The following is a 72,089-nucleotide window of genomic DNA, read 5'->3' as shown; positions in this document are numbered from 1 at the left end:
AACTGGTTTTAAATATGTTCAAGGCTATATACACCCGTGATATCAATTAAATGTTGTGTATGCGGCCGCGTAAATCTATCTCGCTCAGTATCTCGCCTTCGAAACTTTCCCCCATATTCTAGAACGTCCCTTCACTCAACGCTTCACCTTCACTTGAGAAAGCAGATGGGAGCGCCGTCTCTAGGCACGGCAAGTCACTGCATATCAGCGATAATCTGCTGCGATTCTTGAGTAGCGCAGCGTCATCTTCAGCCGAGCGGTGGCGCAGTGCTCAACTCTGTCAAGTGAAGGCTGAAAGTCGAGTCGAGGAGCGTTTGTGAATGCGGGGGTTTGTGTCGGTGCACAGCAGGCCGCTGTGCCGGCCAACCCGGCTTTGGAAAATGGAATGTGGTTGGCGATCTCGATATTGGCGGTCTGGTGAAAATCAACGCGGCGTGTCGAAACATCGTGGCTCTGGCCGGTGGTCACTTGTGCTATTCTTTTTCTACGTTGCGACCGCACGCGTGCGAAGCCGTTCTCCTATATGCGCGTTCATGTTCAGAGTACGTCAGTTTTCGTGCTCACCGTAATCAATAAAAGGAGGGTAACCGGAGGAAATCGGTTGGCTGCCCTGTACTTTGGAAAGGGAAAGGACGTGTGTGAAAAAAAGATAGGTCAGTGAACAGTCCAAATAAGCGCCCCCCCCCCTCCCCCACCCCAGCTTCGCCTTTGAAACACAGCAAGGCGCCTATAGCGGTTCGTGTTCAATACGGGCTAGAAAATACCCCAGGATTCTGTTTTTTGCCAGAGGGTATTTCTGCCGGAAGGCGGTTGTCCTGCTTCAGCTCTTTCGGAGTTAAATGGGTGCACTCTCAGTAAAGGTGCGCAATAGTTTCGCTGCACCCGCAGAGTTTGCACATTGGGCCACCGCACATCAGTATAATATCTGAATAAGAAAAATAAAGAAATAAATCGTTTGCTAGTGCGTCATCTGACGCTGAACCTGTGGGATTCATCAACATTTACAAGCCCACTCCCGCACATTTCGTGCCCTAACGCTGAACTACTTAAGCAGTAAGCTGCAGCAACGTCTCGTGCCGCATCATCTCCCACCAAAGAAAACGATGTGGGGATGTGAAGCAATGCTGGTGTTCACTGAGGTTTCCATTTGTTTTTTTTTTAATAAATAAATGTGTATAAGAAGAGGCTGGTGCCAATGCGTGACGCCGGCTGCTCCTCTTCCCTTTCACAAAAGTCGACATGGCACATTTTGTAGCAAACACAAGGCTTTACATATGGACGTAGCACATCGCTTACGCAATGAGTCCACGTTTTTCAATACTGAGTGTCCACACAATACATAGTTTGTAAAAACACAAGTAGTCGCGCCAATTTAAGTGTTCACACAAAACATGGAAGTTCAATAAAATGTCTAAGTTGATCTTGTCTCTCAAGTACTGAACTGTTTTCAGAAAGGTTTTCACAAAGATATCGTAGTGAAGCACCAAAATATTGTTATTTAAGCCTACTGGTTAACAATGCTAATAATACATTTTCTCGTTTAGTACTTCTGAGATATTTCTGATTCCCCCAGAAATTTAACGACTGCACGCGCTGCAGTGGCTCTTAGCTTTCCTTCTGGCTATGGACCCAATATTCTTGCAATTGAAGGAGGTCACTGAATTGAGTTTTTGTAAAGTTTTTTTTTTTGAGGCCTGTGATAATTTGTACAATGTCGAAGAATGTGCTTCAAACCTTTTTGAGCTTCTCCATATGAGCAGGTAGGACTGCTAGCTTTCCTTATTCTATACAGGAAAGCCTTCGTGTAGGCTGTACCAAGTCGAAGCCTATGGATGACTGTTTCTACCGATCGGCTAACCTTTAACGGAATATTAATTTTTATACCGGTATCAATGCTATATAACTCAGAAATTTGCGCACCATTTTCGAACCAGGTTTCATAGACAGTTGACAGCTCAGCCTATTTATTAGACATCGTGCATCGTTCATCGGTAGAGGTAGCAGTGATACATTATTCTTCTGATGCGCGTTATGTGCCATGTGATCAGCTATGTCGTTTCCTGTGATGTCACAGTGGGTTGGTACCCACTGGAACATTATGGGGTGGTTTGAATCTATTGCTATAGCGTAAGTTCTTTGTATTTCATATGCGAGCCAACTGGCTTTGTTGCCCAAGCTGATTCCTTCTAGAGAAACTGAGGACGATGTGTCACTGGTATCTACCCATCGAAGTGAACCTGGCTGTAAACATATGAAGCGCAAAGCACACAGTATTGCATAAAGCTCTGCTGTCGTGGATGTTGTGGACTGGCTGAGTTTAAGTTTTTTTAGCTTGGTATGCAGGTTCAAAGAATGCCGATGCAGAGGTTTGATTCAGACATGATCCGTCGGTGTACACGTGAATACAGTCTTCATATTTGGTGAAAAGATGTGTTAAACTTAATTGCTTTATTGAAATTATAGGCATATCATTCTTACAAGTTAATCCCGGAATCTACGTTGTATATCTGGGATAGAGAGTCGCCATGGTGAATATAATGCACATGAAGGCCAGTATTTGTGCGTAGGCAGTAAGCTCTTGCATTCTACTATAGTTTTATGTATTTGTGCAGCTATCTCTCCGGAATAGCTCGGTATAGGGGATAATTAGCGTGTTGAGTTGCCAACCGAAAATAATGCCGACAAGGTTCCGTAAATCTCGAAGCATGACAAGTCGGTTGACGAGACTCCCCAATTACCAAATGCACTGGCAGACGCTCGCGGTACACCAAGACATATGCGAAGGCTTTTGGCCAACAATCTTTGGATCCTCTCCTCCAAGTTACGGGATATCCTATGTAAAACTGGGGCATAGTATTCGTCTGATTGCTGAATGTACACGCAATAAAAAAACATGAGCTATCTCATCTCACTCCGGTCAGTCGACGTAATATACTGATTAGGGAGTTGACTTTTTCCTCTAATAATTTTATGCATGAAGCCCAAGACAGACAGTCTGTCTAAAATAACCCCTACGAATTTGTGCTGTCGCACAAGTTGTAAGCACTGAGGGTCTACCTGAAGCTTGACTTTCTCAATGCATTTCCTCGTGAATGGAAGTACAGCTGTTTTCTCATAAGATATAATAATTCCTGTGTTCTTAAAGAAGTAATTAATTATTCTCAGGCCATATTGAAACTATTGCTGAACTGCTTGAATACTCGTGTCTGATGCCCAAATACACAGATCTTCCGCATATAGTGAATATTTCAAACTAGTAGGTATGATATGGGATAACTCAGCCATAATACAAATAAATAAAAATGGGCTTAGTACGCTACCTTGTGGAACTCGTTGACTAACTTTACGCTCTTTACTTTTGCCGTCAGCTGTGTCAATGAAGATTTTCCTGTCTCTTAAGAATTCTGCAATCCATTCTTAGTGTTCTGTAAACTATTTCCAACTGAATTAAACCGTGCATTACATGAACGTAGCACGTTGTGTCGCTTTATATCTAGAAATCTTTATATCTCGCTTTATATCTAGAAATACTGCAACGACGATTCTTCCACAGCTCCTCTCATGATCTACACAAGTGACAAGGACTAGAATGGCATCCATGGTGCGCCGGCGCCTACGGAAGCCTGTCATACTTTCTGGAAGCACAATTGTACATTCCATCCACCTCTGAAGTCTTCTTTATTCTATTTGTATGTTTCTGTGTATGTTTAATTTGCGTGTGGACTTGTGCATATGTTGTGTACCGCTTATGTTACCCCTCCTTATATTTGAGTGTATTACCGTATGTGCGCGAAGTGAACACCCACCGCTGCTGGGAGAGTACAGTGGGGCGAGCGCGCGCAGCATTATATGCGAGTGCACAGCTGTGGCGGAGAAATAAACAGGAGAGGGGAAACGTAACGGAGGCAGCGCTCTGCTACCTGCTCCACTCCACCTCCCCGCGCTCAAGCGAGGAGAGGCGGGAGAGTTAACGCATGCGCATCGGGGGAGAGGACGGTCGCCGAGGGACGGACGCAGCTCCGAGCTAAAGCTGCTTTGTATGTAAAAAATTATTCAGGGATCGAACAAAACCCGTGCGAATGCCAGTACTTATGATGCTGCTTCAGAAAGCGTGGTACGTGAGAAACGACTAAGGCATTATTCGTGGCACCCTGACTGTGTTGTTAATCAGGAGATTACTGTTTCCAGTGAATTGGACAGTCAGAAGGCAGGCCCGTTATTCTTGACGACATCAGAATCAGCATCGATAGAGAAATTGGCTGTTGGTGGTGCGCTTTGCCGCACGTCGCGACCCCACCAACAAGCTGGGTCGGGAGATGCTAAACGAATCTGAAGCTAATTACAATCCACCGCAGTGAATTGATGGCAGGAAATTGTCAGCGTTGGTCCAATATTTGCATTCAACTGAGGTTCACTTATGTTCTGCCTCGAAGGCCTTCCATCGTCCTGAACTGTTTAGTGATGCACGTGAAGGGCGTATATTGGTAATAATGTTTTAATAATAATAATAATAATAATAATAATAATAATAATAATAATAATAATAATAATAATAATAATAATAATAATAATAATAATAATAATAATAATAATAATAATAATAATATATTATTATTATTTTTGTTATTATTATTATTATTATTATTATTATTAGTAGTAGTAGTAGTAGTAGTAGTAGTAGTAGTAGTAGTAGTAGTAGTATCATCCTCTCTCCTGTAGGATTAACGTACCTCTCATTAATCCCATGTTCTGTGTGAGCTGATTCTATTTTATGTTCAATGAAAGGATCAGCGACCTGATTTGTATTCATGATGTGAAAAAGCCGTTTTATTCCTGCGGATTTCTTGATTTCATCGTCCTCGTTTTACGCTCTGCCATTCTCGGGGTGCAATTATTCTGATCTCGTTGTCTTCATTCTGTCGCTCTAATTACTGACTATCGGTTTTTGACATTCCCTTATCTGCTCAGGCTCTCGCATTTCAAGATGTGTTCACACGACGGACGAAATTGCTCTCCGAGCCCGCGCATTGCGTACGACGTCACCATGCGTTCAGCCGTTCCCGCGTTCCTGCTTCGGTCCGAGCGGAGCGATCCGCGAAACGACGGAAGCCTAAATCACTGTCGAGATCCTCGGGGAGCAATACCGAAATTCTCGCTTGTAGCGTGAATTCTCCCCTGTTGTGTGAACGCTGGCAGCGGAGGGATTCGAATTACGTCACGCGCCACGTGACTGATCCTCTGCAATGACGTACGTCGTGTGCTTATATTATACTTCAGGAGCGAACCTCTTCAGTGTCTCGACTTCCCGGCGTGTCAGGGCATCAGCTGGGGCAGTCATAAATGGATGTGCGCCGAGAAGGTTGAGTAGATCTCAGTATTCCTCATCCAGTCATATTGTGCATTACGTGAATTGAAGGTTCTTCTTTGTGGCCGAAAACATTGTGTTCAATTTTTAGCAATTCTGTCAGAATTGCAGAAAAAGTTGACCCAGGGGTCTAAGTTTTTTAACTAGAACCAGAGACACCAGTTTGGATCCGCGCGGTAAAGTAGTTGACGCGTGTGCATTGAACTTGTTGCTTTTTTGTAAATCTAATTAACTGGGTAAGCTCCATTTTGCGCCGTTTCTTCAGTTCTTCTCCACTGTGAATTTTTGGGGATGGCGATGGCTTTAAGCTCTCCCATAGTAGAGTACCCTGTACACTAAATCGTTACCCACTTTTTTCTAATCCCCCCCCCCCCCAAGCTCCAGTTTTGGAAGTAGACACGGGACGGCTTTCAGCTCTCCCACAGTAGAGTACCAAGTACTCTAAATCGTTTACTACTTTTTTTTTTCTAAACAATTCAGAAGCTCGCAGAACGGGACGGCTTTAAACCATCGCATAGTGAGTACCTAGTACTCTAAATCGTTACCCACTTTTCCTAAACACACAATTCATTTGTGTGGGGCCCACGGACGGCTGTATGCTCTCCAACAGTAAAGCACCTCGTACTCTAACTTGTTAACAACTTTTCATAAATACGTGTGTGATAACGAAAAGACGATCCCTAAATTCCGCTTCTTTCATTCCAAAGCACATAGGAGTTGCGAACCTAAAACCACAGAGTGTTATTCATCTCTACTGTTGTTATTGAAGTTGACGGACATTTATTTTTCAGACGAATTTATTGCGCTTACCCGGTGATTTGCCGCGTGGCGCGACACGAATAAAGCACGATAGAACCCTCACAACACGTGATCGCGACTCTATGTTACATGCCCCACCGCGGTGGTCTAGTGGCTAAGGTACTCGGCTGCTGACCCGCAGGTCGCGGGATCAAATCCCGGCTGCTGCGGCTGCCTTTCCGATGGAGGCGGAAGTGTTGTAGGCCCGTGTGCTCAGATTTGGGTGCACGTTAAAGAACCCCAGGTGGTCGAAATTTCCGGAGCCCTCCACTACGGCGTCTCTCATAATCATTTGGTGGTTTTGGGAAGTTAAACCCCACATATCAATAAAGGAATCTATATTACACGTTTATTTATTTATTTATTTATTTATTTATTTATTTATTTATTTATTTATTTATTTGTCTATTTGTTTATTTGTTTATTTACAATACTGTGAGCAAACGCAATCTGCAGTACAGGAGCGGGAAACACAATGTTAAAAAACGCCAGGCCTGCGCGGAAGCCGAAGCACATTCACAGCGAAAGCTAGAAGAGCGGCCTTTGAGAGCCTTTTCTAAACACTCGTTGGGTAACTGCTGCAAGCAAACTTACTCGATACCCACTACTGCATTAATAATAAAACTTTTAGGATAGTATAGCTATGCAAGCATTCGCTATGCTATTTTCATCACTTTTTCTGAAAAGCGTGGTATGCGCTCGGCACTTGTAAGCAATTTTGTGCCAATCGTTCATGCAGTGGCTGACGACGATGAAGAATTATGCCTGAAGTGCGTATGCACCACATATTAATCATAAATTCAGTATGCATCATCGGCCCGACTCATGGCAGGTCCCCCGGAGTGGGTGGGTGCCAGTGATCCAAGGATCATCATCATCGTCATCATCACCATCATCATCAATCACCACCACCACCTTTACCACCTCCACCATCATAATCATCATCATCAGTTAATAAATGAACAAGAACAATCTTTTGTAATGGGTTGGAGCGTTGGACGACCCACTCGTTACACTATTCGCATTGTGCGACGACTGCTTGATCTTTCGTTGTTTTAGAACACTTTATTAGTCTTAATAACGCGATTGCTTTCCCGAGATCAAGCCTGCCTAAGGCAAGTTTGCCAACAAGTCCCAAGCACCGGCATGGCTCGGTCGTAGAATACCGGGCTGGCGCCCAGTGGACCCGAATTCGAGCCCAACTGTGTCATTGGTGCTAGGTTCTCTCTCTTTTTTTTAATTTCGTGCGATGTGGTTACGGACACCGGCGGCGGCGACGGACAACCGCGCGTGACCCGAGTTGTGATCTCAAAACAGATTTCGCTGTGTTAATATACTATGTAGGAGTAAACTCCAAACTACGCTGAAAAACTTCAGCTGACTCGCAGTTAACAAATACACTGACATCGGGCTTGTTCCAGGCGATAATCATACGAAGTAGAGAGGAAAACTGGAGCACAATAATTTGTGTGGCATACAGGTAAAATAACACGCGGATGATTGATACGCTGTTATACTCGGTATGGGGGACGTGCAAGTACAAAGTTGGATCTGTGTTTATTGTTTTGTGATAGATTTCACGCAGAAACATAAGGCGTGATGGCGATGTCGCTGTCAAAGTATATATTCATACAAAACACTGCCTCGCGAAGGCCATTTCTGTGTCTACATTGTGACGCCAAGGAAAGATCCTTCCTGAAAATAATACTCGAACAAGACTGGTCCATGGCCCTCACCAGGTTCATTTCTGCAGCATCCGAACAAGGCACTGTAAATGACAGCAGTCGCTGATCTAGTAACAGCACTCACTGAACCTGTTAAGCATTGCCCTTGGCGACCCTCTGTGATTAATGATGCTAGCTATACAATTAGAGTGCGAATCCAAACAATTGTAGCCCTGCTTTTGCCCCTTCGTACAGGCATCAATGTCGCACTCGCCATTGTTCGGTGAACGCTGCAGCCCACACATCTCCTGGGACAACGTGAATAGAAACTGCTGTTTGCCCTTTCCGCACTTCTCGTCCCTCAATCGGACCAAGGCAACAATGGGGCATCGTTTATTTGGGGGGGCTTCATCTCCTGGTCAAATGTCACTTATTTTTATCTCCTTTTTTGTCGTAAAAGTGGCAAGTTTTTCCCTCTTATTTGTTCCCCCTTATTAAAAGGGTCGTGAAACGTTTTCAAAAAATTTTCAACTACGTGTTTCTTCCAAATCCTGGCCGTCCATTCAATAGTATAGCTCGACTTGTTTGATCGTCTGAGCTCACTGAATAGCTAAAAAAAAGCGAAATTTCAGTTTTCCAGCACACATTCCCGTCAGCTGTGCAGCTGACGTCACTTCAAGACAGCCAATGATAAGTCTCTGTCGTCGACAAAACATGGCGAGGCAGCGATGTTTTTAAACCTTGGTTGACCGTGGTTCGTAGCTTCATACTTTACTTATTACGCAGCCTTCACCACCATAACAAAGGTTGGGGGACCCTTAAGCTTCGCCTTCAATAGTTTAACGTGAATGAGATATTTGTTCCTAGTGCGTGCGACAAGCACTTAAATTTTTTTTCGAACTTGCTATGCACCAACTACGTGACCTTATGGGTGCATTAACGTGAGCGCCTTTTGTAGTCGGAGACTTATTTTAAACTCGGAAGTCATTATGATAATCCCATGTTTTGAGGTCCACCACGTGGCAAGGTACGCTTGTACCACGCATTATTACTGCAATAGTTCACGTCGTATTGCGAAGCATGCATACAGAACGTCTGTGTTTGTAAAGCATATGAAAGAACTTTCACTGCATCATCCAAGCCGAGTAAGTTGTTTTCACTGTATTCACAAGCAGGGGCGTGTCTGTGTGGCATAACATCCGCTTGCCCCCTAGATGACCCGGGTTCGATTACCTCTCAAACCGAGAATGCTTTTATTATTTATTTTATTTGCATATTTCTTTATTTTTTCGGACACGCGAAGATGCTCGAGTTTCCAGTCACGCAAAGATGAGGGTTTTTCGCTGACAACCAACGACGCCGACGCATGCGTTTATCCTCCTACTTCCTCGTTTCCTTCCCTCTCATCCCAATTTTCTTCCCCGCTTACTTGCCAGGTTACACCTCCAGGCCGAGCCATGGTTTACATTCTCCCCTGCTATTTTCCCTCTTCATCAGTCAGACATCACTCCACTTCATTTTCCTTTCCCACACCCTCCTCTTTTTACATCATGTTGGCGCTCGCATCACTGCTCCCTCCCTCGCTTCCTTTTCCCACCGTTTTTGTTACACTATCCCATGCATGACCATGCAATGCTAGGAGCCGATTGGCACACGTACCCGCTTTATGCGGGTCACGCGAAACGACAGAACAAAATATTAAACAGCTCCGCTACTAAAGCAATGACTCAGCCGAGTCAGTGCCTCCTCTATATAAGGAGGTGTTGGCCTAGTGAACCATGCAACGCAAAAAAAAAAGAATCCTATTCCGTTTCGCCTACACGCCTTCGAATTGAGACATATCAGTCCCGACCAGGCGGTAATGAGAATTACATAAGGCGCTGCAAGGCAGCAAGTCGTGCATTGAGCCACTGAGCAGTTCACTGCGCTATACATGAGACATTCTCTGTTGCGTTTGCGCGGCGAGGTCCGCCTGTTTGCTGCGGCAATGATCGTTAGCGGCCGCCCACGTTTCCGCACCTCGCCAACATGCGACGTCAGTCTGCGGTGTGGTTTGTCGCCCTTACGTGGCCGCCCTCGTCGGCGTGATTTCATTTGACATGCTCGGCTTGGCACGGCGTTCCTGTGGCCGCTGGAATTCTGCCCAGACCTGAATAGGTTGCCTAACACCGGCTGAGGTACACAGCCCTACTGCTGGGAAAGACGGAAGTGTTGTATGTGGCAGTCCTGAAAACAAACAGGAAGTCGGGCAGGTCTGCAAACAGGCAGACAGTGCCACTGATTGATTGATCTTGCAGTCGAAGAAAAACACAGCCAGGGTTCTTTGTGCATTCACCTAGGAGGACGTGAAAAGGAAAACCATCTTTTTTCTTCTCGGGCAATGAATAATGGAGCAGGGAACGCGAGCCGTGGCTTGACGTTCCACTGTCAGGCGCCGTCTTCATTTCTCCTCTTGACACAGCGCGCTCTCCGGTTTCGTTCGCCGCCCAAAGGAGGGCGCTACAGCGGCATCGTGCCAGATCACGTGACGTTACGCAATAATTTGTGACGCCATGGAGACTTCGCAAAATGTTTTGTGCTTTGTGACGTCGTCATGACGCCATATGGCACCGTCATCACGCGATGATTTTTTCTACGTCGCTCGTTCCTCACGCAGCGGGACGGCATAGCAGCTGAAGGTCGAATTTTCCGCTCGATGAGGCATACAAGGAAGGAAGGAAGAAAGCTCAAGCGGAAAAACAGGGAGGTTAGCCAGTTCTTAGACCGGCTGGCTACCCTGTGCTGGGGAAAGGGGTGAGGGGAATAAAAGATGTTAAAAAGAAATGTTGCGAAGAGAGAGAGAAATTGCAAATAAAATTGCGAAATAGGAAAGACAACATCAAAGAGTATAAGACACTAAAGTCTGTATCTGAGGCCAGTTGTATCTGGGCCATAGGCTCGGCCAATGACCCAGAATCCTTTGTTCCGACAAAGGCCAATCGTCCAGTCTATCCAGAGCTGCAGTGAGTTCTCTTCTTTGCGCGTTGAAATGGGTGCACTCAAACAAAAGGTACGCGATGGTTTCTTCGCAGCTGCAGTAAGTGCATGTAGAAGAGATGGTCATTCCAATGAGATAAGAGTATGCGTTCGTGAAGGCCACTCCAAGCCACAGGCGGCGAAGAAGAGTCTCTTAAGCTCGAGATATCTATAGGGGGAAGACGAAGCTGCAGATCGGGATCCAAGTTATGCAGGCGCGCGTTTGTGAAGTCTGTTGAGTTCCACTGTACCAGTGTGAGGTCACGTGCTAGTGAACGAAGTCTTGTAGATGCGTCGGCCCTTGAAAACGGGATGGGTACCTTCGTGTGCAGATCTAGCGGCCTCATCTGCGTGGTCATTGCCATATATACCGCAATGACCTGGTATCCACTGATACACTATTTGTGCTGTTTCTCGATTGCTTAATGATGAAGAAGCCCTATTTCAGCTACTAACTGTTCATTAGGTCCATGGCGAAAGGGTGACATAAGACATTGAAGAGCTGCCTTCGAGTCCGAGAAGATAGACCAAGTTCCCGAAGGTTCTTCAACTATAAAATCCAGAGCAAGGTTTTCACCTTAATAACCACTTCAATCGACCAAGGCTGTCGCACAACCTGTCAGCTAATCATTCAGGGTGACATGACGTACGGTGAACGGTTCACGAGAAGAAACGCAGCCAATACACCTACATCTTACGAAAGGGCCAGTAAACAAACCCGAGGTCCGAAAATTGTTAAAAAACAAAAATATGCGCACTCTTGCTTTGTGAGCCTGCTGCAGCAAACATTTTGCGAATACCTGCTGTATTGGGGAACCTACAGGCGTTGGAACATGGGTTCCAGCTGGTTGCAAATTTTCGCGTCGCTTCGCCATCCTTCTCCCTCACGTGGAGGAGATGATGTAGCCCGTCGTCGTGACTGGTTTAGGCCAATCGACGAGCAGCATGCTACGTCAAGTCGCCGATCGGCGACCTTACGTCACTGCGCGGGAAAGGAGAATAGGTCAGGCGTAGGAAAGGAGTGTGGGGATTGTTTTTCGAAATGGAGGCTCTGCGGGGCGTACGGCGTTGTAATATTCGCGAAACGTGATCGCCGAGGTCTACTGCACGAATCGCCGAGTTTATTGGAGAAGAATGGGGGGGGGGGGGGAGGGAAAAATGTCGCAGCCTGTTGATTGGCCCTCTAATGGTTTTATTTTATGAGGGCTGGAAGCTAGCAATGCCGTTATAGCGAATTCTACTGAAAACTTTCCTCTGAAATAATGCAGACATTAGATGTCAAGATTATTGTTATTGCTCGAGCTTTGAACGAGGACAAAAAGAAGACGAGCGCTAACCGCCAAGCTTCTAAACTCAATGTCAAGTATTTTTTTTTTTTTGGTAAACGCGAAACAGAGCCGCACTGGCTGTTTTAAAATGCACATATATATCCGATAAAGTAGACGGGACGATGACTGCCGCCGTAGTAGAATCGGTAGATCATCAAATACATTATTCGAAGGTCGTGGGTTCGGTACCTTCTGGCGGAAAGTTGTAGTTTCTTTCCCTTTAATTCCTATTTGTTTGTATAATAATTACAACGAACGTTATCTTCTATGCTTTCTTTGACTTGATTGTCTATTGGTTCCCATCGAGGCTGTGTCTAAACAAAAAGCGTTTAGAATTCATCTTTCTTTCACTGATATTTAGTTTGTTTAAGACCATTGAACACCCTGAAACAATACTACCAATATCAATCTATTGGATTTTTTTCCAAACGCAGCAAAGCAACATTAGTAATTGAAGTGCTGTTATTTGATTGTCCCGCCTTTGCGCCGAGCAGTTGGTGCGTCAAGTCATCTAGTCCCGTTTCGAAATGCGGTTCAGTCAATCTTCCAAAATATCCGCAGATAACTGTTTCATTTCAGCGTTTCAATACGCTTAATTAGCGTCACTCCATCCGGCTTTACAAAAGTATTTTTCCGGCTAGAAAAGTTTGTAGGAAAACGTTACGTGACGATGCATGGCACTTTTTAGCAACAAAAAAAAAAACGAAAACAAAAAACGCACAATCTTGCAGTGGCTTTTAGCCATAGGCGAACGTAGTACATATTTTGAAAAAAAAATAAAAATAAAAACTTTTTGTGAATCCGGCACGATGTTCGCACATTTGCTCAGCGATAACTTGTTCTTTAACGAATTACTCACATGAGATGCCAACAACTGTATTGCGGGAAGAATGCCGGAACCAAGCCACGTCCCTGAACTCTGGCACCAAATCGTGCTCTCAGAAACGTGTTTAAAAATTTGCCATTTTACAACAAATGTTTTGTATTTGAGTGACTTGAAATAATAAAAAATCTCTCTAATTCCGAAAACGACGCGTGCAGACACGCCACGTTTCCCCAGCGCCTAAGCCGGCCAGATGCGCCACGGCCTGGATGTTGCGGTGAAGGGCGGTGATTGTTGATGCCATTTCCGAAATTAAGAAAGGGTGCATCAACGTTACACCACTACCGCTCCCCTTATCCGTCGTTGCTATGTTTGCATCGTTGTCTGCTCCTACGTCATTCATCGTACAAGCCAGGCGCTCGCGTTTATTAGCATCGCTTTTTCGCTGTTCTTTGTTTTACTATCCCACCCGCTTTCTTCATAGGAAAATCTGGAAAACGACTGTCCTGACATTATGTTTTTGTAAACATTACGTATTATGGTACGAAGTTATGGAATCTAGGGAACCCGCGTGTTGCTGTGAAATTTGGCTAATGCAATGCAGTGATTATGCTTGGAGAGTAACGCATGGCCACATTACTTGGTATACGCGTCTTGATCGCGTGTGTGATGACTGCAGGGGTCGGTGGACCAAGTCGAAATAATGTAAGCCGTATACAGTCTACGTCTAGTCGCAGGTCCCGAAACGGAACTATTACAGCGTAAACTACGCCGCATTCTACTTTTTTTCGGTCAGTGGGATCGCGTCAATCTTGTGGCACAACCAACCATGCGGGACGTTATGATGCGCGGCATTCATCGGCGTACGTCGAAGAAGTGCACACATATTCAGGGAATAGACAGCGAAAAAAGAAATTGGGGCTTGGAAGCACTAATGATGTAATGGCTGAGGATGCAGCAGACCTGGCGGCCTTGCCTTCTCTCTTTCCCTCTTTTACCTCTCTCGCTACTATGCGTGTGCGTGACCGCCTATAGTTCCACCTTTGCCCACTACTTCGTCGTTGTAAACATCCCACTACGCGCCATCGCTGATTCACAAATTTACCGACCATAAAGCAAATACTGTTGAGAAGTAGCCAATACGAAATGCAAGATGGTCGTGTACTTGTATCCAGGTGTGCGTCAAAGAACCATGGATTGTCCCACTGTGTTCATCCCTTGTTTGTACGTTACCGCCTATAGTCTCACCTTTGCAAACTGCCTACTACTTCGTCCTTGCAAACATCTCACTACGCCCCATCACGGATCCACCACTTCACCGATCAGATCACAAAGTCGTTATAACGAATGAGGAACGGAAGCTACGTATAGCTAGAACTTACGAATGATAAAATTTCTCGTATACAATATATACAGTGTATGTCACGTCTTTCATGATGTAGTGGGCGATATTCGCGGATAGTTCATGGTTTAGCGATGAAAACGTCCAGCGCTTCGCCCCACTCATCATCATTCACTCCGTGGATAGGCTGTGATTTTTTTTAAATCGTGCTGCGTGATATATGGAACACCCTGTATATGCTTGCGTGACAGAACTAACGAACTAATGATGCAGATACTCAGTGCACTAATCGCTACTGCAGATGTAGTGCTCCCTCTATATGAGCGCCATGCTAAACGCTCTTGTTGCTATACGATTAGTCGAACACCGGAAAGTACTTCGCTTGTATGCGCTCGAATGCGCGCATACACAGAAGCGTCGGTCGCACGTCGTAGAGGGAGACTGCACGCAATCGCCGCGCGCTACATCACGGCCGGCTTCGCTATACGGTGGCTCTCTCGAGAACGGAGCCAGAAATAACGATCCTGCTGGGAAATAACGCAGCAAGTCTCTTATCACGTAATCTTCGTAGTGTCCAAAGTTAATTTGGTCTCGCTAATACCGTGCAGTGTTGTAGGAACGACATGAGCTATCAGTGGGATGTTTCCTATCACGCCATAACCGCGAGCAGACCCGAATCTCAGCTTTGTCGAGTACTACCAGAGTGCGGAAACTCCCATGCCTTCGATGGGACGTGCTCTTTCACGGTGAAACCCTGCGGCAGCTCCGCTTTTACCACTGGCAGCTGCCGGGTATCCTGCTATAGTTCAAGCAAAACATTTATTTCATGGTGTAACTGGTGAGGTCAGCAAATAGAGGGAAAAGGGTACGAATCATGGGGAGGAGGGTTGCCGCGAAAGCTCTCCTTTCCCATTTCGCATACAAGCGGCATGTGTTCGTGCTCTCTTGCACGCGTCCTTTGGTCTCTTCGGCAACGTGGCCATTGGTTAAATTTAGTTGACCATTTTTAGTTGTTCACGTGCTGACAAGTGTGCGAACGAAAGCTGATTGAGAGAGAGAGAGAGAGAGAGAAGAAAAACGTGGAGGTTAACCAGATATTGGCATCCGGTTTGCTACCCAGCACTAGGGGTGGTGAAATAGAGGCAAGAAAGAGAGGGAGAGAGAGAGAGAGGGGAGGAGGAGGAAGCAACAAAAAGGGAGAAGGCAGGGAGGTTAACCAGAAAGACATCCGGTTGGCTACCCTACACTGGGGGATAAAGGAAGGGGACAAGAAAGACGAGAAAGAAGGAAGAGAGGGAAAAAAGGGGGTGGGGGAGAGACTGACAGTAATTTCACTGCAGCGTGTAGAACTCTACCGCATGTCAGAGGCGTTCACACAAGCCTGTCTTTCTCAGGAAACGCAGCAGGGCTTTCACTGCCTTGTGGGCTGTCGAGGCATCTGTACGTTGCTGTAATAGCACCTGCACAGAAAGAGGCCGATCATCCAGTCGCCGCATTGCGTTGGCAAGTACTTGTCTCTCTGAGGCAAATCGAGGACAATGACACAGCAGGTGTTCGATATTTTCGTCGGTGCCGCAAACATCGCACGCCGCACTGTCAGTAATTCTGATTAACGTGGTATAAGCTTTCGTGAAAGCAACTCCCAGCCAAAGGCGATAGAGAAGCGAAGCTTCACGTCGATGTAGGCCGGGTGGAGGCCGGAGTTGTAGTGAAGGGTCGAGCTCGTGCAGTCGTGTACGTCGTATGCTTGGTGTGTCCCACTCAGTCAGTGTGAGACTGCGGGCCAGTTGACGAATCTGCCTCGCCGCATCCGCTCTTGAAAGCGGTATCGGAACGCTGTTCGCTTCTTTATGTGACGTGCGAGCAGCATGATCTGCAGAATCATTGCCGCCTATACCACTATGCCCAGGTAACCACTGAAAGACGATGTCATGGCCTTTTTGTATTAACAGGTGGTGAAGTTTCACGGTTTGGTAGGTCAACTGGTCGTGGCATCCGCGTCGAAGAACTGATATCAGGCACTGTAACGCTGGTTTTGAGTCAGAAAACACAGCCCATTTACCTGGTCTTTCTTCTGAATTGATGTGTTCCAGTGCATTGCGCAGAGCCTCGAGTTCTGCCGTCGTTGAACTTGTCACATGTGAAGTCTTAAAACACCGAGTTATCCCTTGTGATGGTATAACCACTGCTCCACCTGAACTAGACGGCGTAGTAGAGCCATCCGTGTAAATGTGCACGTGGTTACTGTAGTTTTTTTCCAGTAGGAATAGACTCAGTTGTTTCAGGGCATGTGTCGGTAAGTCCGATTTTCTCCTCATTCCTGGAATCATTAAGTGAACTCGCGGCCGGCTCAAGCTCCAAGGAGGAAGCAGTGGCTTTGATGCAGGTGCGTATGTCTCAGCAAACGATGAACGATGCTTGGAGACAATAGTGCCGTATGTCGTGCGGGGCCTTTCAGCAGCTAGGCTCGCCAGGTGGTGAGAAGGGGTCCTGGCATAATGCCTGAGGTGCATGCGCATTGTCTCGGTAATAATATGCGTATTTATCGAGTGATCTTGAGCGATGGCAATGGTTTCAGCCGTTGAAGCACTGCGGGGTATTCCAAGGCATATCTTAAGTGCTTGGGCTTGAATGCTCTGAATTGCGCGCAGGTTGGTCTTGCCGGTGTTAGACATTGCAGGTAAGCTGTACCGTAAGAATCCGATAAACAGCACTCTGTACAGTTGTAGCATGGATGGTATGGGCACTCCCCAATTTTTTCCTGCAAGGAATTTGAGCATGTGGCATGTTGCGATCAGCCGCTTCTTCACATAGTTCACGTGTGGAGTCCACGACAGGTTTCTATCTATTATGACTCCCAAGAACCTGTGGCTTCTGCTGAACGATATGTATTCTTCATTAATCGATATACTGTAAGCAGACATTGGTTTCCGCGTGAACGCTACCACTGCACATTTTCCGCAGGACACCTCGAGGCCTTGTTTACGAAGATAGCATGACGTCGTTGTAGCAGCCTTCTGAAGGCGGGCGCGAAGCTGAGGCCTTGTCACACCTGATGTCCAAATGCAGATGTCATCAGCATAGACAGAAAGTTCTACAGTGCTAGGTAGCTGCTCGACTAGACCAATGAGAGTTAGGTTGAAAAGGGTAGGGCTTAGCACTCCTCCCTGAGGAACTCCTCGGCTGCTGTAATAATCAGGTGTTGGGCCATTCGCTGTCATCACGTAAAATGATCTCAGCTGTAAGTAGCTGTACACCCACATATATATCTTGCCACCAAGACCTACTGTTTCCAAAGCACTAAGGATGGCTTCATGGGTGACATTGTCGTAAGCCCCCTTAACGTCTAGAAACAGGGCGGCGCACAGTCTCTTACAGGCTTTCTGGTGTTGAACATATGTCACCAGATCAACAACGTTGTCGATTGACGAATGGCCGCGCCTAAATCCGATCATGGATACTGGATAGATTTCGTAGTGCTCTAAATACCACTCCATTCGTGTTAGAATCATTCGTTCCATCGTTTTTCCCACACAACTGGCAAGTGCGATAGGACGGTATGAGGCAATATCCAAAGGAGATTTACCAGCCTTTAGAAGTGGAATGAGGCGACTTGACTTCCATGCCTGGGGAACAGTACCAGTCTGCCAGGAGTCGTTGTATGGGCGTAAGAGTGCCTTCCGAGCTTCGTCTCCAAGATTACAAAGGGCACGATAGGTAATGCCGTCAGGACCGGGTGCTGAAGAACGTCTGCACAGAGCCAGTGCCGCCTCTAGCTCATCCATAGAAAACTGGCATTCCATACGGGGATCACGTGAGGGCGGTGGGTTGTCAAAAGTTCCCGTTCTTGATACTGTGAAATTGGAATCACCGGCAATTCTTCTACAGAAAGATTCTGCGACGTCAATCTCTCTGCATCGAAGGTGAAGTGCCAGAGATGTAAACGGGTGTCGCTGACCCAAGGTTGTGCTAAGACCCCGGACAGTTCGCCATATCAGTGATAGGGGCTTTCGTGGATCCAACGACTCGCAAAAGGATGTCCAACGTCGCCTAGCCAGTTTATCCATGTGCCGCTGCATTTTCTTTTGAATGCGTCTAGCCAGCCTCAAATCATCCATGCACTTTGTCCGTCGGTACCTTCGTTCTGCACGACGGCGTATTGCGCGAAGTTTCTCAAGCTCGATGTCGAAATCGGTGCGCTTGTGACTAGTCAAATGTGTATGCGTGGTATTCTGCAGGACATCCTTTATCGAGTCCTCTAGGTTATATGATGAGCCGTCGGTACAGCAGTCTTCCATTAACATTTTGAACTTCGGCCAATCGGTGTACTTGAGGCCTCTTGAGGACTTGGAGCTGGTGAAACCTTCTATACACAGGTAAGTTGGTATATGGTCGCTGCCCCGCGTTTCCAGATCCGAAAACCAGTGCACTTTCCCGATAAGTGAGCGAGAAACCAATGTAAGGTCCAGGCAGCTGCTATAGGCTGATCCGCGTAAATATGTAGGGCTTCCATCGTTACAAACGCAGAGTTCGTACTCCGAGGCTAAGGACACCAATTTTCTTCCTCTAGAGTTGTCCCTGGAGCTTCCCCATAGGAAATGGTGGGCATTGAAGTCGCCAGTGATCACCCATGGCCTTGGAGTCGATGTCAGAATACCGCGTAAGCGCTCGCAGTCAAGGCGGCTTGAAGGAGATAAGTAAGCTCCGATAATCGTGAAAGCAACCTTATCCTTCTTCACAGTAAGGCACACATACTGATTCCCTTCATCAGGCGAGACTCTGTGGTGAACGTAAGTGAGGTCATGGCGCATGAATACCATAACTTTGCTGCAGTCTCTGTGAGTGGAGGACATAAAGCACTCATATCCTGACAGCTTGATTGAAGCACACAGGTTGGGTTCACAAATCACAATAATGGGGAAGCGGTTCACAAATACAAATTGTCTAAAGTCAGACATGCGCGACTTCAGTCCTCTGGCGTTCCACTCAAAGACAGATGCATTCTTGACTTCCGCTCGAAACGACGGTGCCTCGCTGGCCATGGTTTTACCTTAGAGCTGCAAGCACCGGACTCAGGGTGTCCAGCACATGCAGTGCGGTCTGCGCAGCAGAAGTCTTCATATTACTCAGTAGGACACGCATGGTACTCATCAGCGATTGCAGCTAGCTTATCACTTGATCTTCATTCATCGCATCACTGGTTTGAGGGGTCGTCGAGGGCGGCGGGATTTGATGCAGCTCCGAAGTAGGTTGACGTCGTGGAAGAGAGGGCCACTGTTCGGAAGGCGCGACTGCTGTCCCTTTCTTCTGTTTGGCAGTATCCGTCTTCAGTGAGCTCGGTGTTTGTGGGTCAGCCTCTTTGATAGAGGATGACATCTCTCTATCGGTAGAGGCGTTTTTCCGTGATGGTCTTCGCCCACGACGCCGTCGTCGGCGTAGTGTAGCGGCAGCTTCCCTGTGCGTTGAATTGTCCCGCACCATACGCCTGAGTACCACGTGCTCGTTTCGCACCCGCGGGCAATCTTTGGATGAGGCCTCATGAGCGCCGTGGCAGTTTGGACATCGTAGTATGGTGGCACTGCAGGCGTCTTTTGAGTGAGACTCAGCGCACCGCGGACACGCAACTTTGTTCTCACAGACACCTTTTACGTGTCCCATCTTGAAGCACTTGTAGCATTGCAGTGGCTTCGGTATGTAAGGACGCACTGAGTGGCGAACATGGCCAACTTTGACATACGAGGGAAGGCTGTCTCCCTCGAACACAAGCCTCAAGCAGCGTGAGTTGCCGAGTCTGGTAATGTGCGTAATGCGGGTGCCTTCAGTCGCTGGCTTTATTAGTATTGGCAGGTCATTAGCTGAGATGGAAAGATCCACATCATAAATGACGCCAACAGTGCCATTACAACCTGTAGCGACCATTGGCCGAACTTTCACGTTGCCGATTTCTGTTATGTGCCGAAGGCTTTGCAGTGCGCTACGGTGCATAACGTCTACAGCAAGGACATTCTTTTGTGCATTGATCCTCACGTCTTTGATCTCATTCGGCGCGGTTTCCTCGAGAAGCACAGAAAGAACTTGCCTGTTGAGGAGTCGCAAGTTAGATGCAGGGTCTTCAGGCATAAACAGCATGGTGTGCGGCCACCGCTGTGGTGCAGTCTTAACGGTGGAAACACTTGCCGACGATGCCGTCCGCAGCAGTCTTCGTTTTGTAGATCGATTCATGACGACCGTGAAGTCATCATCCGATGACTCAAAGCCGTCCGAATACAAATCGGTTGCCTCACTGTCGGTGTCGCTCGACGCGTTGCTACGCTTCCTGGACGACGAAGTCCGGCGCGACGGTTGCACGCCTGGAACATTCTCAGGTGTGTCCTGAAGCATCACCGCAAAGGAGGGAGCGGCAGCTCCCAGGATTTCCAGGAAAACAAATTGAAAACACTGAGACACGGGCACAAGCGTTCTGTGAGAGAATCACTTCGTCGTCGTCACCGAAAGAGAGGGGAAAGAAACGCATGTGCACTCATGAGAAAACGAAAACACACAGGAAGGGCGTTCTGGCTACAACCGTTCAGAAAGGCCGCTTGATCGCAAAAAGTGAAGTAGGGCTTTTAGGCCCTTCTTCTGTGAAGTTGCATCCTGTCGATATTGTAAAATTCTTTCCTCCGACAGAGGTTGATTATCTATGTGCTGAGTTCCTTTGCGAAGGCATAGTCGTTGTCTACTATACTCTAGGCAATCACAAAGGATATGTCGGATGGTTTCTTCGTTGCCACAGTGGTCACAGGCTGTGGTGTCTGCCATCCTAATTCGGATTGATTTCTCAATGAGATAAAATGATCAAGACAGGTAAAATTATACTTTTTTCAATTGCATGTTTCCTGCTAAACACAGATGCATGTATACGTATTGTTAAGTGTCAATCTGCAGAATAAGCTTTATTTCACAACTGAATGAGCAAGCAATCATCCAGGAATATCCGAACCCATGTGACAATTATTAACAAAAAAGGGAGGTCACGTCGCACTTGACTCAATCAGAAATAGGTGTACAATTGAGGGTTCGTTTTTTTTTGTTAGACACAATATTAATTGGATGTAACAGGCAATCATGCCAAAAAGAAGTATAGAGGATGTTATATGAGGTAATTGTAATGTAAAGGTGAAGAAAGAAAAGTTCCGGGAAATATAGGTTGCTACAAAACTCAATCACGTCATTTATGATAGCGAACTTATTTTCTTTCAGATCTCGAATACCAAACAAGACAGGAATTCCGAGGAAGATGGAGGCGTGAAACGAGGAGAAACTAATGAGCAGTGAATGCCGCTGTAGAATATGTTTCGGCTAGTTGACTAGTTTTCACCATGGGCATCGCCTTGAGATCCACTTTTCAAAACGTTGGCTTCGGAGACATTCCCCCTTCAACAATCTTTCAAAGCATCAGTGAGTCTATCGCACGTATTTTTTTTTCATTGACAGTATTACAAGCGAAGGCCCACAAAGTTTCAAACTGGCTACATGCATTTCCATGAACAGGAAGAAACTTACGATCGCTTCAAATCGTCTGAACTACATGCCGAAAGTAAAGGATGAAGAAACTTTGTTGGTGAGTAGAATGCATTCAAGCGTTTTATGAAACATATTTTATCAGCAGCACGTATAGGCTCTTGTCATCACAAATCAGCCTAGCGACACTGCGGCTATGTCAGCCCTGTCTGGCTTGCAGAGTACTGGGTTTACTCATGCACACACGAAAAATAAATACCTGCCTAAACAACACTCCAAGTCTGCTCAACCGTTGTCAGTAGGAAAACTTCGATAACCGTCGTGGAACTGAATATCCCTGGGTTAGCACACCACAAAGCCGCACAACACTTGTGATGCCCCAATTTAGCCATCTTCGTCTAATGCACGGTGGGCCTGATCGTCCATGCCTGCTGTGAGTTCCATTCGCTTCACGCCACATCATATGCATTATTTTTCCCGTATTACTGATTTGCCACACGAACCGGGCGCGATCCAACATGTGATATCGGTGAGGAAGTGCGAAAGGGAGCGGAGACGAGCGCTAAACAGACGTCTCCTCGCACTTCGCCCGATTCAAAATTCGCAAAGTAAGGAATAAAAAAGAATATTAAACAAAAAACAAGTTCTTAACAGCCCAATCGAATATATTTATTTGTAAAGACAGCTGAAAGGCAATGAATGCGACCATTAACTTCACTTCGTTGAAACATATCTCGGGACTCCCGGCAACCACTACGAGCGCACATGTTCCTTAAAGCCGAAACTGACGTTGAGTCTCCGGCGCCTGGTATTACTTCTTTTAGCCTTCATCACACGTCACAATTAGTCATATTTTGTTGAGCCACGCATATGCAAACACCCTCTGCTTGCTACGCAGATGGTGTGGTCATGCATCGTTAATTCGTACGATGCCCTGTCATACCTGAGCTCACTATGACGCCCTATGTGATGGTATGACATTGAGCTATTGCCGAATAGCACTCAGAACTTCGGCTTAGTCAGGCCATATGTGTGCGTGCATAAGAATTGGTGCACCACTAAATACGCTTCGCAGCTTCGTCCGCTTGTTTTGTGTGCGTGCGTGCATGTGCGTGCGTGTGTGTGTGTGCGTGCGCGCGTGTGTGTGTGCGTGTGTGTGTGTGTGTGTTCGCGTGTGCGTGTGTGTGTGTGCGTGCGTGTGCGTGCGTGCGTGTGTGTGTGTGTGCGTGCGTGTGTGTGTGTGTGTGTGTGTGTGTGTGTGTGTGTGTGTGTGTGCGTGCGTGTGTGTGTTTGTGTGTGTGGGTGTGTGCGCGCGCGCGCGAAGTGGTGATGTTTTGGTTGGCTGTCCGAACGTTTCACTTTTATTAGCACTGTACACTTTAGTTGGTGATTTAGTCCGAAACTGTTCATTGGTCGACGTTCTGAGACGAGCGAGAGGGAGAAAAAAAGGTAAAAAGAGTAAAATAGATGAAATGTGCACGGTGACCATCGGAGAATCACTTTATTTTTTCTAGTTTCTTATTTATTTTCTTGTTATCACTTTTATCTATTTTTTTCTTTTTCGTTTTTTTTTCTCCCCCTCGTTCGGCACAGAGGACGACGATATAATAGCGCGTCGAAGCATAGCAAACTTTATCTATGAATATATATATATATATATATATATATATATATATATATATATATATATATATATATATATATAAGGGAAAGAAGTGTATACCTAAGGGATCGTTTTTCCCTGTTTTAACACAATATTAATGAGATCAAACAGACAGTAATGCCAAGGAATGTACAGGGGAAGTTATTAGAACCAATGGAATGTAAATAATAAGAAAGAAATGTGGTTGAAAATATAACCAGCCATGAGCAGAAATATATATATATATATATATATATATATATATATATATATATATATATATATATATATATATATATATATATATATATATATATATATATATATATATATATATATATATATATATATATATAAATATATATATATATATATATATATATATATGGGACGGGGTGAATAGTCTGTTGCGTTAACCAATGCAGATGGCGGTAATGCTGCGGATTTCTGTATTTATGTGGCCGCTGCTCATACAGACGGTGGACAATGCGAGACAATTCGCTGGATGTTTCCTTTTTCAAGCAATCCAACCATTATACCATAAACTTTCCTTTTCGTGTCTTGACAATACACACCGAAGAACATCTCGGGAAAGCTTCTTGGCATTTTCACATTTGCACTGCTTACTCTCGCTTTCAGATGTGCGTAGCACAGCGTTCCGCTCCCTTAACACTTCCCGACTCTCTCTCTCTTTTTTTTTTCTTTTCAGACAAGACAGCTTAGCGAAAATCCGGATATCCTAGCTGGCGCACCACAAGCGCTCCCAAGAATACGCGACTTGTTTACACGAAAGTTTTACCATTCCAGGAGACTCGGCTACGAGAAAACAGGAAGCAGCATTAGGAATCTGGCGGGAAAAAAAGCTGAGAAGTATCAAGATTTTACGAATGCGAATGGGATGTGTGCGGGTCACGTGCGATGAAATCTTTCCGTTGCTATCCTTCTTCTTTTCCTCGAATAAGTGCCAGATGTGCGTTTACCGCTTTGAATAACATATGAGTGCGCTGTGATTTTTTCGACCGATATGCCCAGTATATGCTCGTCTTTTACTTTAATTTATATTATTTTACACTATTGAGTTAGAAACATTCTTAGCGTAGCTTTTGGCACGAAATAAACACGAGATACGGCGCTTGTCTGTCTCTCGTGTTTATTTCGTGCCAAAAGCTACGTTAAGAATGAACCGACTCGCCCAACAACTCACTCTGCTGAATTAGGAACAATTTTAGAGCCCGTAGGTGTTACAAAAAGGGTCGCTTAATAGGAATACAATATCTGGGTTTCTGAAAATATAAGTTAGCAAAACACGCTATCTTGAATTGTACTTCGTATGCTTAAACATATATCAAGGGGAGGACGGATGCTTGCGATAAAAATTTGCAATATTGGGGGTATGTGCTGGAGGTGACGTTTGGACAACTGCACTTGCCTGCTTCAAGTAAGCAACTTTCTCATTTGCTTGCAGCCTTGTCGTAGACATGTACACTTGACGAAAGAGCACCCCTTACCTTTTTTTTCTCGAGTATTTCATTGAAACTTCTTTAAAACAAAAGCCCCTAATCCATACAGTGTTCAAATCGAGAGAGTATTTTCTGTCTTGCCTTCGCTGCCCTTTCCTACGAGTGCTATCTTCTATTCGCTTTCGGTTGGTAAGATCATTCATCGATTTTGCGATCCCTATAACGTAGGCGTACGGACGGACGTACGGACGGACGGGTCTCTGATAACGTTCCACGCTTCTTGATACGACGAGCCTCTAATAACTCGCATACCATATATCGTCTTCAGTATTTGCAAGAATCATTATTTTACCCAACCATGGCATGCACTGAAGCTCGTTTCAGCATCAAAGTAAACGCGCTTCGTCTGTGTTATTGAGAGGCAGCTGTTACAGTACAAGAAAATGTCGTCCATTACAAAGAAAAGTTACGGAAAGAGAGAGACGTTAGAATTTGTTATCAGTGTGTAGGCGAGAGTGTAGATGTGGCCATGACAATGTCGAATACTAGCGAAATTTCAAGGCGCCACGTTATTACAACCACAGGTAGACAAACTCGCACATGATTCGGCTCGCCCAGGCTAACTCAGACTCAGGTTCGGCCCATGAGTCTGAGCATAAATTAGTCCTTGTGCATAATAATTTTGTGAGCTTGAGTCCGAGGAGGTCCGCTTGAAGAAAATTTCGCTGTGTCCGAGTGAGCACTTGAAGCAAAAATATTGTTACGGGGAAGATTGTTACGGTGAAGATATTGATGCGGAAGATACTCCGCACCTCCACCAAAAGATGTTACGGGGATGATTTATTCACCGAGAGCTGGTCTTGCTAACGGCTTAGAGAGCGCACATTCATGCAGGCCAACGGGAGAAGCTCGAGAGTCCAACCCACAACAACCACGTTGTCGTCTTCTTTATTTGGGTGCCAATTCCGCTGTGTCGGGGCGACAGTTCCATACGCGTACCAATATATTTCGTAAGAGAGTCTGAGAGAGCTCGAATTCCTCTGCCTACCTATTGCCAGAACGCAGGGAAACAGCGAGGTGGCTTGGGGACGTCTATAGGGGATAGGGATGGCTAGGGATTTCCTTCTCCCCAGATGGGGACGAACAGCGCTCGCGGTCAACAGGACGAGGTTGCGCGCTCTTTGCGCTCGAAGACGGCGCTTCAGTCGTCCAGAAGCGCGCGCGTGTGTTGCTGTGGTGCACTGACGCGCGAGGCTGCTGCGCTGGCCTCGCCGTGGTTTTCTTTATGTAATGGTTGCCCTAAGTTAGGAGCTTCGCTCTCACAGCTCTGTGGCTCTCTGTCGCCCATGTGTTGCGTAGGAGCTTCCGTCCTCGCTTACTTCGCCCATTGCCCTGTTCGATTTCAGCAGTCCTCAACAAGGAATACGACCCTCGCTGAAGTGAGTTGGGCAAAGTGGTTCTTTTGATACGTTGATTTTCGATTGGTGCATGTGGCGCTCAGTTTAAATTGTAACTTTTTTGATATTTTAGCTGTTAGTCACAAAGCCAAATTCAGAAATAAATTTGTCTTATTGGTTACATAATATGAACGAGAACTAGCATACAATGGTGTAAATTAATGTATACGAGATCCTAGTAGCAGTAATTTTAATGTATTACATGCGAAAAAACAAAAGTGGACGGAAAGATAACTTTTCTATGGCGGAAAACTCATACAGAGTATCCATACTCACTGTGACTTTCTTCCCTATTCGCGCTTTGTGCTCTGCATTTTTTGTTTTTGTACGGGCGCTAACGATGCGCCACGTTCGAATAGGTTGCGAAACCACAGCAATTCGCATCGATTGTGCAAGTCACACTAAACTTGATTTCCATTTTGTTCTCTCATGTTTCTGTCGCAGTTTGCTCTTGGTTGATGCACTTTCTACGATGAAGCCCCTGCAAAGCTTTTTAGGAAGAAGAAACTTCTCGCACGTACGTTACGCATTTCCTGCATCTTGCATTTCGTGATGTTATAGTTGAAATGATTTCCTTACACTCGTTTACATCACCCGCCGAGGCGTTTCGATGCCGAGCACGTGGCCACAATTAGATGAAGACAAAAATGCAAGATCGCTCGTGTAATCACGTGAATGAGAACTAGCCGACAATAATACCAGGAAAGGCATAGGGGATGTTACTTGTAGTGTAAATGGGAAGGAAGAAAAATAGACAAGAAGATCACTTGCCAACGGCAGGATGCAAGCCTGCGACCTTCGAATAACGCGTCCGGTGCTCTAACACTCAGCAACTTTGGCGGTCGTCCCCCGGCCCGCTTTAGAGAGTTATCTTCTGTTCGGTTCTAAATATGTTAGTGTGGAGAGGTTGGGGTCCATATTGCCTCGGCTACGCTATATCAATAAGTCCTGCAGCGAAAAAAGAAAACAAATGAAAAGAATGATACTGAATGGTACGCAAAAATGAACAATCAGCAACACACACTCACGCACACACACACACACACACACACACACGCACACACACACGCACGCACACACACACACACACACACACACACGCACACACGCGGGCGCACACATAGTAGCACACTGAAACTAGTTGAAATAACATGTCAATGTACGGCTTGCCTGCAGCAGTTCACACTGTCATGAAATGTTCACACGCACATATTTCTACTCTACTCTTAGTGTGTGCACTAAAGCATCATTTCATATATATCAATCCCCGAATGTCTATCACAGGCGTTTATCCAGTCCAGTCTCCACTAAAAAGTCTGTCAGGAAGACGTTCGCCTTTTTCTGAAGATGCATCTCAGGCCATGGTCCGAGTAATTTCTTTAATGCGAGGGCCTGTCTGTCCTAACTTGCTGATTTGTTTTTTAATTCTTCTCTTTCATTCGCGTATTTAACGCACTCCAAGACAATGTGGCAAACATTTTCTTCTGCATGACCACAATGGCATTTTGGGGAGTTGGATCGATGTATTTTGTGCAGGAAGCTGTTTGTGTATGCTACTTCCAGTCGAAGTCTGTAGATTAATGTCTCCAAGTGTCGAGGGAGAACTGTCGCGTTTGGAAATATTCTGCGAGGATCAGCTTCATAAAGTATACTGATTTGTTTGGTTTAGGGCTATCAGACCACTTTAGAGAGTATGTATCAGCATTTAAGCGGTGAAGCGTCAGTCAGTGATATATCTGTGGCATTACGACAAGTGTGGAACACTGTTTTTTTGCGTCTGCACGTCGTACACTTTCCCTCGTATATAATCGTGCACGGGGCATGTGAAATAACTGAACGCTTAAATTTAATCCTAGAAACTGAAATACGACGTCTCTTTAGCGTTATAGGTGAACTATATATACGATAGTTCTTCCATAATACTTATCCACAAGCTCAGTATGGCGCCTTTCCCGATGACTGCTTCACACCTTTAGAGGACAGCTCTGAGGTACCTGCACTATGAGAAAAAATTGAGTAAAAAGGGGTCTTTTTGTCCTACAACAAAAATCGTCATCTATCTTGCGTTCTTTTCCTTGCACTATAGCAGCGCGCCGGGCACATCGGTCATGAACGACCTGCGCGTTAGCAGCGTAACATAGCGTTCCTGATAGGAAAGTGGCCAGCGCCGAGTTTTCAAGAAAGAAAGCGGAAGTAAGCCAGATGATGGTTATTGTTGTGGGGAAAAAAAGCACCCTTTTTAATATATATTTTGTATTTTAGAGAAAGTCCCTGCGTTTAATGGCGTCGCCGTCTCCGTTGGTGGCGTAGCCAATTGACATAAAAGTTAAATACAAACAATAAAGTTCTCGGTATCAAATAGAACCTGAACCACGGCCCCCCGTGTGGCAGACGAGTATTCTACCACAGAGCCACGTTGTTACTCGAAAGTCATATGATAAAAAAAAACCCATACAGGTGGCGAGTTGACGAAGAAATTGCGTTAACCTGTGAAATAAAGCGTGTGAGAAGAGTGAAATAACAACTCAGTGTATCGTACAAATAGTAATTGTGCTACGAACGTGTAACATAGTGTTTCCTACCTAGTGTAATGTGCTCAGCCATGATTCTTCATCATTATCAGAAACATGCAACATCAACGAAGTGCGCATGATACCCTACAGATGTGTAGCGGGTATACGTTGCGTATCTGCAGAAAGTCGAATAATGGCGTATAGCAGATTTTGTCCTATACTTCACAAGAGTTCAAATTTATCACGCAGTTGATACGCTGCAACAAGTCAAAACGTCACCGCAGGTCGCGGGTTCGATTCCCGGCTGCGGCGGCTGCATTTCCGATCGAGGCGGAAATGTTGTGAGCCCGTGTACTCAGATTTGGGTGCACGTTAAAGAACCCCAGGTGGTCAAAATTTCCGGAGTCCTCCACTACGGCGTCTCTCATAATCAAATGGTGGTTTCGGGACGTTAAAACCCACAAATCAAGTCAAAACGTCAAACGCAGTCAGCCTCGCACCGGCATGAAGCTGCGCTCAGAATTCACATTATGCAATATACCATGATCCTCGGGTAGTTTTACAGCGAAATCTGCATACGGCTAGGAGAGAAGAAAAACCATCCGCCAGTGGTGTCATGAGCGGCCTCCATTGGCTGGGTTATCAGTAACATCGTTCTCAGCGTCCGCACTCTCAATCACGCGTTCTATTGGCTGCGTTGTGAGTTTCCGACCATTCCAGCGACGATAGGTGGCGCGACGGTACGTCGAAATGGCGGACGAGACTGTGATGTCATAGAGTAATATAGTAAACATGGTGATGTCGCGAGCGTGCACGTCAGCGTCGCAGAGCGTGAAGACGCGTTCACTGGTTTATGACTACTGAGAGACCGAAGAGCGTCGCAGATTATCGCCGTGTGACAGCTTCGGAGCACGGCTGCATGGCGCCACCTGCGTCGCTGGAATGACCGATTGCTCGCGATGTCAAACGCTTGCAACAACGTGGCGTTGCGGCGTCCGTTAGATGACTGCGAGAGTGCGTTCGCCGGGGTGAACGCTCGCTTTCGGTGGGATCGAGTTTCTCCAGCGGCACTCCTGTTTTGGCGGCGACACAACATTACATACAAGGAAAAGACGGGTCTCCTGCTTGCATGGCATGTGGTGGCTTCCCGGATAATGCTCACGTTCTTTGGGATTGTACGGGTGGTCGCGCAGCCTTGGGCGAGAGCCCCAAGCACATACCTATAAACCTAAGACCTGTGACCCAGGAGGAGTGGCTGGTGGACTCCTCCCCGGACATCATGAAGACACTGCTCCAGCATTTGCGACTTCTAGGCCTGTCTGATGGATAGGGTTTTTTTTTTAGTAGACCCGGACTGGGGTTCTTTTATTTTTAAATAAAGTTGTTCTCTTTCTTTCTTGGCGGCGACGTCTGTGACCACCTGTGGTTCGAAAGCAACCACTGTGATTAAAGCATTGCGAAACGCATGTTACCACTCATTACACTCTTCCATGACCTTGATCATGCGAAGTACACAACGTGCGGCATTTCGAATATACACTGTAGTAAACCCAAGCCAACGTGTGTCTGACCTGTTTAGGAAGCACGAACACGTTACCAATATTTGTGAAAGGCTTCAGTGCAGCGTCGGGCTGAACCCACTGCTTAACACCGGTGCCGTACGCTTCAGTTATCGCTGGTTAACCATCTGTATGTGGTGCCCCGTCCTCGGACTCCCGTGACCATGTTTCCATCTTTCCTATCTCTCCTATCTCTCTTATGTCGTCGCTCGCTGGCCTGGCGCATCTCTCTCTCTCTCTCTCTCTCTCTCTCTCTCTCTGTATACCTTTAATCCTATCCTTTTAATCCCTCCTCACCCTCATATCCCTTGTGAGCTACTGTTGAGGCGGTGGTGGTGGTGGTGGTAGTGGTTAGTAAAGGAGAAAGGCATTATTTCTGCAGCCCGATCGGGAGCACGGCGCAGTGCCTATTGAGGTGTCGCACGCTGATGCAGACAGTTACGGGGCTCACTTTTCTCTTCTTTTCCCTCTTATAACCACAATCTTAACCATCTGTATGGAGTGCTTGGGTGGTGATATTTTTAGTTTATGTTTTTTATCGTATCTTGATTTAGCTTAAGACGTGCACAGCGGTGCATCTCACAAAATAAGTTTCGGTTCTGTGTATCCATCGGTTAATTCGGAAATTATGAGTGATGGCTAAAACAGCACTGCAGTAATATCAAGATTGAGAAGGTAACCTCATACGCCTTGACCGAACATTCGCAAGTTTCAAATGATCAGGCAGGCTGAAAATCAAGGCACGTGTCGTCGATATACCGAGACTGACCTGGCATGGATGGGCACCATGACGTCACGGTTGCGTGCTTCAGTTGATTTAGACGCTTAGCTTTCCTTCCATCGTCTCTATGGTGGACAAGGCTCTCGTACTGGAGTCTGAAACGTCAATACATCGTTTCATTCTTTGTGGTCGGCCTCCACGGTATTTATTCAATAATTACTCGCGACAGGGCGGGTGACCGTCGAGGGAGAGAGTGAGTAACAACTTTATCCATCGGAGGGGTGAAGAGTGACGGACGCTAAGCAACGTCGGCTACCAGGCTGTGCTTCTCGATGACGGCTTCCAATCGTTCCAGGGCCCGTTTTTGGATGTGTCTGTCGGCGCTGGAGCGAAGGGCCTCGCCTCCCACTGTTCCACGGTCGGGGTTGGGCGCGTCAACTCGGCTGGCGGGGGGATCGTCTGGGGAGCCCCAGGGGATGTGGCTTAGTGAAACCGCAGAGGCAGCAGCATGGATCGCTGACGTCTGGGTGGATGTACGAAATCAGGAGGAGGCACGGAAAGGAGCGAGTCTGTATAGGCATCACCAAGCGATCTCAGACCACTTGGGAAGACTGCGTGAGGGGTTGGATAGACATGTAGCCGATAGCGCTGGGTGATGTTGGGGTTGGTAAACAGGGGCTCTGGCACCAGGGCTTGATTTCACGAAAGGAAGGGTTAACAGCTCCCAGACAAGGGACGAACAGACCGAGGCGGCTTCTCCAGTTTCAACCCCGTTTCTCACGGTGTTGCCTATTTTTTTTTGTGCTATGCACAAAGCACTTTAGGTTAACGCGCACTGTTGACAATGTTTCGCTACACTTCAAGTATTGCACTCCCGACAGACACCATTGCTCTTATTTCGAGTACGCGAAATAATTCACCGACGATTACAACACTGCATGATACGTATTCTCAGCACAGCTTTCTGTTAGGGAAAGGCCAACTGCGTCTGCCGTTTTGGCTTTCCGAAAGGTATCCGCCCCGCCATAAAGCATAATTTTTTTTTAGTAGGACGGCACCCACTACGCTCTCATTAGTTCTTTTCTGCGGATGGCTGAGCACTTTTCAGTGGATGAAAAGTTCTAAACCATACAAAGTGGGCAGCTGCGTAAATGGCGTCGGTTGTCTTCTGTACACGTGGTTGCCCGCTCACAAAGGCAAAAATAATGGCAAAGTAGGTTATTCCCAAGATTGCAGAAGGCAATCTAAGATAGTTGAAAACTTCAAGTGCTACGCACGTAGACATTCCCGGAATGGTTCAGGGGTCCACCGAGATGCGAGGTGAGGCTAACGATATTGAAGGTCCTATGAAGATACCACGTTCTTATGAAGCTAGCACGGTCCTATGAAGCTATCACGTTCTTATGAAGCTAACGTAGTCCTATGAAGCTATCACGTTTTTATGAAGCTAACGTCGTCCTATGAAGCTATCACGTTCTTATGAAGCTAACGTAGTCCTATGAAGCTATCACATTCGTATGAAGCTAACGTAGTCCTATGAAGCTATCACGTTCGTATTAAGCTAACGTAGTCCTATGAAGCTATCACGTTCGTATGAAGCTAACGTAGTCCTATGAAGCTATCGCGTTCTTATAAAGCTAACGTAGTCCTATCGAGCTATCACGTTCTTATGAAGCTAACGTAGTCCTATGAAGCTATCGCGCTCTTATAAAGCTAACGTAGTCCTATCGATCTATCACGTTCTTATGAAGCTAACGTAGTCCTATGAAGCTATGACGTTCTTATGAAGCTAACGTAGTCCTATGAAGCTATCACGTTCTTATGAAGCTAACGTAGTGCTATGAAGCTATCGTGTTCTTATAAAGCTAACGTAGTCCTATGAAGCTATCACGTTCTTATGAAGCTAACGTAGTGCTATGAAGCTATCGCGTTCTTATAAAGCTAACGTAGTCCTATCTAGCTATCACGTTCTTATGAAGCTAACGTAGTCCTATGAAGCTATCGCGTTCTTATGAAGCTAACGTAGTCCTATCAAGCTATCACGTTCTTATGAAGCTAACGTAGTCCTATGAAGCTATCACGTTGTTATGAAGCTAACGTAGTCCTATGAAGCTATCACGTTTTTATGAAGCTAACGTCGTCCTATGACGCTATCACGTTATTATGAAGCTAACGTAGTCCTATGAAGCTATCACATTCGTATGAAGCTAACGTAGTCCTATGAAGCTATGACGTTCTTATGAAGCTAACGTAGTCCTATGAAGCTATGACGTTCTCATGAAGCTAACGTAGTCCTATGAAGCTATCACGTTCTTATGAAGCTAACGTAGTCCTATGAAGCTATCGCGTTTTTATAAAGCTAACGTAGTCCTATCGAGCTATCACGTTCTTATGAAGCTAACGTAGTCCTATGAAGCTATGACGTTCTTATGAAGCTAACGTAGTCCTATGAAGCTATCGTGTTCTTATAAAGCTAATGTAGTCATATGAAGCTATCACGTTCTTATGAAGCTAACGTAGTCCTATGAAGCTATCGCGATGTTATAAAGCTAACGTAGTCCTATCAAGCTATCACATTTTTATGAAGCTAACGTAGTCCTATGATGCTATCATGTTCGTATGAAGCTAACGTAGTCCTATGAAGCTATCACGTTCTTATGAAGCTAACGTAGTCCTATGAAGCTATCGCGTTCTTATGAAGCTAACGTAGTCCTATCAAGCTATCACGTTCTTATGAAGCTAACGTAGTCCTATGAAGCTATCGCGTTCTTATGAAGCTAACGTAGTCCTATCAAGCTATCACGTTCTTATGAAGCTGACGTAGTCCTATCAAGCTATCACGTTCTTATGAAGCTGACGTAGTCATATGAAGCTATCACGTTCTACTCTCAAAGGAGAAGCTAAGGCGTCCTTCGAGTTTGGTTTACACAACTTGAATACTTAATACACCACGTAATAACGCAGTCCAGAAATTGTCCTCTGAAGAGCAGCATTACTTGTTAAAGCAAAAGTAAGACTGAAAAAGCACATGACTCATGATGGAGTGAAATATGAAGTGTTTTTTTTTTACCTCCTAGTAATGAAAGTATTACGCTTGAACCTCTCTTGGTATGGGCAAGTTACCACGCAAGATGGCCTCACTCTCATCCTTTGACGAAAATAACCGCCAGTCCACTTCCATAGTGGACGGCACTTGGATGTATTCTGATTGAATATGGATACCTGGAGACCCGGATGCGATGTTCAAGCTCCAAGTGCCAGTTTAGTTCAGAGATATGACAGTAGTGTATACAGTGGAAGGCTTAAATAACGTGGAAGAAAAGAAGCTGTGGCCCCGCCGTGGTGGTCTAGTGGCTAAGGTACTCGGCTGCTGACCCGCAGGTCGCGGGATCGATTCCCGGCGGCGGCGGCTGCATTTCCGATGGAGGCGGAAATGCCATAGGCCCGTGTACTCAGATTTGGGTGCACGTTAAAGAACCCCAGGTGGTCGAAATTTCCGGAACCCTCCACTACGGCGTCTTTCATAATCATATGGTGGTTTTGGAACGTTAAACCCCACATATCAATAAAAAAAAGCTGTGGCTGAAGCCAGAGTTGCAGAAAATGATTCATGTCTGCGTCAGATGCCATTATACGTCTTTGTTTGCTTCACTGATAGCTATTGCACCAAAATACGGCTGAAAATTTCGTCTCTGCACCGAGTACAAACAGAGGAACAAGCAAACTGACCTGTTCCCCTTTACGATGCCACATATTGGTGAAAGAATTAGTGAAACCATGGAGGCTGCATGTTTTTTTTTTTCTCGTCTCGACCAATCAAAATCTTCTGACCAGTACAAAACAAATTACTGTTCAGAAGAGCTTCTTGTAGTCGGAAGAAACGAATAAGCTGAAAGCTTCTTCGTCTCTCTCTGCAAGAAGAGACGAAGAAGCTGTGAGCTTTCATTACACCGTTTAACATGTATAGGTGCAAAAGACTCCCATTTCGTTGAAAGAAATCTACCACCTTGCTTTTAGGTCACAATGAACAGCGTTTCGCAGCAAGATTTTGAAATTTTTAGTAACAATTGCATTGATAACATTCTCGTGCATTCACGTTCATACAGGGAGCGCTCTGAACACCTTTGATAAGTGCTACAAGCCCCTAGCCCTTAGTAAAGCGGCCTTGAAAGTAAAAGAGAATTCTCTAAGTCAGAAGTAGTGGTGTTAGGATATTCGAGTTTTTAATTCGAATCGCAGAATGATAAATCGAATAATTATATTTTACTTTCGAAAAGCTATCACTGACACAGATGTCCAGATTATTTTCAGTATCACAGACACTGATGGCCCCTCTGTATGGGCAGTCGAGGTCATGCATGAAACCGTAGACGTGACGAGATTATGAGAAGTGTATGGAAGTCCGCACTTCAAGCATTACAAGCTTGCTCTACCAGCTACCAAATATTCGTCACTTGTATCACGATATTCCGGAACCAAGCGTTGTACGTTCACCAAGCTTCTGGCGAACGTACAACAAACTTCTGAAATTTTTCACATAAGATAAACGCTATGATCCTTAGAATCGATTGTGTGTGCTTTTCTGGTATAAAGACACACATACAAAACATCGACGTGTTGTTATGGTGCCTCAGATATGCGCAATAATTGTTTTTTTTATTGATGATCGCACAAGTATGAACGTTCAAACTTGAGCAATTTTGGTGGGCGCTGCAGATATAGTTGACCGTTTGAGGTATTGTTAGGTGCCGTTTAAGGTATCGTTACCGCGGACAAACAGACAAATGTACAGACAGACAGGCAGACAAAAACTTTGGCGTTGAAGTTCCTCAAGAAAGACTATCGTCTTTAAAAAACATCGAAAAAGACATCCGGGACTACGTCAAGTTGCGCCACCTCTGTCAAGTGAACCCGTCGAACTCTTCTAGCCAAACCACTCGGACAAACCTCCAGGAGCCGTGCGCGTGAACTTTGAGCCATGAGACCGCTAGCGTGGCAGGTGTGACGTCAGCTCACGTGACCCACTGTGGAGGGGCACTCATCTGGAGCGTGAGTGACAGGCTGAATCCGGAAATCCAATTAACAAAGCTACACGGCAGGCTGGGAAATCTCAATCAAGGGCAAAATTGCTTGCCGACATGCATCATGGAAAAGGAAGGCCCGATCAGCACATTGCAGAGATGCCTATCAAGCACAGAAATGTACCAAGATCGAAGCCATACTGCAGTCGCGCCGTTGTTGATCGACACTAACAACAACAAGCAGAATAAGAAGCCAAACATTAATTAAGCACTGCGTGATTACTCTTTGGGAAACGAAGCCAATCACACTTCGTCTAAAATACGCCTAAAACATTGTGTTTGGTTTGTCAGCGGTGTCGTGGTCCCCAACTAAATTTGCCAAGGAGCTAAAGTTACTGAACTAAGACAATGAAAGAAAGAAGTGTACATTTAAGGGCTCGTTTTATTTGTTATACGCAATAATAATGAGATCTGATGGACAATCATGCCAAGGAAAGTACCATGCCAAGGAAAGTACCATGCCAAGGAAAGCAGCTGCTCTCGCGAGTCCGTGGCCGCATGCAGCGGCATAGGCATTGGAAGTTTTTGTATATGGCGTTACTGTCTTCCCGTTCCCCGTTCGAAGAGACTTCTCGATGCGCATCGTGCGGAAGTGCGTCACAGTTCCGTGGGCTGACGTGATTGATCGCTGCTCTCGCTAGTGTGCCATAGTTGCTCCCGGCGGCTTGTCGTTTTTGGAGCTCTCTCATACCGAAACTTGAATGGTCTGTAGTGAGGATCCTGTAATTATCTGTCGCGCGCTGCAGAAAACCATGTTTCGTGCCATGACTAACAGGTCCCTAGCAACACATTGCAGCGAAAAAATAAATAAACAAAACACGAGGACAAAACTTTTGTGTCAGTGCCCCTTTAATAGGCGGAAGAGTGAGACCCCATATTGGTCTTGTTTTAATATTTGTATCTCTTAGGCACAGTTGTATGTATGACATGGTGTAGTGTAGCCACCGTAGCAAGTTAATCGACGGAGTTTCGTGTAAACAATACGGACAAAGTGGTCGTTCTCCATTGCACACAAACATTTTATGCATGCTCAAACATGCTCAAATAGACAAGCGAACCAGATCACACTATACACTCCACAGTTTACAAGAAGAGGAAAAAGTCCGTTTGCACACATCCCGTTGTCCCTGGCTGGAAATGAGGAGCGCTCCAGAAGCGATGCGACAGCGTGGTTGACTTCGTGCTGCACCGTTGCACTGGGCCGATTCACCGCAGGAAGGCTGGCGTATATATATAGAGACGCAGTGCTTGATGGCCCAAGAACATGCGCCAACCGTTTAGAGCCGTAGGCTCAAATAAGGGAGGCATCGGCAGAAGCCAGGATTGCTCGTCAGCGTGGCTACCCCTTCCGCCGCATTTTTTCCTCATTCCTTTTTCTCATGCGTCAATAAGACTTGTAGCTGGGCAAATTGGTTCATGCGCCCCTGCTCCTCTTTCTCTTTTAGGGGCGAAGCTCCTAAGGATGTGGGTCGTTCACTCCGGTGTAGTAGTAGTAGTAGTAGTAGTAGTAGTAGTAGTAGTAGTAGTAGTAGTAGTAGTAGTAGTAGTATGTAGCCACTTTTAGTTAGCTTTAGGACTTGCTCACTAGATGGCGTCGTGTGTATATGTCCTTACAGAATGTCGATAAGAATGTCGATACAAAATGGAGGAAGCGAACCAGAAAATTGACTGGTAAATACTTAGAAAACAGCAGGGGGCCAAACCAGAAAGAATTATCGGTTAAGAAGAAGGTGAAGGAAGCTGAGACCGACATGTGGAGAATTGGCATGATTAAGAAGTCCACACTAGAGATCTATCGAACTTTTAAGCAGGAAATTGCCAAGGAAAGGACCTATATATGATAATACTCGGAGTAGTTCTCTACTGTTTGAGGCCAGGACGGGAGTATTGCGAACCAAGACATATCGGGCCAAATACGAAGAGGTAGACACGGTATGCAGTGCGTGTGGAGAGGAAGAAGAAACTGCCGAACATTTGATAACGTTCTGTAAAGGGATTCACCCTATAGTTCAGGATGATGGCGCAGAGTTCTTCAAAGCACTGGGGTTTAGGGACAGGGAGGGCAAGATAGACTTCGAATAACGCGTTCGATGCTCTAACCACTGAGCTACCACAGCGGCAAGATAGACTTTAAGCGGGTAGAATTAACTAGAAGGAGGTTATCTGATTGGTGGCTAAAGTCAAGGCATACGTGAAAATGAAAATTAAACCCTTCAGTGCAAAGTACGAATCCTCAACCTCACTATTTAAAGGAAAAAAAATAAATCAAGTTTTTGGTTCATTAAGTATTACGGCTTGGTGGCGCTAGCCACCACCCGATCTAAAGGGTACAGCCATATTCATCCATCCTTAGAAATATCACTAGATGGCATTATTGGTTTTCGTATAGTTAACGGGCGGACAGACGAACAGACAGAGACGGATCGGGACGTATAGAGTCGGACGGACGAATGCTTCGCTTCACTCATCATCATTCACTGCGCAGATATGCGGCAATTTTTCTTTTTCTCGCCAGCAGCTCATGCCACGAGGGTTTTACCTGATCGCTCTTCTTCTTCTATTTTTTCTTTGCATTGTTTGTACTCCGGTGTCTGAAGAGCGTTCTGGTGATGTCGTCATTGCCGCATTCACTCTACCCTTGTTTTTCTACGCAGCGCATGACAATGTGTAGTTCTCCGTTCGTATAAACTAATTCCTTCTAATCTCTATACTGCTTCCTGCGTGTTGGTTCATCATCGCCGTCGATCATGGTGAAAGGTCTCCGTGATCAAGGATGAAGAAAAATTGAAAACTTTACCTCCGCCTTACGCAATGCCTCATATATGGGCCTATAAGGTACTTTTGAATAAATAAATAAATACATAATAAAGCAATTTAGAAAGCTGGTTCTGAGGGCATACCGAACTAAAGGTCACCTGAACACTCTCCTGCCGTCACAACGCTCAGTCGATTCATATCTAAATGCGCTCCGGTAAAAACTCCAACGCATAGTGCTGCGCTAATTCTTTTTGCATGCCCTTCGAGAGCTACTGGCCAAGATTGATCACTGTTCACGAGAAACCTGAACTGCTCTGCATAACGACGGGTTAAAGGCCGATCAGGGCAAGCTCACCTTTTAAGTGCCTCAGCTGTGGGAAAGGCAGCAGCAAATTGGCAGCCGACTCGGGAAGTGGCGCGGGTACCTTATACCTATACCTTTCCTGCCCGTTCTTTTTTTATTAGCTTTTTATGCTTCACACTTTAGCGCGAAGAAACAATTTGGTCGTTTTATAGTCTGCTTGGTGCCAGACATGCTTAAGCAATGCGCCGAATTTGGCTTGCCCTTATAAAGTGTACGGTGAAACCATTAGGCCGGTGGGCGGTAGGAGCCCCTGGTCCGGGCTGAAATGGCCCGGAAAAGAATTTAATTACTGCCGGTGAACAACGCAGAGGCAAACGATCCAAAGTGCTTTCCGTGTCGATGGCTACCACCTTTAGGACAGCGGGTGCGCTTAAATCGATTAAAAAAACATCCCAGGTTTTGGGGGAGAGGGGGGGGGTCAAAGAAATTGCGAAAGAACGTAGTGGAGCCGCTTGCTTCTGCCGTTGAAGCGAACGGTTCGTCTAAGTGTGAGCTTTGTCACTTTCATGATTGTCGGATGAGAGTTCCTTTGTACGTTCTTGATGATACCCCAATGCATGCATTTGCCTTTGTGCTGGTGAATTTATTGAGATGAACGTCTACCGAACACGTTCGTTTTCGTTACGTTCTAGATGTAGAGAACACGCGGATTGAAATGGGACAATTTTAGGGCTAAATAATGCACATGCAGTGGCTTGTATACCGTCTTCAGTTGGGGTCAAATCGGTGTAATTTTCACTCGAAGGCGTATAACAGGGCCTACATTATCTTCAGAGACCAGAGTCGTCGTGACATGACATGGCTATCTCGAGCAATCGCGCATACGAGCCGCTATACTGATACATTTAGTGTCACGATTGAACTTGCGAGTACTCTAGGCCAGTTCTACACAGTCATTCGGGAAAACTGTTCATTCAAGCTGCCAAATCGGTCTATACATCACTCGTGGGGTGAATCACTTCAGTGGCACCTAGGCCGGAGAACGAGTGCATTCGCATCAGGTTCGGCAAAGTCCTGGAAACCTAGCGCGGCTAAATGGTAAAACAACGGAAGTAGTTCCTTTCAGTAGTTATTTATACAACTCTTACGTTTTTTTTTTTGGTGCTCCTATTACTCACGCTAAATATCATTCACGTGTGTTTTTGGCATTTGACATTTCTCTCTAAAATAGAGGGAAACTGAACAAAGTAATGTTGAAATTTCATTTTTCATTGCGTGCGAAAGGAAAGTATGAGGGGGCGCTGTTACGACTCGGAATGCCTGGCCTGCCCGAGCATGGCACCTTCTAACATTGCTGCCACCGGCTTGCTTTACAGCCTATCTATGTTTTATACAGACCTTGTGCGACTCTTCACACCGGCTGGATGTTTGCACGCATGCACAAACAGCATCCTTATTTTGAGTGAAATCCTTCTGAATGATTAATGGCGCTGTCGGCTACCGATTGAGGCCAATACCTGAGTTCTACGAAGCCGAAACAGGGGAGGGGGGGCACCCAATCGGGGGTTGCGGGGTTTTCTTGCAGGCAAAAAGAGAAATCGGGCTAATAGTAATGGATAACAACGTTAAAAACAACTGGGATAGACATTTGTATTTTCAGCACGCGTGTAACAACATTGTAGTTCACAAACACAGGGTACAAACAGCAAAAGTCCCAATTAAGATCAAAACTGCCGTGTTGGTCTTCAGATAGGCAGTGGCAAGGAAAAGGGAGTGTTTCCACACATCACGCCAGCGGCTGCATAATACTGCTACTCAGGCTGCATGTGGCCTGCGGACCGCAGGTGGCCGACCCCTGGATTGATGTATGGTGATCGCCAGCAAGCACCATTTCAGTTCCGACGAAAAACAGCGATTCAACGCCACAATCTGCAAACTTCAGCAAGGGCAGAAGTACCGCCATGATCCTGGACGTGGCAGCCAGCTCTGTTTATGTGAGCAGTGTTGCCAGCACAAGCAGCGGATTCCGGGCTTGCGAATGGAGTAGCACGAACAACGTCGGGACAGCTTGCTACGGTCTATACGTGACCATGGAGTAAAAGCGAAAAAAAAAAAGAGATCAACGCTTACAAAGCAGCAACGCAGAAGAACAGTCTCGAAGCCACTGACTCTTACAACGCGCTGCCAAGTTTGGAACCTACAGTATAAGACCACTGTCGGTGGTGATGGGGATGGGATCTCGGGGAAACAAAGAGATACGAAGACAAACTTATATTTCCGCGTCGACGATTGGGCGATTCCGAAACTCGTGCCAAGTGCCAACGAGCCTAATTTCCCGCGAGAGAAGTGCGTTGTGCGACTGCCTGCCTCGGTTTTTTTTTTTTTCTTTTTTTCTCTCGCTCTGTTCTCGCCTGTTCATTGGCGGGAGGCACTGTAGCGCCCCCTCACGCACGATCAAGCCATCGCGCTCGGAAATCATATCGACGGGGATAAAACAAAATGGCCCGAGTAGACAACGAAAGTTGGGCCTGCGGAAAAAGGGCGCGTATGGAAATTGGAAATACGAAAGGGAGTCTCCGACATGGATGGCTTACTTGGCTGCTTTTTTTCTTGTTCGGAAGACACTGGAAGCAGTACGGCTAAAAGTTATGTACATACATGCAAGAAAGACAAAACGCGGAGAGTTACTGTACCTAAACGAAATGAAAGACAGAGTTGTGGGAGAAGGGTGAGAAGGTGTGGGGGTGGGGAAAGGAAGTCGCTGCTAACGTTGTTTCCATTCAGCTAGAATGACGCTGAGACGTGTCTCGCGTGAGGCATTGACGTGAATGAGGACCAAGGGGCGGACGAAATGTGCAAAATAACACGACAACCTTCCCTACAGGAAACGCGCCAAGAACAAGGAAAGGTCTTACGGCAATTTCTCTTTGTTTCTTTCTTTTTTTTTTCTCTTTCCTTGCTGTTCGCCAGCCGTCACTTCTACTCACCCGATCTGTCACGGCTTGAGCAAATGACCGCGGAAGAGAAAAAGACGACGCTACGAACGACACGCGGCGGAAGTAAGCGCGTGAAGTTTTACGGTGTAGTATTTTGCGCCGTGGCTATTCGACCGCCATGTTTACTACGCCCGCTTTGGTCCTCTGGGTTTTCGTTTGGTCCTCTGGGTTTTGTCTTTCTCTCCAGCAAGGGGGTCACGGGGTACTTTCTTTTTCTGGTGGCAATTGAGGCCGTCGAGGGACGAAGGCGACGGGGAATAATAAAACAGCTCCGCCGAAGGACGTGCGTCCTTCGACTGTTCGGACTCCTTCGCGTTATTATTACACGCTTGGCGGAGGAGTGTACGTTTCCGTTTACTTTTTGTCGCGCGCGTTGCGCTTGTCTTGTCGCTCGAAGGAGAGGTCAAGCACGGGCACTCTATACTCCCTATACGGTTTTATGGCGCACGACACAACCTTGCTGGATTATTCGGGGCGCGATATGTGCGGGTGGACTCTTTTATTTTTCGTTGTCCGCAGGGAAAGGAGCAGTGTATACTGCAAAAAAGAACGGAAAACTATACGACTTCTGAAACAAAAAAACAACAACAAAAGAACAGTTGAGCAGGGTCTGACAAATAGTCCGTGCAGTATTCCCATGCGACCTTTAACAAATTAAAGCTCATAAATTCTCTTAAAAAAAAAAACAGCCAGGCCTGCGCAGACCACGGAGCACAGTGACAGGGAAAGCTGGAAGAGTGGACTTTCGTAGCCTGTCTGAACATTTTTGGGGGGTAACTGCTACAAGCACACATGCTGGGCACCCACTGCGCAATTAATCATTATAATTCTTGTGTTGTAAAGAGACATTCACTATGAGGTCCTTTGTCATTCTTCGGAGAAGCGTGGTATCCATTACACACCCGCAAGGAATTTTGTGCGATTTCTGTACGCTGTGGCTGGCGACGATAAACAACTATGCCTGAAGCTTTTGTAATGGGGGTTGGAGCATTGGCTGACACACTCGGTACGAAATTTGCGTTGTATGACGCCTGGCTGGTCCTGTGCTGTTCTGAAACGCTTTATTATAGTGATATTAACACGATTCATAGCCTGACATCAAGCTTGCCTAAGGACAATTTGCAGTGGAGTTTCTAGCACCGGCCTTGGCTCTTTGGCGTATAAAAACTCTACTACACGACTAATTATTAACAAGATCCCGGGGTCTCCCATCAGGTTCGAACGTTCTGTACGCCAGGGATGTCCGGCAAGTCCACTCTTGTTTGCATTGTACATAGAGAGCTTATGCTTGGCCATGATAGAAAACGAGACCATCCATGGTTTCAGACTGCTTGACGCTGAGGTAAAGGTTTTGGCATACGCTGATGATGTAGCAGTGTGTTGCACCACCAAAGAGAGTGTACAAGAGACAGTTGCCGTTGTTAAAAATTTTGGAGAAATTACAGGAAGTCGGGTTAATTTGGGGAAGTGTCTGGGGTGTTGGCATGGAGACTGGACATCAACCCCAGATACCTATGCTAACGTTCACTGGTTTAATACTCCAGTAAAATATCTAGGCGTGCCTTTCCAGCACTACAAAGACACCAATGATTACTGGACTGAACAAATAAAAGAAACGCGCGAAAGGACAGCGCAGTGGAATGGCAACTGTCTCTCAATGTTTGCCAGAGCCACTGTATGCAACATATTTTTAATGAGCAAATTATGGTATGTGATGCAGGTTTTGTGTTGCTCACGGGTGCATGTGCAAAAGCTGCATAGGATATTTGCTGTGTTTATATGGGGGTCTACTTGGGAAAAATGTAGTAGGACAAATCTGTTCCGAAGAGTAAAACAGGGGGGACTAAGCCTGTCGCATCTGTTCGTGCGGCAGCTAGTTAATCGTTTTATTTTCTTTCGAGATGTTCAACACCTCTTCTTAAGAACAGTATGTCAGTTACGCCTTTGTCGTGTTCTACCTAACTTTGTGGTTAGCACCGCAAGAATGCCGGGAGCTACGCGAGGTTTTTTTAAGGAAGTTGCAGACAGTGTCCGGTTCTTGTCAGTTCGGTTTTCCAATGAATACCTTTCTTCGGTCGGGCGAAAGAAATTACATAAAGACATATGCGACATGATTTTTCCAGTTCCTATGTATAGGTTAATTAATAGCGGAGGAGAAGGCAATGATGTTGTTAAGCGCGTTAAGAAAATGCAAATTCAGCCTAGTGCAAAAAGCTTTTTCTTTAAATTACACTCCGGAACACTGCTGGTTAAAACTTTTTTAGAAGATAAAGGAGTTTATATGCCATGGTGTTCGCACTGTTTCATCTGCCGAAAGCCGGAGACAATAGATCACGTTTTTCTGCATTGTTGGGAAGGGGTATACTTCTAGGATGTTTTACAGAGAACTCTGAAAAAGTAACTTCCCTTACATTCACTGGGTATCAGGTTTTTAACAGTAGAAAAAGAGGAAAGACTGCCTTTTGATCTTATAATGCTGCTTGGCCTCCATTGTCTATGGCGGGCAAGAATGGCCGGTTACTACTGTGACCCTGACAGGCGTCCGGCCCGCATGCTGTTCCGCGAAAGCATTGCTCAGTACATTGATATACTCAAACAACAAGATTTTGTTCCGGAATGGCTCTCCAGGGTCGAACCCCTCGTGAACCTGAAGGAATTTTAGCACTGTAATCACTAATAGTTCCGCGGCTTTTTCGTCATCACTTCTGATTGTATGTTACTGTTTACAGTGACTTATATTGATGTGTGTACCTTGTGCGAAACCGGTAATAGAGAAAAAAAACCGGCCTTGGCTCTGTGGCAGAATACTGGGCTGGCACGCAGGAGACCCAGCTTCGAATCCCATTGTGTCATTCGCGTTTTATTTTTCAATTACTTCGTTTTTACTTAGTTTTTTCATTTACTGACACCATTAACAACAGAGTTCTTTCTTTCGCTACTGGAGCTGAGATGACAACACCATTCCAAAGCTGGAACCACAATTATATGCTTCCAAGGTTGCACGGGACCACGTCAGCGCGCGCATTACGAGGAGGTATGTCGATTTGAACCCACACGTTAGGCGCACTTACTCAAAGCAGGCAGAAGTTGGCAGTTGTCACTTCGCACTGGGGTATTTGTGACCTTCGAAATGAGCAATACAGACTCGAATACCCTCCTTCAGGTTTGGAGCTTGTGCCGGAAAAAAAAAATTCCCTGACGATTTCGATGCTGCCTAGTGTGAATTCTAAGCGCATCTTCGTGTTTGCGCACGGCCAACTGTATTTGAAGCTTTGGCATTCCGCAAAGTATCTGCTACATCGTAAGTTAAAATTTTTTTGGAGTAGGATAACACTCACTACGCCGTTATTCGACTTTCTGCAGATATGGAGGTACCCGCTACACCCTTGTAGGCATTATGAGCATATTGTTGACAAGACTGGACTAAGACTGAGTGTGCGCGCGTGTGCGGTCGAATGTGCTGTGTTTATCTCTCTTCCCTCTCTGCTCTCTATCTTTCATCTCCCCCACCCCCCTCACATGCGCAGGGTAACAAACCGGCTACCAATAGGCTGGTTAAACTCCCAGCCGTTATTTGCCACCTATTTTCCTTCCTTGTTGATGTTGCTCGTGGCTGATTACGATGAAGAACTGTGCACGAGCACTTTGCGATGGGTGGGAAGCATTAATGCGTACACTCGTTGCGAATGTAGCGCCATGTGATGATTGGTTGCTATTTCACTTTTCGTGCACGCTATATTTCACAGGTTAGCGTGATTCCTCGTCCGACGTAACGCCTGTACACGATCTTTTTTGCAAATCAGTTCCTAGCAACAGCGTGGCTCTGTGGCAGGATACCCGACGTCCACGCAGATAGCCCAAGGTCAAGTCCCATTTTATGCTGAGTACTTTTTTCTTATATTGTTTTTTTTCTACCTGTATCGGCCACGCCACCAACGGCAACGGCAATGGTGATGCCGCTCAAGGCAGGAACGCGCACCTAAGACCTCTGCTCTGAAAGCCATACTTCACCACGTGGCACGACCTCCGCGGCCATGCAAACATGAACGCAGCGCAAGAGTACTGCTTCAATACACCACGCTCCGCTGGTGGAGCTTGTGCCGGACGAAGCCATTTCTCAAACGTTGACGGGTCAAACAAACGCGAGTGGCTGCTGTAGGGCATCCTGTACATCGTTGTATAGTACGCACAAGCGAGCCAATGGATCTCATGCACCGCTTCAATATCACTAAACACCCATTAATAACGCTTGTATAGGAGCATGTATATCTTTAAGTGTACAGTCGCGTTCCATGTGACTTGCAACATGGGGCATGTATGTCTTTATGTGTGCAGTCGCGTTCAATATTACTTGCAACATGGGAGCGCGTGGCCTCACGAGTTCAACGGTCGCGCACGGCTTCAGCTATTTTTTTTTTTTCAACAACTATACACAAGTGCGTGAAACGCGTTTCGTAATAGAAATAAGAGCTAGTAGAAGCCATGCGCAAAATTTGAACTCGTGAGGACACGCGATCTCGTGTTGCAAGTCGTATTGAGCGCGACTGTACTTGTGCATACAGGTTGCAAGGTAGATGCAAAAAGAAAATAAAAAAAGCAATCTGAACTGGCTGCTCTACACGTTGCCTTTCGGCTGGTGACTGAGTAAGCCACGTCATATGTAGTGGCGCTGCATGCCCAGAGCTCCAAGCGCGTCTACACGTGAGTGGATTCAAGATCGACGTCAGACGACGTCATCTTGAAAATAATGCAGTGCAAAAGACGGAACACACACACACACAAAGTGAGACGCAAACAAGAGCGCACACTTACGGAAAAATGTGTTCGTCAACGCCGTGGAATATAATATACTTGCGGAGTCTTAAGTGGAAGAAGGAACAGTAATAAGCGATAATGAAAAGAACAAAGTATCACTCTTATAACTAAAAAAGAAAATATCAGCTTCAATACTGTTATAACCACGGATGTTGCGCATAAAACCATTTGACAAGATAATAAATTTTCTTGCCTGTCAAGCCAATCGAACTGTTTCATTTCCCAAGATGTTTCACTAACACGCCCAAGCATCTGTTTTAGTTAGACCGCATCAAATATTCACGTACCCATACCGTTTTGGCGCGCTTGTTCCTTCTGCCCACGACAGCAAATGGTCGTGAAAGAATGTGGCTAGCTTTCAAGGACGACATAAGCCCCTAATTATTTGTGAAATAAATTGAAAATTCAGTAATTTTTGAAGGTCAATATCATTGTTATTGTTTACGTTGGACATTGCGCATAAGATGCACGAAACGTAGCATAGGTCGAGTAAACTGCGCTAACTGACATAAGCTACTTGCATCTATATGGTTGCTGCCAGCGCTGCACAGTTCTATTTATTTATTTATTTATTTACTTATTTACTTATTTACTTATTTACTTATTTATTTATTTATTTATTTATTTATTTATTTATTTATTTATTTATTTATTAAGTTCGAATATGCTGCCAGTTTCACACATGAGGCCATAGGCAGGGGTGGTTGATACACAAAAAAAACATAAGGAAAACATACAACAAAAAAAGAGGAAAGCATGCCACAAAAAGCTACACCATCCAGAACTATCATAATCAAGTGCCAAGCACTTACACAATTATAGAAATTTTCCCGTACACGTACTAAAAAAAGGAGATAAAAAGAAATCAACAAAAAGCAATGACGACAAACATCTACCCAAACAAAACCAAAAAGGAACCGCCCTATAACGGGGAAAACATTACGTTTGAGTTCAGTGCCCAGTGTAATAATTCAGTCGAAACGTGAGGCCGTTGTTGCCATAAGACGACGTGATGGGAATATTTAGCTTCAAAGTGACTCATTCAAAGTCCAGTTGTGAAAACAGCTAGTGCCTTCGAAAGACAAGAAGGTGGTGCGTATAAAAAGTGCTTCGACATTGTCATTCTCAAAGACAGTGTGCATACATGGACACGAGAAAGAAGTCCAGACACCACGTTTGTGCTGCCCTGGCCTTTTGCTTGCGCCCGCGTTCTAAGACACTGTTATGCTGAGAAAACGGAGCAACCGAGAGAGAGAGAAGAGAGGAAGAGAGAGTATAGATTGTGAGTCAGCCTTCGTCAAATTACTCGCTCCACTCCGAAGCAACAGCCACCGCTGTTCAGGATATTGGCCACATTCCGAGGGAATGCAGGGGCACTTTCCCTCTAAGCTGTGCAAGAGACAAAAAAAAAAAAAAGCCGATATGAGCTTTCACTTGCTATTCCCTCTTTTTTTATTCTGAATATTTTTCCCTTTTTGCGGGTGAGTCTTTCCGCGAGCATAGCTTGATATTCAAGTGTTCAGATCAAAGCGCAGCCGAAGAGCAACGTGGAGGAACATTTGTATGTTCCTCCACGTTGACGCATGTTTCGGCGCGTAGGTTCAGCGTCGTGCAAGGTTCTTGAAACGAGGTCCTGTAAAAGCCCCCCCCCCCCCCCCCAAAAAAAAAAAATTCAAGGTGCCGGGCCTGGCTCCATAGCTTCGCTAGCATATGAAGTCATGAACAAAGAGCCTTTCTCTGGTAGGAAAATAGAGAAAGCTCCCTGAGCCTCGCCTAGTCGTCTCACTAGTACGTCGCCCTACCGCGATGGTCTAGTGGCTATGGTACTCGGCTGCCGACCCGCAGGTCGCGGGATCGAATCCCGGCTGCGGCGGCTGCATTTCCGATGAATGCGGAAATGTTGTAGGCCCGTGTGCTCAGATTCGGGTGCATGTTAAAGAACCCCAGATGGTCTAAATTTTCGGAGCCCTCCACTACGGCGTCTCTCATAATCATATGGTAGTTCTGGGACATTAAACCCAACATACTAATCATCAATCAATCGCTAGTACGTCACTTTCAGTTGATTTCCTGAGTGGTATATTTAAGAATACTTTGCATGTACAAAACTTCGGGCTGATTCTTTCGGAGCGTGTTTAATATCCACCGCTTGATTCGCGTTCCAGTCTTGAAGACGAAACGCAAGCGTCCGCCATGTTTGTTTAGATCCGAAGCTTCTTTTGCTCGGGACTGTGTCCGTCCCTCGGCGACCGTCCACTCCCCCCGCTGCGCAAGCGCCAACTCTCCCCTTTCTCCTCACATGAGCGTGAGGGGGGGTGGAGTAGGTGGCAGAGCGCTGCCTCCGCTTTGTTTCTCCTCTCCCGTTCATCTCTCCTCCACAGCTTTGCGCTCGTACATAATGCTTCCCGTGCTCGCGTCGCTGCACTCTCCTGCGAGCACAGAAGATTACGGCGCGCACACGGTAATACACACAAATGTAAGGGGGGGGGGGGTGTAACATAAGCGGTACACAACATATACACAACTCCACACACAAATTAAACAGAGACGGACACACACAAAGGGAAACAAGAAATGACAACACGAGTGAACACCAGTGTGGCTTCGTTAGTTCCGTGACGTTGAGTTTTATGGCGCAAAAGCAACAATGGCTATGATGCGCCAGACACTAGGTGATTTTGATAATAGGGTTAAAATATGAGATGAAAAACAGATTTCTGTTTACAGTTTGTTTAAAGTGCCTGTGGCGTCTAGAAACCGGAAAACGTCCTCTGTGGGGATGATTGCATTTTCTGATAGTATTAACATTGGGTAGAGAGGTGTTTGTGTTCTGTAAAATTGTTTAAAATAAGCCTGTCTTCTTTTTTCAAAGACTGGGCATGTTATTAAAATATGATCAATAGTAAGAGGTTCCTTACAATGTTCGCATTCTGGTTGATTTTCTCCGCGCAACAAGAAGTTGTGGGTGAGGTGCGTATGACCTATCCGCAGGCGGCATAATATTACTTCGATGAAGCGCTTTTGGTGATTGCATGACTTCCATCCTTGTAGAATAGGCTTGACAATTTGCAGCTTGTTATGCACTAGAGCCTGCCACTCTTCTTGCCATTTTTCCTTAAAGGCTGTCCGACAAGTGTTGAAACATAACCACGTAGTTCTCTTTATTGGGAAATGGAACAATTTTTTTACGCTTTATTTATCGTCGTATTCAGTCGTAATCTTCTTATCGTGCCCTGTAGATGTGGTGCGCCCTGGCCGTCCTGTGGTGCGCCCTGCTGCAACCGTCGCGGGTCTCGTCCGTGCAGCGGCCGTGCGGCTTCAACCGGCTCTGCCTGTGCAGCCACGACGTGGTGCGCGAAGTGGTGTGCGTCGGGGTGCCGTTTTCCGTGTTTCCCACCACCATTGGTGAATGCGAGAACGGGCAGGTGAGTGCTATACCTATCTGTTTCAAAACTACGTTTCCAACTTCGCCGCTAGGGAGTGCATGAGCCGCAGGCGTTATTTCCTTTGTACGCTTGTTTAAAACCTGTGATTGGAGCAGTGCTGCGATTCGGCCTGGTTGGGACAAGTTCACCTTAAATGGACACAAAAGAACAAAATGCTTTTTCGCTTATTAGCAAAGTACAATTTGACAATCCCGAAAACATCACTCTTACCGCAACGCGATGCTTAATAAGCGAGAAAACGTGCAAAAAAAAAAAAAACTGTGGGTGGAGACGCCATCTTGAGGTTCCCGCACCAAACACTGTGACGTCAAAAATTTTTTTGAAGGCGTCGACTGGGTCCTACGTAGCTTCTAATCAATGAAATTGGTGTACATTGTGATCTGTGGGTGCCATAGACCTAGCATACGATAGTTTCAGAAAATTTCATCAAGCCAGTGTCGCGAAAATACAAAATATACATTGTGGAGTTTTTTACGTCACATGCGTAGATTACGGCGCGAAATTTAAAAATGAAGCTTATCTTGATTTTATCCGCTAACAATGAACTTAAGAGGATGAAACTTATGACATTATAGTTTTCAGGGTGAAGTTTATTAATATAAAACTACTCATTATTTTTAATGTCCCTTTAAAGGATTCACGTAATCACGTGGAGACAAGAAAGACAAATGGATGAATGCAATAGAACAATTGGTTTACTTTTTTATCATTTAATTATTAAGCTTCTGATTTGCGTCATGTCGTCGAATGAACTCATGAAAACGTACCTGGCACAGCTCGTGATCACATGATCTAGTCTATAGATGACACGAGCGAAATTTCTTTCTCAAGAAAGGCAACAGCTGGGTGGCTATAACGTACTTTTTTTTTTCTTTTTGCATCTCAATCTCGAAGGCCTCCTATATCTCCCTCGGAGTTTACCTGCGATACCTGTACTACTAAAACAAGGCACACTTGCGCAATCATTGCAGTGCAGCACACAATGTGTACTAGGACGACTTTTATTCTTATGTGGTTCTTAAAGAGAAAAGTGAGCCCCGTAACTGTCTGCATCAGAGTGCGACACCTCAAAAGTAGCTCACGAGGGATGGGGGTAAGGAGGGATTAAGGCTAGGATTAAATGTATATAGATGGCGAGAGGAAGGAAAGAGCGAGGCGCAGGGTCAGTGAACGACAGAAAACGACGGAAGTACGTAGGAAATAGGAAAGATGGACACGGTCGCAGTTGTCCGAGGACGGGGCACCACTCAGCGAGAGCTGTTGCTGGCGGCAGGAGATGGCGTAGGGCGAGCCCAGTCGGTCAGAGCTGCGCTGTCGTCGGAGATGGCGGGGGCACGAGCGGTAGGCACGAAATCCAGAGAGCGAGTCCCAGGACGACTTTTATGATTCCACATATGTTCTCTTAGCCTAGTGTTAATTTGAACTCATTGCGGTCGTCAGTGTGATGGTTACAGACTCAACACGACCTGCCATTTATGACGGATAAGCCGTATACGTGTAACCGTGTGTCACTCACCACTCTGTCACTCATATACATCCTTGAGTGGTCAGTGTGACAGGTGATTTACAGTAACACCGAATGATCAAACTGCTTCGCCCACTCATCATCATTCACTTCGCGGATATGTCACTATTCTTATTCAGATACTGCTTTCTCTCTCTCTTTCTCTCTCTCTCTCTCTCTCTCTCTCTCTGTGTGTGTGTGTGTGTGTGTGTGTGTGTGCGTGTGTGTGTTGGGGTGGTCACTGTAGTTCGTTGGGTTTTTTTTTTCATTTTTGTTTTCGTGCAGGTGACGCTGGTCCGCTCGGGCCTCGAGGTGTTGCAGAACGACTCCTTGGCGGGCACGCGGTTGTCCACGCTACGGCTGATGCACAACTCGCTGAGCCGCATCTTGCCCTGCGCCTTCTGCGGCGCCGAGGACAACCTGGTCTCCCTCGACCTGAGCAACAACGCGCTCGAGCAGGCGCCGCTGCAAGCAATGCGCGGACTGCGCCATCTGCAGTGGCTCAACCTTCAGTCCAACCACATCAACGACCTGCGCCGCGCCGACTGGCAAGAGCTGTCCCGCACCGTCAGCCTCCGGAGCTTGTTCCTCGGGGAGAACAACGTCAAGGTGCGCCCCTCAGTTTATCGGCTAATAGGTTTATTGGGGCATGTGCTTTCAGAGTACGTATACCGAAATTGGAACGATACGGAGAAGATCAGCGTGGCCCCTCGTCCTCCTTATTGTAACAGAAAGAATGCAGCCAGACTTTGGCTAAGACATTGGAAGTAAATGTCTACATACATCCGTCCGTTACCCCGAATGCCTACTACTAACCACGTAACGCGCAGAAACATTCGCTTGATGTGTATGTATTTTTATGCCATTTTAGCAAAGCAATGAGGCTCCTAAATGTCTTCTTTAAAAAAGTTAGCAGCCTTTGTTTAACACCTCACCGGATAAAATATGCATATCGTCTACAGATTTAACTCAACTCGTGAATCACAGCATCAAAAAATTTCAAAGTTTCAGCATGTCATTCACTTAGCATTGCGGGGCATGATATTAATATTCTCTTCAGGTGCGAATTATGAAATACTGCCAGCAAACCTGCCGAATTTGCTTGACATGATTTCATGGCACCTAGTATTATATTACAAGAACAAAAATTAAGGAATCTGTTGTTTCGTTGAAGTTTCAGTAATTAATGTTAGTTAGCATGTAATTAAATATGGGTTACTTGATGTTTACCTATGTACAGTTTATTTAAAATTGGCAAAATTGGATTAATTAGAGTGGATGCATGACAAAGAGAAAGTGACAGACGAAAAGAAACTTTCGGCTGGTTTACTTAGAAGTTAGACAGAACGGAATTGAAAGGAAAGAAATTGGCATGAGCTGGAATATAGGTCAGTGGTGAGGATCACAAAATAGACGAGCAAATATATAAGACGCCACACGTCCAAAGACAAGCACGAATACATGCAGATATGAGCGTGCATGATTACTCATGGTCATTGCTCTCGGAAAGGACTAAACACAAACCACCGACACCGTCTAATATAAATGAATTAATTGAACCTTTATCACATAGAAGACGGCTCTCGGTCTAACTTTGGGACGAGTCGGGGAAAGGTTTGTTGGGTGTACGGCGTTACCATATAAAACTAACATCAGTTAGCGTTAACTCTTTTTTCACTAGAGGTTCATTGGAGTCGCTCTCGCGCGAGATGGTCGACTTTTTCTACACCGTTCGAAAGAGACCACTTTTATTAGAATAGGTCGCAAGTGCATTTGGTGTAGCGTACACCAGACGTTACGCACATATCATCGGTCGCAGTGACACCGGTCCTAATTGTGAACACTGTGATGTGCCAGAAACACTTGAGCACATATTTTGTGTCTGCCCAGCATACGCACGTGAACGACAAACACTTATTTCTTCTACTGAACTATATCGCAGTAGGTGATTAACTGATGAGACCGTGTTGGGCCCTTGACCAGACACCAACAGTGCAACTGCGGTCACAAGAGCAGTTATTACCTTTTTAGAAACAACTGGACTATGTGCGCGGCTATGAAATATGTCTCAGCTAGAAAGAACACTACATACTCACCTCTCTATCTCACCATCGTCATCCATTAATCTTTCTTTTCCCCTTTCTCTTCCCCCAGTGTAGAGTAGCAGGCTAGAGCAAGCTATCGCTCAGGCCGACCTCTCTGCCTTTCTGTAAATAAACTTACCTCCTCCTCCCTTACCTTGTGCTTCACCATTGGATTGTAGCTCAATGTCAAAGCTTCTTATGTCACCGCGTGGCACGTGTTAAATAATGCGAAAACTTAGGAAGACGAAGGGAAGGGGCATGCGGCGCAGGCACCTGAGCTGCTCTTTAGTGAGCATATAGGTTTATCCAAACTCGAGCGAATCCAATTTTCGTGCAGATCATCCGTGACGGCCTGTTCTCCAACATGACCGAGCTGACTACCCTCGAGCTTGACCGCAACCTGGTGTCCGAAGTGACGGGCTCGCCATTCCCAGAGTCTCTGACGCACCTCAGCCTCGCGCACAACCTGCTCGAGCATCTGCCGCGCCAGGCCTTGAGCAAGCTGCGCTCCTTGTCCGCTCTCTTCCTCGGAGGAAACCTGCTCAAGACGTTGCCGGCCACCTGGTTCCTGCCCACTCGCCGCCTGGACCAGCTGGACCTTAGCCGGAACCTCATGGATCATCTGCCAGAGAAGCTTTTCAACGGTCAGTGCGGCTGTAGAATGACTTCGTGTTTAAAAATTTGGTTGAAGCACACCAAAAAAGACACGCACAGAAAAGGCTGTCATGGAAAGCGCTCGCTCTCACGATTAAAGTTTTATTAATCAGAAAAGGTATTTAAAGCGGATACGTTTATCGTGCAGTACAATTGGGGCTTGGCTAACGCAGTCATGTCCCCTCTTTCGGATACAGTACGATTCCACTATCTCGCGTGTCAGCGGATCCTTATGGGGAAAAACTATTTCAGTTTCTTTACACAAGGTAACATCCGCTGTGTTTCTACAGCGTGTAAAGCAATCCACAATTCGGCTGCACGATAAGGAATGGGCGTAGACACATGATGCTTGCCACATATAATAAATGACATGCAACGCAGAAAATTTTGTAAACCCGATACGAGTGTTATTTGTTGTTGTTGTTGTTGTTGTTGTTGTTGTTGTTGTTGTTGTTGTTGTTATTGTTGTTGTTGTTGTTGTTGTTGTTGTTGTTGTTGTTGTTGTTGTTGTTGTTGTTGTTGTTGTTGTTGTTGTTGTTGTTGTTGTTACTCCCTACTCTGTTGCATATGTTCGAAGAACCATGTATCCGCTTTAAATACCTTTTCTTATTCATGAAACTTCAGTTGTGACAGTAAGCACCGTCCTTATCAGCCTCTCCTGTCCGTGTCTTTTCGGTGCGTTTCGACCCGATTTTCAAACGTGAACGTATAATACAACTGGCCCAACTTGCCATCTACCTGCACACCACCTCTATTGCGCACAGTGCCACTGTTTGTATGACGTCATGTTTCGTCTTTCTGAAAATGTGCTCAGGCGTTATGTTTCGACGGAGGTGTGTCGCAAAACAGGTCAACACAGCCACAGTGTTGGAATGCCGTTTGAAAGTGTCTTTGCCCCGTAAGTCTGCTAAGATATTAACGCTTTCACACGCCACCTATGAGGAACTGTCTGTAAATGTGTAAAATCTATGCAACGTTGTTTCATGACATTCAGTGTTCCATTGCAACAAAATAATATATGTTAACTTGTGTGTTAGTCACTAAACCTAATTAAGTTGTAATTAAATAAATATTCATCCTGAAGTCATTGGTGCTCTGTTTCGGCACAAATAGAATAAAATCTTAGGCTGCAAATGTAGAGCGAATTCATTTTAACTTATATCAATATTGAATAAACAATTACTTTTCGCATGACCAGCAGAAAGCAGCACGCGAAACAACTCGTGGAACGGAGTAGGCCTTTCAGCAAAGTAACCATACATAAGCAATACACTGCGAAATGATGGTAAATAAAAATCAAGTTTGTTAAGCAGGAAGTTAAATTAACCTCGATATATCCCGGTCTTTTATATATCAAGTTGACGCACAGAGGAAAAGCAGGAGATGTGTACTGAATTGTACATATACCTTGCCAAAAGGTTAACAAACGTTGGCTGAACTCGGTTTACGAAACTGACACTGTCGCAACAATTTCAACGAGAGCAAGGGCAGTGACATTCATTTATCATTCCGCCATAGTTTTCGAGCAAGAGCACGCGATGAAGTCGGCGCGTTCCTATTTGTGGAGCAAGATCGCGTGGTGGCGCTCACGCCGTCCCAACAAAAAACAAGCACGCAAAGCTCCACACTCTGCTTCATACATCAGGTACAACGCTATGGAAGCTAGCGAGGCTTTGTGAAGTGAATGCGTTCGCACGATGAAGTCCACCAAGGCTACGACGCTCGGCTCCTGACGTGAAGCTCGTGGGTATCGATGCCAGCCCCAGCGGTCACATTTCGATGGAGGCAAAAAAAAAAAAACAAACAATCGAAACCCATGTGCGTGTCAGTGCCCGTTAAATGACGGCCGTTAAGTTTCTAGAATGAACGAGACCCGCGATACAATCCAAGCTTATAACTACATGCTGTGTATACAGTTCGCGCTGCAGAGTTCTCGTCAAGAACTCGGCCCTGCTGGCATCTATGGCAACGATGCCACCAGGATTTCCCTATTTTTCTTTAGATACACGGTATTATCGCGAACGCAGCGCGAAGCGGCAAGAGCGGTAGGAAAGCTCAGATGCCAATATGAGCGTAAACGGCACTTAGTACCGTACCCTTCCGTTTGGATCGATAGGCCTATGGCAACGCTATCGGTGCCGTGCCATCGGCAGAGGACGCCGCTGCTGGGCGGAGTGCGGCTACTGTTTATCCACCGAAGTTTGTGCGTATCGCCCATATCATTTACAGACTCGTCCATCCTGTGTGTGTAGCAGGAAATATTTTGGCATTCGCGAGGTTTCCATGACGTCCACAAACTTTGTACACGGAGTGCGGCCAGTCGTTGTTCCGTGATGCGAGTCTAACCATGCTCCACATCGACGATTTTATCTCCATTCACGTTTAGAGCGCCACTGTGATCTCAATCCTGTTTTGAACCCCACAGTGTACATGGAAAGTGCTGCTTGCACAAAAAAAAAAGCACAAACAGTTTTTTTTGTTCATGCGGATTTTTTTCTCTTCGAATTTACGGAGGTTTTCACGCATAATAGCTCACAGTGCACTCATAGACACGGACGAACAAGGGAAACACGAAGACCAGTGCTGTTCCCTTCTTCTTCCGTATCTTTTGAGTGCGCTGCGAGCTATTATGGATTTTCACCAACTAGCCCGGTCAGAAACGTTGTTACAGATCTTTACGCAGTTTGGGCGTCGTATTTTCCGCATACTGTAGCTCATATCGCTCGCCTGCTGACGTTCGCTGAAGACGATATTCGCTCTAATGACGACGGGAACGTGATTATTCGTGTGTTTTTATTACTTATATTTGTTCGATGACCCGACGCAAACGCATCATGACGAAGCGGTGATGTGGTCACATGTAAGCACTATCAACTGTTCTTCTTTCCTTGACGCTAAAATGCAGCTACAGCTATAATAAAATGAAATATACGTGGGAATTTCGGACTCAGTTTTCCAACGCGTTAATTCGCCTTACGTGTCGAGTATTATACGAAACGCAAGTATAGATGAAGTACAACAGAGTGGAAAGTTGGGCGAGTTGGAATGCGTGCATGATTAAAGCAGCCCTATGAAGCGATTGGGAAGTTAAACATTCCTTTAAATACGCACCTTGCAAGCACGGGGTCGTATACCGAATTCCGCTTACTTGCGGTAAATTGTACGTGGGACAAAGCGGCAAATGTATGAACGCTCGTTTAAATAAGCATAGTCAGTCTTTGAACAAGCCTAACTCATCCAATCTAGCATCGCACTGCAATACATATGGCTGCTCTTCGGTGTTCCTAGACGTGGAAGTGCTTTCTAGGCACTGTAAAAAAAATGAACTCGTGAATCGTCGAAGCTTTTCACATTAAAAGAATGGAAGGCAGATGTATGAGCCGTGCGTTTATTTCCTTGACAAAGAGCTTGTTTATCAGTTTGACTTATCTAAAATGAAGCGGCAATTTTTCAATTTTTTTTCCTAAGGATGCGCACGTGTTGAAGCTAGATGAGTTGTTCTAATGTCTCCCTTATGGACGCGTCTTCTATGCCTGGCGCTGTCTTATCGGTTCAGTTTTTCGAAATAAATCTTTCAGTTGCGCGACAGCGCTCGTTTCGTGTACCCTTCGTTCTTTCGTATTCGTCTCTATGGCGCTGCTTGTGTCATGTAACTGGAGTACGCAGCAAGCATGCCAACATATTAGCAGCGCTCCGAGAACTACAACTATAAGACGGCGGAAGTGCTGTGGTGAGAAACTCGCACATGCACACATCTTCTGGTGAGATATGTCAACTGGAGCTATAAATGGACAATAGTGTGAATTGCGGCTGTGTTCCGCGACGTGTTGGGCAACTTTGTGTTTTTCCATATAAAAAAAACGGTTCAGGACCCCTTCAGATGTCTCGACTGCGATGACTTGAGAAACCCGCGGGCGGCGAATGAAGTGGTCCTTGAATCTATGAAGCCGAAACCCTACTAACCTTTCCGCATGCCATTCTAGCTGCTAGCGAGAAAGGGGGTGGGGGTGGGGGACATGCAGTCGATTAAGAACGGCAAGACAATTGCGAACGTGTCTCGCACGCTATGGCTTGTTATGCCTTGCAAGATCTCTGGCCCCCGAGTGTGGGCATAGCATTGCCTAGTGTGCAGCATGCTTTCGCGCTCAGGTTTTACAGACAGCCTAACGCGTTTACTAATTTTCTTTCTTTGTTACCGGCAGACCGCAAGCTATAAAACATCAATTAGTAACTCTAGTAGGTATATTTGCTGTAGTTTTCCTCTGGATGGTTCTATTGGCTAAAAACAATTTCCCAGATGTCCGTACGCCGGTCGTGTCATTTTGTATTTCACAGGCCGACGTCTTGGTGCAGGTTCGGTGTACGTGCGCGACCTGCACATGGAGTTCAACTTCATCACGGAGCTTCCAGTTGGCCTGTTCCGCAGCGTCTCCGTGGAGCGGCTCTCGCTGGCCAACAACAGGATGGCAGACATCGCAGAACACGTCTTCGGTGGTCTCGAGTCTGTTCTCATCGTGCTCGACTTGAGCTTCAACCTCTTCCGCCACTTCCCATACGCTGCCCGTGCGCTCGCGTCGCTCTCGGTGCTCTATCTACGTGGCAATGCTCTCACTTCGCTCGAACCGGCCGACGTGCAGAGTTTTTGTGCCACGCTCGAAGTGCTAGACCTCTCGGGGAATCGGTTCGACCGCGTCCCATCCAGTGCCTTACGGACAACCAAGCGCTTGAGCAGGCTAAGTCTGCAGGACAATCGCATACAGATGCTACGCGACGAAGATTTCGAGTTGTGGGCTCGAAACTTGACGACACTGAGCCTGGCCAATAACGGCATCCGCACCCTGTCTAAAGACACGTTCGTGCATCTGCCACGGTTGAGGGAGCTCAAGCTGTCCTTCAACGCCATCCACTTCGTCGACCACCATGTGTTCCTACCTCTACGGTCCACTCTGGAGGTCCTAGAGCTCAGCTCGACGTTGGGACAGCGCTTCCTGCCATTAGAGCTCATTCGCCACATGAAGCGCGTCCAATGGCTCCAGCTGGACCACAACCAAATGCTTAACCTCACCGACTCGTACCTGCAGGGCTTGCCATCCCTCGTACACTTCGACTTGGAAGGTAACAGGATTGGCCACATCACTCCGGGATTCTTCAAAGAGCCCATTCACCAAAGGCTCAACAGGGTAGTGCTCGCTCACAATGACCTCGATTCAGTAGACAGTGGCATATTCAGGAACTTGTCGAGACTTGCAAACGTCGTGCTTCTGGGAAACAAAATACGCGTCCTTAGAAGCGGCTCTTTTAAAGATCTCCCACTGCTTCACAACGTCGTCTTGTCTAGAAATAGAATAGACACCATAGAAGCGGGTGCATTCAACAATCTCTCGAAACTTTCGAGTCTCCTTCTACAGCATAACAACCTTACGTCATTCAGCCTGGATTGCCTCTACGGATCAAGAAGCAGTGCTCTACTCTTGAACTTGTCTCAGAACTCTCTCGTTTCACTTCACGCTGGAGCAGATGTTCCAGACTCGTCATTCAATGAGACGCCTGGCTACGGCGTGCATACTTTGGACCTTCGCCACAACCAGCTGGCTGAAATCGACGACAATTTTCTGGCCACTGTGGGCTCTACCTTACTGAATTTATTCATTTCCAACAACAAGATTTCAGGACTCACTGGCATCTTCGATGCACTCAGCGTTTTGCAAACCTTCTACGCAGAACACAATGCGATTTCCAACGTCACTTTCGGCGCATTCCAGTGGTCGCCAGAGCTGCAGGTATGTACTACGTATTGTCTCTTTTTCTTTATTTTTAGTACCTTGTGGAAATCATTGAAGTGCCTTGTCTGCCTTTCTTCTCTTGTTTACGTATCTGCACGCCTTATTGTAGGTCATGACGAATCTCAGCCAGCCATCCTAAATTTTGTGATTCTTGTAGACTATGTCACCTGCCCATTAGGTAAAATGAATATGCAGGAAGCCTTGAGGGATGAGGGCGTGCTTTATGAAGGCCAAAAAAGGCTAATTGTGAATCTACACTTCATAATTGCAACAAAAATGGCGCACAAGACATTTTGAAGAAAGCGTCTGAGGAAAACTGATTAATTTGCTGGCCTAGTTGGAGGTGGGATACTTTTCTATGTATGCCACAAAAAAACAAAACAAATTGTGGTATCTAGTTGCATTGAAAATGGCACAGAATACATTTTTAACAAAGCGGCTGAGGAAAATTAGTGAATTTTCCGGCCTTGTGGGAAGAGGGCACTTAATTACGAATGGTACAGAAAGACAAATTTGAGTATTCACAACACGTAGTTGCACGAAAAAAAAAGGACACACAGGAAATTTTTGAGAGAACTTCTGATGAAACTTGATGCATTTGTTGGTGAAACTAAAGAATAACTAATTTTTTATGGCCAGTGGCATGGTCTACAGTAGGACGTTTTTGATGCGAATGATGGCGCCACCCTTTCCAATAACAGCTCTCGCCCCTGAGACACTACAGTAGGAGTAAGGCGATGTATCGAGCGGTTCTCATTAGTCTAACACAAACGTCTTGATTTTATTAGTGATGCCGGAGAACGAATTGTCCAACATATCTGTCTCAACATTGCTGCAGGTGATCGTCTTGAGCGACAACAAGATCGAGTCCATCGGTGAATTCGCATTTGTGAACTTGACGAGGCTTCGAGTCGTCGACCTCAGTCACAACCGGATCGCCTTCATTCCAAAGGATGCTTTCGAAAACACGGCTCTCGAAAGGCTCAACCTCTCCTTCAACAACATGACGCACTTCAACTGCATCGCGGCTGTCAAAGACACGTTACGTGTCCTCGACTTGTCCGGCAACCGCATCTCCAGCATCGGTGCTCATCACTTTGACGGTTTTCATACCATGTTGGCGCTCAATTTCTCTCGGAACCAATTGATCGACGTCGAAGAAAACTCGTTCGCCGGCCTGGCTCAACTAATGCACCTGGACCTAGCCCACAATCCGCTGTTCACTCTGAACAGGGCCTGTCTCTTACCGCTCAAGACTCTGGGCACTCTCAAGCTCAGGAACTGCAGCCTGGCCAGACTTCCACCGTTCCACCTGAAAAGGTCAGTATCGCACGAAGCGAATTTCAATTGTCACTTTTATTTCGGTGGATGCGGAGCAACCAAGCCCGCAGTATGCTTTCAAATGGGCAGCAGTAGCAGTGGCCGTAGCCAGGTACTTGTTTCGGGTGGGGCCGCTCTCTACCAAATGATCTGGGTTAAAGTGAGTAAACACGACGATGAAGAGGAAAACACGCATACCAGAACGCACGCACACACTCCCAACAAGTTTATTCCTAGAATTCCTAGAAGAAAAAACATGGGCGCAATCTATGCAGACAGTGTTGTTTCGTTTTATCGCTGCACAGTTGCATTTAGACCCTGCAACTATTTTTTCGACAAAGCAATAAAAACTAGAGGCCACACTTTGGCAAAGATCACTGGCTTTAATACTCGTTTTGTTCGCAGTGATTATTATATTCCACTCGTCTTCACTCTTGGCAAACACAGATCAGCTGCAAACATCCGACACACTTGTGTAGTTTCTGCAATTTATTGCCTGGGGACCCTCTCTGCCATACTTAACACTGTTGCGATGCTGTCTGAGCCTGTCGTTTATGCACTACTCAGTTTGGCCCATGTACGTTTGCGAAATTATAGGAGAATATCGTAGACCACAACAACCTGGCATTTAACATAATTACTTTTGTGGCTTACTGTACAGGCTTGTGCTCTCCGGGGGCAAGGATTTGGCTTTCTGCAAAGTTTAGGCATTTTCAAAGGGACAGACAAGACCACCTTTACCTCTTCACGGGTGGCAATATTTTTCGTGTTACGGGTCATGCGTTGAACATGCTGTATCACAGCTAACTTCTCTTCTACATGAGGTGGCTCTTGGTCCACTTGCAAGGTTCGCAATTGCTCAGAATTGTTTCAGCTAAACAAACAAACACAATTAGCTGGCGGAAAGCCTGCCTCATCCAAGAAGTTGATCTATTTGCTTGAAGTCTCCCCTACACGATGGCATTGAATTTTCTGAAAACATTAAGCCAGCAGATGTTGTCGATGCTACGCTTAACAAGCTTTGATTGACAGAAGCTGAAGGGTAGCAGCAATAGACTTGCCCGGGGTTCATACTGCCAGCAGGCAGGGTTAGTATAAAAATTATCGCTTATCTAAAAGCCATATGAAGTATTCGACCAGCAGTTCATGAGTTACTTACAGTGAAAATAAATGTATCTTAAAGCTGTGTAGGTTTCCGGTGGCAACGGAGTTTTGTGAACGAAACTTAAAAGTCATCGACAAACCTAAAAACTTTTGTGTCGCCAGTACCCTCAATAAGACGGGAATAGGTCGGCCTACCTGTGCTAAAAGTAAATCACTTGAAAATTGGGACCGTCCCATTCAGTGTAGGTGGACCTGAGACGCAATTCTTAGAGTGCCATGATGAAATTGGCTTCCGGGATTCCGAAGTCGTTCGGAAACGACACGGCACCATGCATCTATGCATTCTTGGACGCACGCAAGTAACTCACCCTTTGGCATTGAGGAATACGAGTCTTTCAACTCTAAATAAAATGCCTTAGAAGTGCACCCTGCCTGCTCTGAAAGGAATATAACGACGTTGGTGGAGTCGTGGACCAAAGGGTTTTCCACCGTGAGCAGCTTAAGCTTCTCTTGCAGAAAGACTGCGAGACCCCTTTGCCAGGTATTCGACTGAAATGCAATTACTCGGAAGACATAGTTTAATTCGTGTGCCTTGGCACTAAAAAGTACTTCGAGTGCGCCTACTTTACTCTTTGTAAGGTCCCTCGCAAGTTCAGATAGGTTCGCATTATCGCACAACTTCTTAGCTTCACTTTCCAGCTCTTTGAGAGAAACAAGAATCTAAAGAACGCAATTCTCAAACAGCCGGTAACAAGTAAGTCGCAGAGAGAGAAAGAAAAGCAAAAGAAATGCGGCGAGGTTAACCAAGTTGTACCCGGTTTGCCACCCTACACGGAAGAAGGGAACTGCGTCGCAGAAGTGGATATTTACTCAAAGCTAGCGCTAACTACCAGGCATTTCGAGCAGCGAGTGGATGCATGGGCGTTTAACTGGAAGTGCCGTTGCATACGACGCACCATTCTGCTGTTCACCTATTGGGAAATGCTGATTTGTGATAAGTGTGGTAACAGTATTGGCCCGTTATTGCACCTTGAATGAAGATGGTGGATCGCAGAAAAACACAAGAGCAAGTGAACGCACACAAAAGGGCAGATCGGCGCCCGCACTGCACATGCACCTGCGCGTCCATAGCGCTTTCATTTGTATCTCAAGCTTCCTTGTACTCACGCGCCATTGAATTTTGCCTTACATTCGACTCATTGAGTTACGCATGTTCCACTGCCAGGTTGTCCAACTTAGATGTGGCTGAGAACTTTCTGTTCAACCTGTCCACCGAGACGTTCCGACACCTGAGGAGTCTTCGAGCGTTGGACGTGTCCCGCAACCTGCTCGAGACGATGCCCCGTCACCTCTGGCGGTTCTTGCCCCTGCTTCACTCGCTGGATGTGTCCGGTAACCCGATCTCCTCGTTGGCCACCGACAGCTTCGCCGACGCTCACGGTCTGCAGTCCCTGGACATCAGGCGTCTGCAGTTGAAGTTCTTGGACCCCAGAGCTCTGCACGGTCTCAGGTTTGATCCTTTTTTTCTACTCCCTATCGCACTACCAAAATGATACTGCTTACGCGCTAGCAGCGTCGCGTACATTTCGATACCGAAATCGGCGCAAAACGTTTAAAAAATGTCCAAAAGTATCGAGCCTCACATGCAATGTGCCAGCGCGCGCCGTTCAACTGTCTATACTGTGTATTAGGGATACTATTCGGAGTAAAGCTTACGTGCTTATCTCTTCTTTCTGTTTTATTTCCAACAAGAAGCGTCTGTCCTGTTCATTTGTGTTCCTTTTTTGTCTTGTGTATCGTGAGGTGTCTCTTTCTTTTTAATGAACTGGATTACTGCAAAAAAGCAATAACAAAACGGTGCAGGTGATGGTACTCAGTACCATAGGTCGGCAAGCTCACTCGACTCACTCACACTCAAGTCAAGCCGTGAATCTGAGTAAGTCCGGCTGAGTAATGCACTGGTGAACTTGACATTGAGTGAGCCCGGCTGATAAAAAGCTTTCGTGACTGTGAGTGTGAGTGAATATACAGTAAAGAAAAATTTTGCTGAGTCAGAGTGGGCCCTCAAAGCGAAATGTAACTCTTGATTGATTGATATGTGGGGTTTAACGTCCCAAAACCACCATATGATTGTGAGAGACGCCGTAGTGGAGGGCTCCGGAAATTTCGACCACCTGGGGTTCTTTAACGTGCACCCAAATCTGAGCACACGGGCCTACAACATTTCCGCCTCCATCGGAAATGTAACTCTTGAGTGAGTCGGAGTGAGCTCGAATGTATCTTCACGGGTGAAGCACCTCGGGGTCTGGGCTTGTCTGTTGGTGACGATGACGATGCTGAGGATGAATAAGCGCATTCCAGAGCACACATCCAGACCCGAGAGCGTGGCTTGCGGTTTCTCAACGTCTACGCAGACAGCAAGCTATCCCGGATGCGAGAGGTCGGGAAGCAGCGCCAAAACGGCATCGCCGACAACAAACTGCTACTCCGCAGTTTACGACTCGGGGAGCGGCGGCTCAACGGCAAAGACACATTCTATATGCTGATGATTTGATTCATATGTGGGGTTTAACTGCCATATGATTGTGAGAGACGCCATAGTGGAGGGCTCCGGTAGTTTCGACCACCTGGGGTTCTTTAACGTGCACCCAAATCTGAGCACACGGGCCTACAACATTTCCGCCTCCATCGGAAATGTAACTATTGAGTGAGTAGGAGTGAGCTTGAACGTTTCTTCACGGGTGAAGCACCTCGGGGTCTGGGCTTGTCTGTTGGTGACGATGACGATGCTGAGGATGAATAAGCGCATTCCAGAGCACACATCCAGACCCGAGAGCGTGGCTTGTGGTTTCTCAACGTCTACGCAGACAGCAAGCTATCCCGGAGGCGAGAGGTCGGGAAGCAGCGCCAAAACGGCATCGCCGACAACAAACTGCTACTCCACCGTTTAGGACTCGGGGAGCGGTGGCTCAACGGCAAAGACACATTCTATATACCGATGATTTGATTAATATTTGAAGTTTAACTGCCATATGATTATGAGAGACGCCATAGCGGAGGGCTCCGGTAGTTTCGACCAACTGGAGTTCTTTTGCGTGCACCCAAATCTGTGCACATGGGCCTGCAGCATTTTGGCCTCCATCGAAAATGCAGCCGGGATTCGATCCCGCAACCTGCGCGCCAGCGGACGAGTACCTTAGCCAGTAGACCACCGCGGTGGGGTCACATTCTATAGACTGTACACACGCACTCTCATTCATATGAATGCACGAGTGAGCAGTGTCATGGGGGATTTACGGCAAGAAAGATCCCCAGGGATTCGCCCATTTGTTGTTATTCACGACGTGAAGAACGTAAATTTTTTTTAGGGGCGAAGCTCCTTAGGGCGTGGGCTGTGCGTCCCCTGTATGTAGCCACCTCTGGTTTAGTTCTTGCAGTGTTCACTAGATGGCGGTACCGTCCCCTGTATGTAGCCACCTCTAGTTTAGTTCTTGTAGTGTTCACTAGATGGCGGTACCGTCTCCTGTATGTAGCCACCTATCGTTTAGTTCTTGTAGTGTTTACTAGATGGTGGTACTTGTAGCTGATGATGAAAAGATGCAAGATGTTATAAACTAGAAAGCGGTACTTGTAGTTGATGAAAGACGCGAGATCTTATAAAATAGGAATGATGTCACATATGGCGCGTGTCATTGGTTGAAGGCAATCGTTCGATTTAGTGCGGCGACGTACGCTAGGGGGAGCGATGTAATAAAATCGAGTGGGCAAAATGTACAGAGGATTCATGGTTTACCAGGTTTACCTCCGGAGCTTCGCCCACTCATCATCATTCACTTCGTGGATATGGCGGCACTTTTTTTTTTCGCTGACGAATGTTCCTATGCCTTCTTCCACGCAGGTTCTTGAGGAGCCTTCGCACGACGAGCTACGGATCGGTGCGCTCGTTCCGACTCCAGGAGCTCGTGTCGCAGCTGCACTCGTTGCGTCGAGTGCTGGTCGAAGTGGAGGAGCCGGTGCTCTCGCACCAGCTCCAGTGGGCGTTCGGCGCCAAGCTCAGCGAACTGACGGTGACTGGCCGCCAGCTGCGCGTCGTCTTTCCCGACGCTCTGCTCGGCCTGCACGGCAGCCACGAGCTGGTGCTCCGGCTGACCGGCACCAGCATACGGCGCCTTCCTGCGGGCCTGCTCCGCTACCTGGCCGACGTGCGCTACCTGACGCTCGACCTGCGCGACAACCTGCTCTCGTCCATTGGGCCCGAGGTACTGAGGCCACCGGGCGGGGAAGACTGGAAAGGCACGCAGCACCTGGCCGGTGAGAGGCACCCTCTTGTTTTGTAGCTGTTGAGGCCTGTACTCTTCGACACCCTTCTTTGCCTTTGTGGGCCATGAAACCGTAAAGACGTATTTTATGATAGTTACTTTGCTGCAGACCATCACGCGAAAACAAGAGAGCGACAAGGCAAGGACGAGAAAAGAAGATTACGAAAGCGTAGCCACTCAAGTTTATCTTGTCTAACAGTTAATGACACACCAAATGTCAATTGAATTATAGCAAGTCGTATCAGCCAAGCGTTGATGACCATGTCGTGAGCACAAAGGGTTTGCGTTCAACCGTCTTTTTTTTTTATGAAAAGGAACATGCGAGCGCGTGACAGATAGCCTCGCGCCGCAACGTGTGGTGCGATGGAGTGGCGAAAAGCAAAATAAAAGTCGAGAGTCACGGCCTCCGAGATTTCTCTGCCGGCGAACACGTATGAAGTGCGAAACTCCGCAAGATCGATCGAATTCGCTTTTCTTCACAATGATCTGCCTTTTATTCACGGGAGTGAACTTTCCATCATGCATTTTGTAAGAGCCAATGGTGTGATCAGAAGGGCGCCGCGCGAAGCATCTAGAAAGTAGGGTGGAGTATAGTGGAGCTTAAAGTATCGTTGGCACAACGCCCACGGTGTGGTATAGGCCAAGAATTGGGTAATTGTAAAAAAATACCTTAATTTTGTTAGCTTACGTCTTCGTGCATACCATAGCAAAAATTCTCCCCTAATTCATTGTCGTCGTGCTCACCGACCCGCCGCGCGTGATCGTTCGTATCTTCGTGACTATCCATTTGTTAACGCCACGAATATGGTGGTCTATTGGTTATGGGGCCCGACTGCTAACCTGCAGATCACGTGATCGAATTGCCAGCGTGGCGGCTGCATTTTAAGTAAAGCCGAAAATGCTTAAGACACTGAAAGGATTTCTTTTCGGGTGAGCTGGTGCTTACGTTTTTTTTTTTCATTTATTTTATTCACTTTCTTCTATTCTGCATCCCCCCCCCTTATTTTTACATAGCGTACTTTGCACCACAATCTGGTGTACCTAAGCAAGGTGTAAGGCCCGCGTACTTGGAATTAGGCGCACGTTGCACACCAGCTGGTGGAAATTTTTCGGCGCCTTTCACTACGACGTTCTTCACAATCACATCGCTATTTCAGGACCTAAAACCTAAACAGTTATTCCTAATATTTATTTAGATTCTGACCGAAGCTCATAGAAACCATGCTGTGCTTAAGAAAGAACGATTTTTGGTTATTCATTGTGCCATACAAGTACGTATCTGACCGCAACCTCAGGTGGCATCCGGCTGGAGAACAACCCCTGGGTGTGCGACTGCCAGCTGCTGTGGCTGAGCCGTTGGCTGCGGCGATGGCTGCGCGAGACTCTGCGCGTCCAGATGCTTCACTTCGACGCCGCCATCTACGTCCACAACCTGGCCCGACAGAGCGAGTGCACTTACCCGGAGGGACAGCTGCGCAAGCCGCTCATCGACCTCCAGGAGGACGACTTGAAGTGCACGTCGTACGCAAGTCACACCGTGACTCCGAGCCACATCTTGACTTTCGCAATGGCAACTCTCATCTGGACGCTCTCGACCGGAGGATGACGTGTGTTCTCCTGAGTGTGCTCTGCAGTTTAGCGATTCTGTGGGACTCGCCTTGCGTTCGACGAAGAACAACACCAACTGGGACATGTACTCACTAACGTCCAGGTGCGCGTCTTGACGTGTGGTTTTGGGCGTATGTGCGAGTGTCAGAATACCGAAGCCTTCCTTGTGAGGAGCGGACATCCCAAGCTTACGACAATCGTTGCCAAAGAGGGACGGTTGATGCGCATCAGCCCTCAATCGTCGGCCAGCGCTTCCAGTAGAATGTTTGTGTAATGCGTTGAATGACATCAGCTCCCATCGCAGCTGGTGTTTGTGAGACTACTTCGGGAGCGCTTGTACATAGACTTTAACAACAGATGAGTGCCACGTTTCCTCTCGTCTAAGCTAGAACCGATCGTGGGGAGCCCTTCTACCCAAATGCACGAGAATAGTTTTGCCCGTCGTAGTCACTGAATTTAATTTGGAGGTTAACTTGGTACTCCTAAAAGAAAGGTGACATTCTCTAAGACTAAGGCATTAGTACGGAATAGGGAAAAATGGCGGGGGTGTACCATCAATTCTACTGATCAATGCATTGTTGCATAGAGGAGTTGCCGGTATAGGGAGTCACCATAGTGTGTTTTTCTTGAGTATAGTAAAATGTTTTCAAATGTGCTTGCTCAAGTAACCAATCTTTATTTCTTCTTCTCATAATCACAACCATCGTTCAAATTTGTTCAGTGATTCCTCTATATGAGAGGGTATACGTTTCACACGTATTTGGTCGTGATGGCTGTTCTTTGCCACGTGTGAATGCTACCTTAAACAGGAGAGCTGATGTACAAAAGCTGCCGATGCAGTAAGCAAGGCTAGACGTACAAGAAGCCCAGCAGATTCTGTGCCAAGATATTCCGCAGCTACTCAGACTTCGTGCAATGAACCCAGGACTTGGATGCTGTGACCGTCTTCTGTCATGCAGTGCGACTTTCCGTCAGATTTCTCGTTTTTAATGTTTCTCGTCAACAAGCATGCGAGTGTGAATGTCGCCATTTCTTCCACCACCTCTTCGTGACTATTCTCTTTCCTCTGATAAGACATATTTCTTCTAGTAAAATGCTTTCAGATTATGTCTTTGTGTTTTTTTTTTTAGTTTCACCTAATAAAACGTGTTTTTTCTATTGGACATTTGCATTATTTATCTTTTCTTGTACTAGATTTATTTGCTATTAAAATTTGCTCTTGCTCACTCGAAACTTTCGTGCGAATTTCAATATATCCGGTTCAGTAAAACACTTCGTGGCCTTTAGAATTTCTGCTCCTAGCGTTCTGATAGTCCAATTCAGAGAACAACTGGACGAAGTTTGCAAATCGGTGTGCTTTGTGAACAGAAAGTAAGAAAGTACAAAGATGTCTTGCGTCCCCGACAGCGCGAACTTATAGGACAGGGGCAGTAGAGGCTCGTCTTGTCTTTGTTCCGACTTGCAGCAAAGCCTCAAATGCCTCATCGAATGCCTGAGAGGCCTTATCAAACGCAAACATTTGATGTCGGCGTCGGCCACTTCCGGTGACGTCAACACGAGTGATGAAAAAAAAAAGAATCTGGCCATGGCGTCACCGTACGACATCACACGTAACATCACAGTTCTTCAAAATTGGTCACGTTGCAAAGCCGCTGTGACGTCACGAAGCGGGACGTCATATGACATGACCGCTGGATTAAAGGTGGGCTGATCACGGAGGCTATGCAAAAGAAGACGAGTTACAAAAAGCTGGCAATGTCTCCATTCTTGGAGGCTGTGCTATACTACATTAAGTGCAGAAATGATTTGAGGAGGGCAGGGGGGGGGGGGCGTTTCAATACATCGAGCGTGAAGGAAAATATGATGGTTTTACCTCCTAGTCGTCTTCAAACAATCAATAAAGATTCCCGTGAGTTTGAGTTATTAGGTACAATCATTTGCAAAGCTTAACAGGAACGTTTCGACGCGTAACTTGGCCTAATTTGACTGATGCCAGCTGCGAGGCGCTGGCGCTGTGGCCGAGATAATACCTCGGTATGCTTGAATAGTGTGTATTCGTGCACGGGTAACATGTCTGCAACAGAGCCCACATTTACACGGCACAAGCGTCAAACTGATTCAAGACACGCTGCCGAATGTTCGTGACAAGTTCGCTGACGACTCTGCGTGCAAAGTGCAGTAAGCTTGATTGTCAAGTCGCGCGCCTCGTTTGTGAGCATAACTCTCAAAAGTGTGAAAGTGGCTGTGCATTGTTTTGACTTTTCTGTGGTTTGAAATTGTGCCGAAAACACAAGCTAGAATCGCTAAACATAGTATCCCCGGGTCTTGCGTTGTTAAGAGAGAGAGAGAGACAAAGATGCAAGAAAAGGCAGGAAGGTTAACTAGACGCACATCCGGTTTGCATACCCTGCACTGGGGAAGGGATAAAGGGGAGAAAAGAGGTTGCAGAGAGATGAGAAGGTACACACAATCACGAGCACACTCGGGGAGCACACACAGTCTACAGGCGGTCGCTCAGGTTTGTCGACTTTAGGTAAAGTAGCAGTGCTTTAGTTGCTTTCTGCGCAACTGAGGCAGATGCCCAAGGTCCTAGTATCTTCTGCACACAAAATGGTCCGGGGTCAAGTTGATTCAAAACCATCCGGAGCTGGCATCGCTGTGTGTCGTAGCAAGCGCAGCTGCACAGGACGTGTTCGATGTTAAGCTAAAAAAAAAGCGAGACTACTAAATGGCTGACGTGATCACCGTATGAAACTTTTGCATCACAGCGATGCATTATAGATTATGTCTAAGAGTCATTATTGCCTTATTGCCGGCGTCCACTGATCCGGCATGCCGTGTCACGGAGACAACAGCTGCACCACCGCCTTATCAGTTTGACAAGAATTTGTTGTTTTGTGAAACAAGCAGCACTGCTCCCATGTCAGGGTTGAGGTCACTTAGCATCCGTGATGGCGTTCCGCGATGCCGATACGAGACACGGAAAAGAGATCTAGGATTAACTACAGAGTTGAAATTTCGGCGGTTGTAGCACGTGATCACCTCTTTAAAAGCTTTGCCGAAGGACAAGGAAAAAAGAAGAGACGAGCGCTGACTCACAACTGATGGCCGATGAGACAACCCA

General features: G+C 46.2%; 1 protein-coding gene across 1 annotated transcript; it reads left to right on the top strand.

Annotated features, from left to right (window-relative positions):
* The first annotated feature begins 26,176 nt into the window (after nt 1-26,176).
* LOC119179419 (uncharacterized) lies at nt 26,177-69,279 on the top strand. Its single transcript, XM_075868652.1, has 10 exons — nt 26,177-26,379; nt 26,842-26,914; nt 50,383-50,568; nt 52,379-52,702; nt 54,515-54,821; nt 59,185-60,611; nt 61,453-61,934; nt 64,264-64,548; nt 66,937-67,349; nt 68,653-69,279. The coding sequence occupies exons 2-10, from the start codon at nt 26,870-26,872 to the stop codon at nt 68,961-68,963; spliced, it is 3,780 nt and encodes a 1,259-aa protein (XP_075724767.1). The 5' UTR covers nt 26,177-26,379; nt 26,842-26,869; the 3' UTR covers nt 68,964-69,279.
* The last annotated feature ends 2,810 nt before the right edge of the window (nt 69,280-72,089 follow it).

The sequence above is a fragment of the Rhipicephalus microplus genome, chromosome 7 (assembly GCF_043290135.1).
Source record: "Rhipicephalus microplus isolate Deutch F79 chromosome 7, USDA_Rmic, whole genome shotgun sequence".
NCBI classification, from domain to species: Eukaryota; Metazoa; Arthropoda; class Arachnida; order Ixodida; family Ixodidae; genus Rhipicephalus; species Rhipicephalus microplus.
The sequence above is the reverse complement of the archived record's forward strand: the minus strand, read 5'-3'. Positions and strand labels throughout refer to the sequence as shown.

Bases quoted from the DNA above. Each gene is read 5' to 3' on its own strand.
- LOC119179419 (XM_075868652.1), top strand. From the start codon at position 26,870: ATGAAGCCCCTGCAAAGCTTTTTAGGAAGAAGAAACTTCTCGCAC. The intron at 54,822-59,184 runs GTCAGTGCGGCT...GTCTTGGTGCAG, and splicing joins GCCAGAGAAGCTTTTCAACG to GTTCGGTGTACGTGCGCGAC. The intron at 60,612-61,452 runs GTATGTACTACG...ACATTGCTGCAG, and splicing joins AGTGGTCGCCAGAGCTGCAG to GTGATCGTCTTGAGCGACAA.